Source organism: Molothrus ater, chromosome 21, assembly GCF_012460135.2.
Source record: "Molothrus ater isolate BHLD 08-10-18 breed brown headed cowbird chromosome 21, BPBGC_Mater_1.1, whole genome shotgun sequence".
NCBI lineage: Eukaryota > Metazoa > Chordata > Aves > Passeriformes > Icteridae > Molothrus > Molothrus ater.
In genome coordinates this window covers 6,592,544-6,662,561 of record NC_050498.2, presented here as the reverse complement: position 1 = coordinate 6,662,561, position 70,018 = coordinate 6,592,544, and the positions used below count along the sequence as shown (strand labels likewise).

Here is a 70,018-nt window from a genome sequence, read left to right as displayed (position 1 = left end):
GAAATTTTTTTTCTTTTTTGGGGAGCACAGCTGAAAGAAACTAAACAAAATAGCCACATGAGTCAAACACAGCAAGTAATACCCCAAGTAATAAACAAATTGGATAGTCTTGGTGCTTTTGATTTCTGGAGAGCTTCCTGCACTCCCAGCTCAGGGCTGTGACAGCCCCGGTGCTGCAGACAGGCACAGGGTCAGGCAGGCGTTGTTTGCCATCTGCTTTGTAAAACACTTCCTAACATTACTCAACATTTCCTTCCTCTTCTCCATTTCTCCTCTCCATTTGTTTGTGGTCTCCCTTTTGCCAACACGCTGCAGCACCCGCCAGATGCTCTGGATCCTGTGTTTTCCACCCTAAAGGGGGGTGCTAAAGCATGGGTTTAAAGTTACGGGTCTTGTTTGGATGAAAAGAGTCGAGTTCTCCTCTCTGGGGGTGCAGGCAGAAATCAGTGTTTTGCAACCCAACCCTTGATCCTGTTGAGGGACAAAAGGCATTGCTGGAAGCTTCAGGAAGTGGGGGTTATTTTGTGCTTACAGAGTCTCAAAATCCAAGTACCAAATCGTGATTTGCAATTATGTCCTGGCCAACAGAACATCTCTGGTGTCTTACACCTCCATCCTGCCAAAACTACATCCTGCTACACCCTGTGAGGCTCCAGCACCCACACTGAGCACTTCACCTGCCCAAACCTGCCTGGGGGACAGGAGATTTAAACAAATGGAGCTGGAGGAAACCCAAAATCTGATGGAAACAGTGAAAATTCTCCTGCTTTTCAGGGCCTGCTCTGCCACACATGGTGAAAAGAAAACACTTCTATTAAAATACAGAATTGTTCATATGACAGGCTGAGGATTGCTGAGGCTGTTATGGAATAATGAAATTCTTGGCTATTTGCTGACTTGCCCAGGATGATTTCCATTTCTCCCCCACATCCACACACTTTGTTCCCCAGAGAAGCAGATCCAGCTCCCAGCAAGGGTTGCCACCATCCCCAGGGATGGATTTTGTTTGCCTCAATCTGAGCTGCACCAGGTGATCCCTGTCCACCTGGGCAGGTACCACAGCACCCCCAGGACAGGACTTGTCTGCACCTTCCCCATCTCTCAGATGAGATTTAACACCTCCACTTTGAGCCTACCAGCATGACTTGGTTATTCCTTTTTTTCCTACAGACCTTGCGAAACTTCTCTCAGGCCTGATTTCTCAATAGTGCATACAAATTGCTCTCCTTGGGAAAGGTTTTCATCATGATTCCCCCAGTCAATCCTTCTACAGCTAAAATATCCCGTAATCAAAGGTGTTGGCTCCTCACACATCTTCTCTGAGGAAGCGTCTCTGCGTGTTCTGGCTCACGAAGTGCCTTGCATGCCCTCGTGTCCTCAGAAAAAGCCCTCCTGGAAGCCCTCCTGGGAATCCCAGGCTATCTGTGTGATTTTCAACTCATTCCTTAACCTCCCTCTGAATATAAAAATGTAAGAGATAATAATTTAAGAGAAAAAGCAGCGACTATTTTGGCACCAGAGGATCCTGGGGAGGACCGAATGTGCAGAATCTGCTGGCGCACAGCGTTGGCTGCATGCAGGGTCCTGTTCCACAGCTCTGTGTGCCCTGCTCCCAGAGAAATCTTGTCCCTTACCACTTTTTCAGGGATCCCTGATAGGAGGAGTCCCTGGGACACTTGTTCCTCTCCAGCTCCTAAAGGCACAGCTCGAGGAAGCAGCCCAGCAAAGGAGAGCAGAGCACAAAGCAGCGAAACCTCACCCTCACTTCTCCACTCTTCCCTGCATCTACTTAGCACGTAGAAAGCAAAAGGAAACAAGAGAACACACACATATGGAGCCCCTGTTAAACCTGAACTAAATATACCACGGGATGTTAGCAGCCTGCCTCAGCTCCCTGGCACTCCAGCTGGCACGGCAGCGCCCCGGCCACCGGCTGCCTTGGGGAGCTGGAAGGGTTTTCTCTGGAGCAAAGACGGGAAACCTCCAAAATCCCCCCTCCACATGTGCTGCTGACACAGCACTGCCCTGAAGTGTTGGTGGCAGCATGCAGGGAGCAGAGAGGCACAGAGCAGCCCTGCCTGACTGCATCTCCTCCTGTGAGGCTCCATCTCCTCGCGTGGATCCCCTGCCTGCAGGCAGGCGAGGAGCAGAGCTGGGACCAGCCAAGGACATCTGCATGAGGGAGCTGCACAGCACAGCTGATCCCCAAGCCATCAACTGAGGGGATCTCTGGGAAGGAAGATGGGAATTATGGAGATTAGAGCAGGGAGAGAGAAGGGAAGGGCTCGGGAGAGGCAGGAGCAGCAGGAAGGAGGGCAGACGTGCTGGCTGGAGTGGGTGTGTGCAGCCCTGCCAGGGGAAAGGTGGACATATTTGCCTTGAGAGCTGAGAAATTATTAGAGCCAATTATGTGAACAGAGTATGTGAAAAGTAATCCCAGCTGCAGGGAGCTGGGGGCGGGGTGGGGGGGGAAAGGAAAATCATGATGTGATTCAAGGGGGCCCAGGAGAAAAAGCACAAGAGCAGAGATGACCTGGTTTGCAGATGGATCCATTTCTATTTCTGCTCAGATGCTGAAGCTGAGCCTCACCCAGAGCTCTCAGCTCTCCCATGGCTTGCGTGACTCCTTCCCTGCCTGGTGCAAGTGTCAGGCACATGCATGTACCACGGGGCATCTGGGAATCATATTTGCCTTAAGAGTCTGCACAAATGTAAGGGCAAACAAGAATTCACTGTTAACACGAGCTCTTCCTCTTCCAGCAGAACAATGTTTTCTAGTCCAATACAATACTCTGTTCCCAGGTGTCAATATTTGGGACATAGGCTGCTCACTTTATTTCTATTTTCTGTCTTTTTACAGCTTTGGTAATAAAAGCTAATTCATTGTGCACATTCTGGTAATTCTGAGTCGTGCACTAAATACAGCATTTCTCAAGCAGATTTTTTTCCCTTTTCCCCCACTTTGTAACTTCCCCCAAGAAACACTGTACACAGAGAAACCAACACCAGGGAAAGAAAACAAAAAGCAGCTCCTACATCAAGGCAGATCCCAGCTCCTCAGCCTTCCAGCACATCTCAACCCAGAACTAGAGCAAAAGGGCAGATTATTTAAAGCCATTGCATGTAGGCCAATTTTCACTGCAGTTCCTTTTGGCTCTGATTTTCAGGCCCCAGTGGAGTGGTGAAGTCATGAATAAATGCAAGTAAACTGAGCTTATCCACTCTTATTTTGAGCAGTGGAGTTTACTCACCTCATGCTGCTTCAGATGGAACACCAAAGGGTAAATTTAAAGGGAAAAAAAAAAATCCAGGGGGGAGCGGGGGATAATCTACTGCTGCCCTCACCCACTGGCTCAGCGAGTCCAGCACGGAGCAAAGGCAGGGCTGGGAAGCTGCAGACCCACAGAGATTCCTGCTCTGGATATTGAGCACACACACAGTTATCCCCTGGTGCTCTGGAGTTGGTCCCTGCTGTGTGATGGGCAGGGGGAAGCTCCCCGTGCCCCTGCCAAGCGGGAAATCATCCCTGCCTCAGCCACTGCACACAGAAGGCTCCAGGAGGAGGAGACACCCTCAGCTGATGTTCTCCATCAGAAAGGCAGCGTCTGGAGGAGGAGGGCTGGATTTTGACTGGAAACAGGACAGCCTCCCAAACTGAAAATAATTAGGGCAAATATTTGGGAGTTGAAGAGAGTATCACCAGTCTTGGAGCACATCACCTGCCCAGTGGTGTCTGGTGGGACCAACAATCAAATGCTGCTCACCTGGATGCTCCCCAGGGACAGGGCAAGCTGGAGACACTCTCAGAGCTGGCCAACAACAGCACTGCAAAGGTTGTGTAATGAATTAAATACACTAAACACCTCATTCTGCTCCTTGGAGCCAGGACACACTTGCCCACTCCCCTGGTTTGTACAGAACTTCCCCTGAGCTCTGCCTAGGAGTGGCAGAGCCTGAGTCTGCCGTAGACAGGATCTGAAATCACCAGAGATAAATCCATTACGGTTATCACATTAAATTCAAATTTAAAAAAAAAAAGGAAGGAGAAACACCCTGCAATTTTATCTCCCTGCAAGCATCCCTTCCACTCAGCTCTGACCATAGCAGAGAGATGGCCACACTTGTTTCCTTGTGGTCTGAACAGCAGAGAAAGCCAGCTTCTTCAAAGTTAAAAGAAAATAGTAATAATGGAGTCCCCACATTCCTGCTGTGTTTATAAAGAGATGTTTTCTTCCTGAGCTCTACAGCATGGCGGGCTTAATCTGAAATTTCTTTTTAATCATAGCGGGAGTCCCAATTAACGTGTCGGGTAATCGTTCAAGTAGAACTGGAGCTTCATGGCTGCAGCAAGGCAAGGAGAGGCTCAGCATCAGAGCATGGGCAGGGACCAGGAGCACAGCCAGGTGCCTCACCCCCTCCCCAGACCAGGGGGAATGAGGGCAGGTCCCCCCAAATTTAGGACACAAATGGGTCCCTGAGCTCCCCAGACATCGGGAATGCAGCAGCTCCATGGAAAACCTTGTCACAGACATGTTTTATGGAAAATCCTTTCCTTAGGATTTTTCCTCCTGAGAAGCTGAGAGGCCTCAGGAACAAAATGTAAACAATGGTTATCTGCTGCTGTGGAATGCAACAGGTGCATCTGGGATTGGGCTCATGTGGTTGTTTCTAATTAATGGCCAATCACAGTCCAGCTGTCCGGACTGTCTCGGTCAGTCACAAGCCTTTGTTATCACTCCTTTTCTATTCTTAGCTAGCCTTCTGATGAAATCCTTTCTTCTATTATTTTAGTATAGTTTTAATATAATATATATCATAAAATACTAAACCAAGCCTTCTGAAACATGGAGTCAACATCCTCGTCTCTTCCCTCATCCTAAGACCCCTGCGAACACCACCACAAAAACCCTCACGGTGGGAACAGCAGCGCTGCTCTGCTCTCACAGGCACCTTCCCGAAGGAAAAGCACCCATCACACTCACTCCCGCCTCAATCTGCAGGCGTGTAATCCAACACATGTGCTCCCAGCGCAGGCAGGGAGGGGGACCTGCCTCTGACCTACTTTCTTTTGTTGCTGGAAGTGCTGATCTCGATGCAGAATTCCGCGGGCAGGCAGGAGCTGTCATTAGGCTCTGGCTTCACCTCTGCCTTACACCGCTCCTTACATCACCGCAGCCGCCCATTCCAGCCCGGCTGATCCCGAATTTTCACCGGCGCCGGCACCAGGACGCTCTGACCTCGTCCTGCCTGCGAGCACAGAAAATGCTCTACGAACACAGAAAATGTTCTGCGAGCACAGAAAATGTTCTGCGAGCACAGAAAATGCTCTACGAGCACAGAAAATTGCTGCCTGTCACGCAGCAGATTTTGGCCAGGCAAGGGGGGTTACCTGCAGCCTCACAGCACACCCAGACCACAGCAGCACACACAACGCCTTACTCTGCCTTTTTTTTTTTTTTTTTTTAATTATTTTTCATTCACAAAGAAGCTGGGTCTGAGTTAGGCACCGTGCTGACCTGGAAAGCAAAGCTCTTAAAATCCAAATGTGTACACCCAGGGTGGATCTCATCAGGAGGTATTATGGAAAACACGGCCATGCAGGCTCTTAAAACAAGCTCTTAAACACACAGGCTTCCATCTCGAAGTGTAAAAAATCTGGTGTGAGCGTGACCCTCCTCCAGCTCTCCTCTGGCGCCTCAATATCTCCTTTTAGGATGTTGAGCCACAGCCCTGAGGTTTGGGAGTTCCAGGCTCACTGCAGTCACTGGGGCTTGTGTAAATTGGTCTTCAGAGAAAGCCAACTCCGCTGCCTTATGCAAAACCAGTCTTTAGAAACCTCCTAAAGAGCTTCCCCAGGATCTGCCTTGCCTGTGCTCCAGGTACCCGGGTGTTACACAGCGCCTTGATGTTGCAGATCTGGAGATAAAAGGCTGTTGTGTTAAACCCGCATCCTTCAGACCTTGCAAGGCAGTTACTAGAAACGAGCCTTCCCTTCTGCAATGGCTTGAGAACAGACCATTTTAATTGATTAGTTTGCCCATTATGGGTAAGCAGAAGAACAGCCTTGCAATTGAACCTCAGTCCTTGAAATGCAGAGAGACATCAGCCTGCAGTGCATTTGCAAACCTCAGAGGCCAATTTCTACCCTTTCTGCTGTTCCACTCCCTCAGTCTGGGATTTACCTAAGCACACAGGATGCATCTCTACACCAGGCAGGGGGGGAATTGCTTTGCATTGACGTTCAGTCAACAGATTCTAACGATAAAACAATTTCAAATCCGCACTTTGATTAAAATCAGAGCCATGGAAAAATCATGCTAAGGTTCATCTAATGAATTTTACTTTCCAAGACTTTAGCAGCAGCCTGCCAGGGACTAAATCCAAGGGGGTAAAGCTATATTTGACAGTCTGATAGTTGTCTTCACCCCAACTCCTCATGCAGATTTAGCAGTATAAATAAATCTGGCGTGGCCACCAAGAAAATAATCCCATCTATTTAGCAGCAACAGTCTACTGGGGAGAGGATAAGAGGCATTTGAAGACAAAAACAACAATCTCAAACTGTATACATATGAAATTAAAGGATGTGGGTAATTAATTCTTTGATAAGATAAAATCTGCACTAAGTTAGGGCCATGAGTCAGAGAAATGAGAGATAGAAAATATGTTCATCACTCAGTCCACCTCTTTACCAACACATGTTTTCTAGCATTTGTCCAGTGTAGGCTTTGTTTTGTTTTTTTCAAGTCAATGAATCAACTTTCTTGATATTCAGCCCAACGCCAAACAGGAGCTACTGGCATTTGCTGAGGATGAATAAATAACCAGTAACAGCACAGTCTCGTGAGATGGTCCAGGAAAATCCTGGGCGAGGTTTCCCCAGGACATGGCTGGCTCGATCACACTCCCCTGTGCTTTCTAAAAGAGCAGAGGTACCTACATATGCACGGATCTCTGTTGTTTCACCAACCACCGCCAACGAGCGCCGCCCAGCCCGCACCTCTCAGCGCTGCGTTTTTGCCTGCTGCTCCCATCTCCCCGAAATACCAAGTGACTTGTTTGGAGAAAGCTCGTTTCTCCCGGCACCCTTACCTCACTCTTAGCAACCTTCTATTTAAAGTCACAATCTGTTGCAGCAAGCCAGCTTAGGAGTGTATAAACAAGCTGTTATGACCCCGCTGCAGGAAGGGGAGGAAATGGCCTATGCTTTAAAGTCAGCTGCCTTCAATAATTAGAAGCAAGTAGACAAACATGAAAGCAATGACACTTCAATGTTCTGTTATTTAAAGGGTACAGCCGCCGCTCAGTCCCTCGTTACCACCCAGGTATGCAGCCCTGCTGCAATTAGTCAAGCAAAGAAGAGTGTCACCTACCAGAGGAGGGGGTCACAAACTCCTTCCCCGTCCCTGTTACTGGGAGAAGTGCGTGGGGTTTTTTATTTTAATCAGTCTTTTTTTTTTTTTCTCTTAGCATGCAATGGCAGCTGCTTCTCACATCAGAAACCCTGAAAGGTTTTTATTAGTCTAATGCTCCACAGAAGAATTAAGAGGTAACAGCGCATATGTTCTGCTGTGCCCCGAAGAGTGGGAAAGGGAGGAAAATTAGCTCTTCTGCAGCAGCACAGCCCAGGGTGTAGGACTTGCTTATTACCAGAATCAGCTGCTGATGGAGTGAACGCATCCATGCACGAAGCATTCCCTCTGCAAAGGAGCAGGGTCTGCATTCCTGGCCTGGGAGGGGGAAGGCAAAGGTCCCAGAGAGCAGTAGGGAGGTTTCTTGGAGCTGTCAGTAGAGGAGAGAGTCTCCTTGCGAAAGGCAACGCGGGATTTTGCTTTATTCCATCTCCCAAATGGAAAGTGGGGAAAAAGGCAAAATCAGCACTAAGATCACACCTGGGAAGCTCACAGTGCTGCGTGGTTTAAACCTGAGCAGGGCTCATATCTCCCATTAGGCTGTCTTGACATTACACTCACAAATAACCCTCAAGTGCTTTTAGTGTAAAAGCCTGAAACTTGTTTGCTGAGGGACTCATTCGCATCAGCATCCTGAGCAGGGAGCCGACTTCTTCAAAGCAGCTTTCTTTAGGGAAACACAATGCCAAGGAGAGCAGGCACTCAGCTCTTCCAGGAGAGATTAAAGAGGAAAATTAGAGAAGCTGCAGCTTATGCCCATACCAATAAGAGCAGGCGTTTACCACCACTTAAATAATTAAAAAGATTTTTCACCAGTGACCAGGTTGTCACCGACTCATCTCACTGCCACCCATGGATGCAGGCAGCAGAGTGACAGCAGGGCTCTGCTCTGAGGGATTCTGCCACCCCAGAAATCCCAGCACAGTGAACTGCAGGGATGAGAAGAGGAAAGACAGAGAGGAGGAAAAACCCCGTTTTTCCCAGGAAGCTCTGCTGTGATTTCCTTTGGAATAGGAGCCGAGGTTTGCTTAGAACAATTTTTAGCCAGACCATGTAATACTGAACTACATTAAAATGCTGAGACTTTGGGAGCAATTATCCCAAAAAACAGCATGCCAGGCAGAGCAGTGCAATTAGGCTGCATGTTAAGAGGCAGGATCCAGGCATTAGCACCCAAACCAGCACGCACGGGACACGATCCACATTTAGTGTATTTACAACACATGACCTAATAGTAAAAGCAATAATTAGCTACTATTAATACCAGTGGATGAAAATAGAGGGGAAGGGAAGCTGCATAACAGAAATTATTTATACAGAGGTGGCGCCACCAGCCAGGAGTAAAGATGGCAATGGTTTATAGGATGCTCATAGCCCCAGGAAGGGACAGGATGGCCCAGGGATGAGGGACATCCCTGAGAGCCTTTGGAAGAGCCTTTGGAAAGCTCTGTGGCTGTGCCATGGGTGTTCCCGCTTGCAGGGAGGATGGGCGCCCCAGGCTGAAGGAGGTGGATTTGAATCCCACCTCCATCACCTCGCTCACAGCAGCCACAGAATCTGTCCCAGAATCTGCACATGGGATTGATTAACACACAACCTGTGGAGGGTGAGCCAGAAGGATGACACCCCCTCTCTTTTTACTTATCCAAAACATTCCCAGGCAGTCAGGCAAGGCAACAACTGCGGCGACGCAAAGCAACACCACGACTGTCTCCTAGAGAAGGAAACGGGACTTGGCTCAAAGCTTTTGTTAGGGAGAAGAGGGTCCTTTCATAACACAGCCCTTTGTTCTGCTGGAGGAATTCAAATGCTATAAATTCATCCCCCTGGTAAATGCGGCAGTTATCAGGCATTTTACCACAGGATTCCTGGTCTCCTAGTGAAGTTAAATGCAGCGCCATTACAGCAGCACTTTAAGGTGTAAATATTACATTCCCGGTTCTTTAGGAGATGTTCATTTAGTGAAATAAAATCCTGCTAGTAAAACACCTGATCAAACCCTTCAGCTGAACTGGCCCAGTAATTGCTCTAGGACTGGAGGGAGTCCAATGACTGGTTGCAATTTATGACCACTTTAGGAAAAAAATCTACCTTGAAGCATCCGCTAAGGACTGAGTTGTAGATGAGATCATGGAGTACATTTACATCGCAGCTTTCTGTAACGTTAAGTGGCCACTAATTCGTGCTGAATTCCTTTGTAATTCTGATGGAATCACATCTGACAATCACATAAACAGCAAAAAATTCCTCAGGAATAATGTTACTACAACAAGGAGTAAAAGGCAAAGGAATGATTCATCTTTCATGGTGAGACATGCCCTTTTCTATCATCTCTACTCACCCAAAATAATTTGCCCAGCCCAAATTTCACAGCCAGGGCTGACAGACACCAAGTTGTAAAGGGGTCACTCTCCTGAGCCACAAAACTCAGCCACAGTTACAGTTTGAGGGAAATACAGTTAAAATCTGAAGCTGTGAGAATGCTTAAAGACAATTAAACAACAAGATGAGCTGCCTGAGGGACGCGGCAGGAAAACCTTGATGAAGATTTTGCTGCAGGCAGGGGGCTGCATTAAATGACCATAATCTCCGCTGCTATTAAAAATCCAGGGGTCTGTAGTAGGAACTGGACAGAGAGAGGAGATGCAAAACCCAACCACTTTAACCCTTTCCATTCAGCAGAGAGAATCAGGGTTAGGAAAGGGTGGAACAAAAAAAAGAAAACCAGAATGCAGGAAAAAGCAGCAGAGTCATAAATGTATTGGAAGACTAAGATCCAGCTGGAGAGCTGTAAAATGGCAGAGCAGAGTCAGAATCCTGTCAAAGACATAGAGGGGAGGGATAATCACAGATTTTAAGGAGTTTGGTGTTTTCTCCTTCCTGCTGTGAGGGTAAATCCTCTCCATATTCTGGAACCAGGGAGGAAAGGAGGGTTTAGGCTCTCTGCAACCCCCAGCTCCAGAAAGCGAACGCTGGTTCTGCCCTGGAAGAAAAGTGGTTTTATCACCTTCAGTCCTGCTCCAAAAGGGCTGTGTCAGAAAAGCCACAATCCTTTGGCACTTGAAGAACACTGGAATCAAAACACCAGCTCAACTCCTGCCTCCACATTCTCCCTAGGAGAAAAAAAACATCTGGGAAAGCCATCAGGACATCTCCTCCTCTTGCTCCATGGACCTGAGAAACCTGGAGATGATCCAAAAAAGAGCTGTATTTTGACTGTCTCAATTAACCAAATAGCTAAAAACTTTGTTATTTGCCTGGCACCAGTAGAAGCAGGGTCCATATGCTGAACTAGAACAAGAACTTGCTCGAGGAATTGCTGCCTGCACCGTGAGATGCCAGAAGCCAGATGGGGGATTTAAAACAGCACAAGGCTGGCTCAATGGGCAGGGGCTGCTTCAGCACAGCGTGTTCCTGGAAGAAAGCAACAACCACCAAATTTAGGCGAAAGGGTTAAAAATAAAAGTGAGCAACTTTCTTATCATGCACTCCTTGCCTTCCACTGAATTTACATCAGAATCAAACATCAGATGATGCTCCAGGCCGCCTGAAAATTGTTTTTGCACTTTCAGCATGCCCATGGCTAAAACCTAGACAGTACATGTTCATGTGAGGTGATTATTTAATGAATTTTAAGGGTGCAGATAGATTAGGAGGAGCTGATGCTCCTGAACAAAAACTTTGGGACCAGCTCCACAAAACAGCAGCAGCATCCCTGGAAAGGTGACTGGCTGATGCCTCAACTCTTCTGGACAGCAAATACATTCCTCATCTCTGATGGAAGTTACAGGGCCTGGGTGTGATGTGAGGCAGAGGGAGGCACAACATGAAGTTACAGTTTTAGCTTCCCATTGGGTGCAATAATTACAGGTAGGGAGTAACAGCAGCATCTCTCCATAAGGCTGTTAATAAAGTTCACCTTCACTAGCTAAACCCATTCCTCTTTCCTAAAGACTGGAAGAGATTTTATAGCAGATTCATCACCTCCACCCTTTAATTCTATTTTTGGAGTCTATTGAACTTTTGCATATGTTGAAATGAAAAGAGTCTATATTAACACAACCACTTTTTTGTTACTGTAATGAGAGCCTTGAAACCACCACAAAGAGAAACATGCCTTTTAGCAGCTGAAACAAATTATTACAGCAACTGAGTCTTAAAAGGAATTTCAAGTAAAAATATAGTATTGCATGAAGTTGTTATGGCAACTGATGTTGTAGAGTAACTGCACTGGGGCAACTTTTTCTCCTTCATCCTGCTCAGCAAAGTCTGGGAAAAACTTTATGATAAAATTGTGCCTTAATTAGTCAAATAAGTCATAAATATAGCTTATCCCAAAATCCTTAACATTCCAGCCTCATGCAGTCTGTGTGCAGTTACTCTACTAATGAGAAAATATATCTACTAAAGCCCCACTTACCATTAAAAATCCTATCCAATATTTTTCTAATACAATTTATCAATTTAAACACATTGCACAATGTAATATTCTGCAGCATTCCATTAAAATGATAAATAGCTATGGAAAAAACAAGGGATTAAACATACTGTAATGTAATCTAACAGTATTTAAACATAAATAAAAAAACTTAAATATGGATGGGAAATGTACCGTATTTGCGAGCAAAAAGAGCCCAAATCACTCCCTGGGTTGAAGTATTAATAGGCCAGAGGAAGCAGAGCAATGAGAAATGACAGTCAACTTCAGAGGATATAAAATGTCCATTAGGCTTTGTTATAAGATTACATCAAAGCAGTTCATATGTTTTAATCTGGGGAAAGAGAAAGCAGCTACTTGGGGTCTGTGCCTGGGGGCTGCCTCTGTGTACTGAACCAGACAGTTTGCATAATGAACAATTTTTATTCAATCAGGATTTCAGCACAGATAGTTCCCACTCAATGGGCTTTAGCTCAAATGGGGTTGGATATTGATGCTATTCTTCAAGCTCCACCTGCTGGCCCCGGAAGAAGTGCTGGTGGCTCTCTGAAGGGCCACTCTGTGGAGGGACATCGAGTTATTGGGAGGAAAACCCAAGCCCAGGCTCTGTGCTTCTTGCCTTTCTCAGTTTCAATCAAAAAACAACAACCAACCAAAAAAAAAAAAAAAAAAAAAAAAACCCCACCAAACCATAATCCTCCCAAAAAATAAATCTAACAAAAAAAAAAAAAAATCCTCCAGATTTTAGAGCCTTCCTTGGGCTGCACCAATAATTTGGCTGATTTGCTCAGGCAGATGTTGAGCTGCAGACGAGCTCCTGCAGCAGAGGTGCACGAGCTGCCAAAAGCTGCCTGGTCGAACCCACCTGATCACCAAGGGAGTTGCCTTGTGCTCAGAGTGCAGCCAAAAGGGCAGAGCAGCCAGGGAAACCATTCCATTTAGCGTGTGCCTTCTGCACAATAATTACTTATTTAAATTTTACTCTGCTGCTCGGGCCATTAGGAAAAATGCACTATAAACAAAGGTGATTTTATGCAGACAATAGCTGAGCCAGTCATTTTTTAAAAGACAGGCACACCATGACTTATCTGCCAGGATGAGCAGCTCTTATGAGATAGCTGGAACAAGGTTTATAGCCTAAACCCTATTTCCAAGGGTTATTCCAGTGGCTGCACTGCTGGATCACCTTCAGCTTTAGCAGCAGCATGGAGCTCACTACCCCACAAATGCAAGCCAGGGTCACTAACAGCTTTGTGGAGAGGAAGAGCCCAGGCAACACTTTGCTGCACAGAAGTGCTTGCTAAACCCTGGGATGATCATTGCAAGGTTTCACACAGACACCTGCTAATTCAGAGTTAATTAGTGTGGGCATATTAGAGATGCTCCTGCCTGCACCTCTGGATCCTGCCTATTGATCAGGCACTGCAGCTGCTCTCAGCTCTGGGAGGAACTGTTGCAGTGAATTTTGCTTCCTGCCTGATTCGGGGAGGCTTTGCTCTGACTGGCACCAAATCCCTTCTTCCTATTTCCAGAAGAAAAATAGCTCCCTTTTAATCTAGACCTTCCAAAGCTCCTGCCATGCCTGTGACGTCCTGAATGCAGAATTATGGCTTTCCCTGGTTTCTGCTCATTTGTCTGGAAGCCTGTAGGTTGTTGTATCTCACCCCCAGTACTTTTTTGGCTCCGTTCAGAAATACTCTTTTATCAAATTCACCTGACAGCCATCCAGCAGGACGGGTGTGCTGGAAGATGATGCTAATCCAGGGAGACCATTCTTCAGTTGGAGCATTCATGAAGTCTAATGAACTATTGGCAGAAAGGGACTTCTGTGGTGCAATTAAAACTTGCTTCTGCGAGACACAAAATATTGCAACTAAAAGTTAACGGTGCCAAGCAGGGGAGGTGGATTAGCTCAGGGAACATAAATTGGTGAGAAGAAGCCACTTCCTTCTCCCCCCATCCCCAAGCCCTTATGCATTAGGCAAAGCTGAAATAATGAATATGTATTGCAAGGTGTTTGCTACAAGCCTACTTATAAAGTGCACAGCCAAGATCTCCTGGAAGGGGGATTTATGGGAGCAGTCACACACAGCTGGCACACACTGTTCTGCAGGCTTCAATTGGGATGAATGCCCCCCCTGTAAGCACTTAGCACCCACCACAATAAACTAAGGTGTATAAGCAGAGTCTAAAGTTTATTTTCAGGAGCATCCCTTGAGGGGGAATGCTAAATCAACCACCTCAGGTTTGGTAAATTCAACGAGAAGCCTGAGCTGGGAGAGGGGATGTGGCTCATCTCCTGCTCTGAGATCCCCAATGTCCTCAAAATGCTCAAGGAAGAGGAGCAAAGCATTGGAATAGGTTGCTGCTTGAGGACTGGACCAGTCATTAACACCAGATGACATCCCATTAATCAGAGGAAATGACATTAACAGGACCATTACAATGCTGTGATCTTTCACCAGCTTTGTTAACTGAGGAGGGGGAAAAAAAACCCCTACCCATCGGACACTAAGTTTTAATTTCAAAAAGAAATTCACCTTCAAATTGCTTTATCTTTCTGCATTTGTTTCCAAGCAGAGTAATTAAAATTCTAAATCAAAACACAGTTACTCTTTTCCTTCAATCTCACCTGGCAATGAGCACGCTCTCCCCAAAATCCTTCACAACACCAGGGTATAATGAGAGCAAGTCAAGCAAAGCTTTCTACAAGGTGAAGGCAGCTCCTGGAGCTTTAGCATCAGCCAGGAGCTGTGGTGACACAGGCTCTGACTGCAAAGGCTGGCTTAAGGGCTGATGCTAAAGACCATGTCCACTGATAGGTGGGATATTAATGCCACTCCTTTCTTCAAACCCTCTAAGTCTGCACTGCTGCCTGGGAGAGGTTTGAAGACTAAAGATATATTTTTTGAATTATTAATCTCTTTGCAGAAGCTGTACACTTGGAGACAGCACAGGAAATAGGTTAAGGCTCACAATAAGCTGAATGAGTTAAATCAGAATCAGGCAAGTGTGCTGACAGCCAGCTCCTGTGACTCTTAAGCTTATGGGCCAAGGTATGAGTACGAAGGGAACAGCAGGATGAAGTCAGATAAAATGAACATGTTGGGTTTGACTAGTCTATAAGGAAGGGTCAAATAGTGGCTTGCTGGTGGGACCTAGAGCCAACATGGACTGACTGACTGAAGCAAAGAAGGACTGACATTACTTCTCCAAATTATAAATTCTGCTTCCCAATCTATCTGAATGGATTAACCTCAAAACACGAGATCCGGAATTTAAAGATTCAGAATTCAGAAGCTATTATGAGTCAAGAGCAGGAATTAGCATTTGAGTTATAAATATGCTCCAACAAACTGACAGGAGTCAGCTTGCTGTTCCTTCCCTTTTTGAAGATGGTGGCATCATACTCGCAATATTTAGAGACATAAACCTAGAAGTGATTTTCACATCCCAGCTGGATGTTAACAACGTGGCTCGTTGGGAGAACACTGCTCCTCATCTAACCAGTGCAGGAAGCTGTTACAACAAGGCAAGGTCTGGGTTCCCAGCACAGGAGATGGGAGCTGTCCAAGGGAAAAGTGCTGTCCCAGGACACAGAGCTGTGCCACAGCACCCTGATCTCCTCCAGGTCCTCCCTTACCTAAAAGGCTGTCAGGAGAGAGAGGCAGACATGAGCACACTCTGAATAAACAGGAGCCACTAATATCAGAGAAAGTCTCCAGGCAGTAAGTAATGAAGGCACTAAATAACTGTACCCGCTATTCGGATTTTCTGCCAAACATTAGCCAATTTAAAAGGCAGCAAGAGGCCTTTTACACAGGGAGAATTTCTTTGAGCACCGACTTAAAAGCTGAAGTTTGGCAGGCAAGTGTCTGAGAAGGATGGGGGAGAGGTAAAAGCCAATTTCACCTGGTAATCTGCTACACTATTTGTGTCCTACCCAGACCACACTTCATGCATTAAGAACACACTGCAGCTCTCCCCCGCGCTGGGGGAGCGGGGAGCTAATGGTTTCTATTACAGGCGTGTGTGGAGGGTGGCTGTGGCATGCACATCTGTCTGCAAAATAGATGTCAGCTCTGGAAAGTGCCTAAACACCTCCATTCCCCAGCAAACGGGGCTGGCAGTGGAGTTTTTTGGGCTCCCACCCCGTGTGACAGGCGGGGGCTGATTGACAGAGCTCGGAGCCCAAAGCCGGCACGTGCTCCCACTGTAAATAGTAAAGCTTAAAAGCCTCAGCCCTGACTGACTGTTTCACAGACTTCAACTCAGTTTCTCTTAATGAGGATTTCCACACGCACGCAGAAAAAAATGAAAAAAAAAAAAAAAAGAAAAAAAAAAAAAAAGAGTCTACACATTCGCAGTGCAAGGGAAAAAATAAAAACAACCCAAAAAATCAACAAGCAAACAGCAAAATAAACAGCTGGCGAAGTGAAATACGAGGTTAGAGCCCTTTCTGATTCAAGAGAAGATTATTAAAACAGCTATAAAGATGGTGTTGGCATCTCTTGAAATGAGTTTGTTACATTCAGAAGAGGCAGTTACACATGACAAACCATTTTCTGTTTAATTAGAGGGCTCTGTGTGGAACACTTCCAGGCGGAGGAGGGGAGCAGATTGCCACCCAGCATCTCAATTATGGGACAGAGCCTTAACGATTCCACATGCAAATGTTTTTGACTGACCACAGAGGGACAAAAAAAAAAAAAAAAGAGGAAAAAAAAAAAGGAAAAAAAAAAGGAAAAAAAAAAGAGCTGTTCAGGAGGTTAAGGAACAGGAGCTTTCTCCCAGACTTTAGCAACCTGGGCTTTCTTGTCACACACATTAGAGCTTAATGTTTCTTTCTGCCCAAAGAATGGCTTCTACTTGCTGACTGGGGAAAAAAAAATACAAAATTTCTATGGGGAAAATCACAGAGATACCCTCTGCCCAAACCTGGTTAAAAGCTTTCTATTCTTCCAATCAGGTAAAATAATTCCTGGTTGAGGAATAGAGCAGGACCTTGATATTCACACCAAAGCTCTGAAAGTAAGCGAGCACAGAAAGGAAATTCTAGCTAATACAAGTTAAATATAGGTTATGTTAGCTGCATTTTACAAGCACTAAGAATGTTTTTGGAGAAAGCTGTCATTTTTAATGACAGCACAAGCTCCAATTACCACATAGCTGATACACTTGGGATTTGGAAGTTTTTTTTTAAATCACTTGAAATCTAAAAAAACCTTCATTATCAGCTTCTGAGTTGGATGTAAATAACTTCACCTGGTGCTAAGAAGTTTAACATTTCACAGGGGCACACGAACAACTTAAAGCCATTTATAAATGCAGCTTCAGCTTCCTGGCAATCTAAATGCAGTCTCTGGCAACTTGAGCAGCAGCAAAGAGCACAAGGCTGGGCTGCAAGGGGAAGAGCAGCAAGGCTAAAGGAGACGTGTGAGCATCACCAAACCCAGGAATCAGACAGGAACACACCTCAGGCTGCAGATACCTGTCAGTTCAGGGGAAAGATTAATCTTGCTGCTAGGCTTAGGAAAGGCCACTTAAGCTGAGAGCAAACCCATGTATCACCTTGAGCCTAAAGCAGAGTATTTGCCCCATAAGATGCTTCCAGAACAAAAATGCAGCTCTGCTGAGGAAACTCTCTGTCCAGTGGATCCCTCCCAGCTCCACCAAGCTGTCCCTTGGCTCCCTCAGGCTTTCACCACTCACCAAGGTTAACAAACCCAAAATAAAAGTAAAAAAGAAAAAAAAAAAAAAACAAACCCCAAACTCGCTCACAAAAACCAAAAAGCTCCTTGCAATAAACAGCAGTGCACACAGAGCAGCTCCAGCCCCAAAACCTAACACAGGAGCAGTGAGGCTGAGGGCTCCTGAAAATTCTCCTTCCCCACAGCTAATGTGAAAGCCTTACAGTCAGCAAGAAGAAGGGCAGCCTTCTAGCTTGTGGCAAGCACAAAGTGGGATTGAATCATTACTTGGAGAACGTGTTTCAGTGTCTATAAATAAAAACCTGCGAGGCTCCTTGCCAAAGGAGCCCGAGTCAATATCGCTTTTCTATATGCGCTGTCAAACTTTACTTTTAGACAGTATATTAATTACCCAGTCAATAATTGTGGGTTTCATTAGTGTATTAAATACCTCAATCAATAATATTTATCCTTTTCAGAGTCGGTCTTCACCAAAAACAAAGGCAGGAGTATTTTTTGATCCTGCAGTTCAAGAAGTCAGTGCAGCATAGCAGCAAGGCTTTAATGGAAAACATAAAACACTAGAAACAGACAAAAATCGGATTATTACTCTTATTTTTCAGCCTTTTGTACAATAAGCCATGAGGGAATTCCGAGAGCTAAACTGATGGCAGAAAAAATTAGATTTCTTCCTCTTAATTGCTCAGCGGTGATGTCAGAGTGGACATGACAAATGTTCACATCTTTCATTTCTCCATCAGATAAACCAGCAACCAGCTCTGCTCTGCCAACTTTCCTGGGGATAAACTCTCAGAGCAAAGAGCCCATTTCTGGTGCATCCTCTGCAGTGCAGCTTCCCAGGTGCCTTTATCCTAACCTGGGCTACCCCTGGGAATTACATCCCTATGAGAGGCAACATCCTCATGTGGGACCGTAAAGAAAATTTCATCAGGCAACAAAAAAAGAGATCAGGAGGGTGATTTTTTTTTTGTTGGTTTTGTATAACAAAATTTTTAATTTTGTTATTGTTGCTGTTTAAAATCTCCTTTTAAAGGGCAAAATGTTTGGGACAAATTAAAAAAAAAAAAAGCCTTTGCAAGTGTCCAGTTTATTTTAAACAACTTCCAAGGATGGGAAAAAAGAAAAGCACAACAAACAGCTGAGGAACACTCCCAAAGGCACGCTTTTGGCATGGCACAGAGGCTGAATTTAACAACAAATCAATGCAATATAAACAGGAAAAAAACTAAAAACAAACAACACCCTACCCCCCAAACACAGACACCTAAATATCCAAATAAATACACAGAAAAATGCATAACAGACCTCATGAAAAATCCATCTGGCGATCCAAACTACTTTTTTTTTTTTAAATATGCATATGATTGAAATGCAAAAATGTAAACATGAAAAACAGACTTTAAAAACTGCGAGAAGGTCTGTGGGCCTCTTGCATCCTCACAGATAATATATTAAAGAGAATTTCCACTCCCTGTAATAAGATTACTGATATTTACTGCACTACTCCGGTATTTATAATGCCTAATATGCTGCAGACCACTCCTTCCCATGAACACAGGCTTTGGAAGTAGGCAGCCCACTCCATTTCACGTTTTTCCTAAGCCTTTTATATCAAAGTGATGTGAAAATTCCCCTTTCTTTGCCATCTAAGGCTCCCCAGCAGCCCTGGGGGCTGAGGGACAAGCCCTGTGGGGTGGCCACTCTTCTCTAAAGTGGCCACTTGTTCAAGGGCTGGAAAAAAAGGGAGGCCAAAGGAAAGGGGACAGAAAAAGGAGCCAGAAGGAAAGTTACTGTTCCCTCCTTGAGATGTTGCGCTGCATCTTGGGCAGCAAATGTAAATACCACCAGGAATTAGGAGTGAAAGCACCAGACTCAGCAGCTTCCACTCTCACACCCGTTGCACTAAAAGGACAATCCCATGGTGCTGGAACACAGAGCCCACACACACTCACTCATCCCAGCTGCCAGGCAGAGCACACGCAGCACAAAGCAGCCAGTCACTCCTGATCCATCCACCACCACCATTTATTCCTTACAACAGCTCTGAGAATGTATTGCTGCTCCAAGCTTGACTTCGGGGACAAAAAACCCCAAACAAACAACAAACCACCTGATGCATCTTAAAAACTCAGCCTGGCTCGGGCAGAATCTCCCCTCCAGGGACTCGTAAAGGGTCACTAACAACTCACTTAAAATTCACACCTAGTGAAAACACAGCTCAATCCCACCAGAGGGAATTAAGACAAACAGCAAACTACCTGAACATGGCCTGGCAGAGCACGCTCCAGATCTTCCCCCAGCCATGCACAACTTGTTCTCCTGTAATTGCCTTGGCATCTGCCTGTTTCCAAACCAGCAGCCTCCCAGTTTCATCTCTGCTGTGTACATTTAATTTAAAGCAAAACAAGAGCAGCCACAGGAATCCTCACCTCACAGAGGTCTAGTTATGAACAATTCCAGAACCATTTCCATTGAGCAAATACATATTCAGGCCAGGTAATGGCTGAAGCCATGCAGAATAACCTGGATGGCAGCAGGGGAGATTTATGATGAGGGGAAGGAAGGCACAGGCTAGTTTGCCAATAATCCAAATTAGCATTGTGAGTTCACTTAATTAGCATAGTCAGAAGAGCCCAGAGCCTTTGTGAAGTTTTCCACAGCTCCTGCCAGTGGCTGCAGGATTTGGATGGCTGGGATGGTCAGCTGGAAGTGAGGTGGAAGGAGAATGGAGACACCTCCACAGCTTCCTTGCCCTCACTTTCCTGGGATTAACAAACAATTTATTAACCAGTTACCTTCAGCAGTTCCAGCCTATGATCAGGGGAAGGAAGGCAAGATAGATAGAGGCATTTATCTTTTATATAAGTGGGAAATCATATGCCCCTCTCAGGATTCATTCTGCTATATTAGCTCTTCCAGGCCCCTCCTAAAAAAGATCCTTATTCTCCTACTCAGCAGTGTAGTCCTCCTCTGTACTCGCCCCAGCTGAGTTTCTTTTTTGCCTCTCCACATTGCAGGCCAGAGCTGTACATAGCATTCGAGATGAGATCTCACAGCAGAGGCTTATATAATGCTGTGGCACTTGTATAGCTACACTAGAAATACCTTGCCTCACATAGCTTGATGTTTTTATCATATACTAGCTGATTAAAGCATGATTAAAACCCTCCAACTCTTCAGTCACTAATGAGCATCCACTTTAGAGCAGAAGGTTGTTTTTTATTAGTCCTCAAATAAATGGCTTTTCACACAAACTGTTTTAAGTTGATTTTCTGTTCCAGTTCTCAAGGTCATTCAGCTGATCCTGTAAGATATCTTAATGCTCTTGAGCACTGATACCCTGCATCTCTAGTGCTCTGGCTGATGGCACAGTAAACCCAGCAAGATGGAAGTGCAGCAATTACCCCTGGGAGAAGGAGCTGCCCCAGCAGAGGCAGGTGTGCCACACTCAGAGCAGCAAACACCTGCCAAAAACAACACCCATAAAAACTTCCTGGTGTATATGGATGGGCCCAGAATTGGAAATGAGCCTCAAGGAACACTGTGCACTACCACTTGTTCCCAGTTTCCTAAAATTGGGTAGGAGGGATAGGAAGGGAGCAGTACTAAAAGACTGGTTAGCAGAGTGGAAAGATGGATAATCACCACTAACCCACCATTTGTCAATCCAGAACTGTGCTGAAGACTGTAATTTTCTAGTCAATGCTTTATAAGCAAGGTCAGAGGAAACAAATACTTCAATAAAAAAAATGCAAGACATCAGCAGAAGAACCCAGTCATGATCCTCAGAATCCAAAAAAGAAGAGGTTGTGTTTGCAATTAATGGGCCCAGAATAATGTGCTTCATGTCCATCAATGGAAATGACATTTACAGGACTTAAACACCAAGACTTGAGATGACAAACAGGAAATCACAGGGAATAAAGGGCACCAACTGAATACACTAAGAAACTGTGCTCTACAGAGCAAAATAAATAAATAAATCTCACTTCTGCCACCAGAGCCCCACTGCAGCACTGCCTGGATGCTTGGAGCTGTGCAGCAAATGCCAAGCTGTGAGCTGCAGCCAGGGAACACATAATTAATGTGATTAGGAGCACACAGAGCTAGCATGCTCTGCTGACTGAAAAGCCCAGTAGCATAATTACTGTTTTCTGTACTAGCTCTATGTCTGAGCAAATCTCAAAGCCTGGTTAGTTTTAGACTGCTGTGTAAACGTCAATAAAAATCCCAGAAGTGCCAGCTCATCAGCATTCTCAGGCACAGAAATGGTGAAAATATCACTGCATTTCCATGCTGTTAACATCAGGCAAGGAAGTCTCCATTCTTCAGTCTAACCTTAGAGTTTGTAATAAGGTAACATCTCCCCCAAGTGAATGCTTATTATGAAAGCTAATTAATTGCTTTCCAGTAATGAGAAGTCTTTGGTGTTCAAAGAAAGCAAAATTCACTACACAGGAATTAAACAGTGTTTATTGAAACAAAGCACCCCCCACTTAAAGACCTTTTTCTGATTAACATCATTACAAATAAAACCAAAGAAACTCAACATACAAACATACAAAACATGTATAGGCAGGAACTGTGAGCAAAAAAAAAAAATCAGTCAGAAATCCATAGTATTAATTGAAGAGAAAACTAAAGCAATGCTTTGTAGTTGCCTGGATTTCCCTGGGGGATGGAGAGTCAATGCTTATCTGCCTTCCTCAGAAGAGACAATTTTGATTAATATCAGACCCATCTGACTCAGTCTATTAAACCCCGAAGGAAGGATATTCTTCAGATATAAGAGATATGTCTTTGATTAATAATTCTACCATATTGCCATTCCAAGCATTAACAACTGCATGGCACCTGTGGAAAGTGAAAGCCTTTGAATTCTATGGAAGGGAACTAACTTGTACTAATAGACCTGTTCTCTTTTGTCCAGATCTGAAAGCTCTATGACACTGCTCCTCCTGCCCTCTGCTGAACAAGTCAGAGTGTCAAGGTTGTCACTACTCCCTTGCAAAGAAGACAAAATGGTTATATAATTCAGCTTTACATATAGGAAGAGAGCAAAGTTACTTCAGACATTCTCAGTGGCTTGTCTAAAGACCTTGGCAATCTGTCCAGAGATTCCTCTTGAGCTCTGTCAGAGTTTAACAGACCACAACAGGCTACAAAGTGGTGGCCATCAGAGTGCACTCTTACCTCCCAGGGCACATCTCCAGAGAATTGCAAAAATCACTCAGCCCACTAGGCTGGGTGTAACTAATGCCCAATTGTCACACACGAGGTGGGGGAAATGTCAATGTAACGTTAATCTTTTGAGTTTTTCCTGGAAATTCCAGGCTCAAGCAGCCAGCACTGGCCTCCTCATCCCAGCTGAGCATTTCTCCTGATGTTGGCAATCAACCTCTTGCTGTATTCTCTGTAGTTCACGTGTTTGACGTCCAGTGCTGTGGCCTTAATACGAGACTCGTCCTGCAAGAGAAATTTTAGTATGTAAAAGAACATGAAGCACTCCAGGCATTTGGTTCCAACATCCTTCTGCCCCAGTAAATTACTGCTCAGGCTATCTGGGTTAGCTGGGAGTGCCAACACGACCTCCCAGAGCTGGCATGTTGTTTTCATGTGAAACCAGCCACTCTTGATGAGCCTGAGAGGGAGCAGCAAGGATCCCTCCTTCAGTGCTCAAGATTGACAGTACTTGTGTGATCTTTGGAATCTTCTGTTCTCTGTGAGCACGGGGAACCTCTCCCCACAAACATAAGAGGAGGAAGTCACCTCCTATGGAGACAAGCTGAGCTACAAAAGCCACAAGTTACATTATTTGCCTTTTGGGCAACACTTACATTGTAAGTCTCCAGTTTCACCCGGATCCTGAACTCGTAGGTGTTGAAGTTTGCATTCTGGAACACTTCTTCAAAAGCCTGCTCGTTCTGAGGGAAGGACAAAGACAGGGATCAGCTGCAGACACTCCAGGCTCCCACTAGTGCCATGAATTTTGAGAACAGCTCAGCTTTTGGGGAGGTTGGCAAAACACTGGAACTACCTGGCCCACACAGGCAGAGCTGAGCCTTCCATCATCACATTTTAGATGCCAAACCCTTAACTCAAAGATTTTTAAAATAAAGAGGTGACAACTTTTTAGCTGCTTAAACAAAGGAACATACAATTGCACTGAATCTGCAACCAGGTATAAGGAACAAAAATACTACAAATCTTCAGGAGCTGCCAAACAGGCTAATTCTGGTGTTGTGCTGTGATCACAAACACTGACAGAGTTAACTATTTCCTTATTAATTGCCTTATTAGGCACTCTGGTTTTCTGCTTATCCATCAAAGCTGCATGTATCCTTCCCATCCTGACACAGGCCTGTTTAAGAGAATGTTCTATAAAAAAACCAGATCCATGTTTTGGACGTGCTTTAATAACCATGAGAAGACTGTGTCATATTTATAACATAAGCTGCTTCTAATTACCATATGAACACTAAACATCATCATCATCATTTATAATAGACAATTTGTCAAAACAGTAGAAAAGGAGCAGGCAAGTCGTGGAGACTGTGAAAAAAAAAAAGTTTATTTTTGTAAAAATATGAGTCGTAAAAACCTTTGCTGACATTCAAAAAAGATCCTGCATCTCCCTGATGATACTGACAAGTAATTATTAATGCATTTATCTACCAGATGCACTTGACTTGATCAGTCACTCCAGCAGCAGACAGAGCATCTGATCTGGAATTGAATCCACCCCAGTTCCACTCACATTCCAAGTGTTACATCTGCTGTTTTTCACTGTGTGCAGCACTATTTTACACTACACAGTGATTCTCCTAGGGTTTAAAAAAGCACAACAAATGGAGGTGAACAGGAGCAGCTAGGTTCACAGATTACACAATTTAAGCATCTCCCTCCTGAATATTAAAACCCCTTCCTTTGGCCATCTTATGGATTAGAGGATAAGAAAACTCGCTTAATAAAGCATTTAGCTCCTCTCTGCAGCTCTGTCACAAACTGTGCTAACCATTAGTGAGTTGAAAATGCCCTCAGCATAGCAGTCACTGCTACCCCACATTAGCTCCTTTGGTATCTAACAAGCACAGGCAAGAGGCAGATGAAAAACCTTGCACATGTATCTGTGCTTAGCGTGGTCACAGGCTGTACATGAACTCCATCCATACTGTGAGCACTGAAAAGACTCCCACCAACTTCACAAGACACTGCATCAGCTCTATCAGAGAAAAACCACTAAGAAAAGCTTACTGCAAATGCATCGAGGACCATTTTTAAAGGCTCATAAAAGTGTCAAATCAAAACCAATTTCTCCTGGAACACAAAGCATTCCTGCTCAAGGGCTCACTCCATATTATGTTCCATTTTCTATCCTCAGCCATTTCCATTAGGCAGCTCTTCAAAAGACATTACATGTTTGTACTGGTACATAGGATCTGCTGTCTCTCCTTCCCCACCCAGATCTCTTCAGCATTAAAAGCGACTAAGAAATTTTGTTTAAACTCTAGCAGAGATTAAGCATGGCTGAAATAAGAAAATATTGACAGGTTAAGAATGCCTGAAAATGGAAATGCAAAAGTGCAAGCACATCTAATTAGAATCCCCCCAGCTAGACATCTTCCTACAGAACAGAGGTGGCCAACCTTTGTAATGCCACAAAAACTCAGCATCCCACACCACAACCTTTGTACCCTTCACCTCTGACAGCCAGAGTGCAGAAAAATCCCCAAAAATCATTTCATATTACAGGAAAAATAGCCCTGCTTTGTAGAAACAGAGGTCTACAACAGTGTCTCAAGGCAACAGCCTCAACAATGCCTCCTGCTTCATTTCCCTCCCACAGCCAAGCAAGGGGTTAACCAACAACTGGGATATCTGTGGAGCCCTGGAATCAACCAGCCTTAGCCTGGGAGCACAGCAAGGCTCATATGCAATTCAAGAACTTATCATGCATTCCACATCATCATTTAAAAACAAAACAAAGCCACACAGTTTTTATACAGTACACAAGTTTAAAAAAAAAAATCAGGAAAATATTATTTTGGTTGGAAGAAAGACAAAGGCAGCAGAAAAGCACAGAGTGACAAAAGGGTAGATAATACTGCCTGTTAGTGTCTAATGACTTAAAACCTTAAAAACTGTTCTAATCTGCACAGAAAGATCAATTCAGCACCTCTGCCAATGACCTGTTTTACAAATTGTGGCTTTCGTGAGATTCTGATGAAATTTGGTGGGGGAATTCTGATGATATTTGGTGAGGGAAAAAAGAGCCTTCAAAAGTGGGCTCACACACATCAGTTCAAAAAGCCTCCTGCCTACTTAACCAAGATACATACAAAGTGTTCTAGAACTTTTTGATTTTGTAAACAAATTTTTGGAACACATTAGGGGTAATGTTGTCAGCACTCGTTGCTAAACTAGGTTTTTGGGTTTTTTTTTGCAGATTCTTCTAATCTAGGTAGAATGATAAAACAGGCTGTGTTTTCAACAGGAGCCAACACTGTTAAAGATGTCAGTCCCCCAAAGGCTGTGGCACAACCCTGGAGTGAGTGAGCAGCTGCCTCTGCAGGTCCAGGTGATGAGGACAGGCTGATCTGCAGCTTTCAGCAGCCAAAAGAGCTCAGGGGGAGACAGACTGACTGTGGGAGCAAACTATGGGGGAAAGCAGGCAAATCTCTGTTCTTCAGGCAGATGGCCTGTGGAAAATAATCCTGAGGAGAGTAAACAAGTCCCTGCCAAGAACTTCAGGCTAGGGAGAGGCAATGATTTGTGAACTTATAAAAGGTTTTGAAGGCCAACATCTGGAGGACAACCTTGGGCTGAGCTGAGCTGGCCTATCACCCAGAGAAAGGGCAAATCAAATCCTTGACAAATGAAACAGAATATCCCTTTCTTTCATATGGCATTATTTTATGTATTTTCAATGGTGTTAACTCCCACAGCAAGTACATGAACATGCCCCAATACCTTTGCCACATTTGCTGTACATTCACACACAAATATCAGACCATGCTCTCTGGTGGATCAGCACTGGTGCTCCACACAAACTTTACATCTTTGCCAGAGCTGCCTTCAAAACATTACAAGAATATTTCCTTACCAGAAGGATAAAAACAAAAAAAAAAAACAAAAAAAAAACAAAAAAAAAAAACAAACAAAAAAACCCCCAAAAAAAAATCCACCAAGAAATCTGAGGGCAGCCCAATAGATGATGAATGACACATAGTCCAACTTCAAGGCAAACAGTAAAAATACAACAAGCTAATTGACTGACCTTTTCCTTCAGTTCTCCCAGGAAAGCTGCATTTTGGCCAAGAATGAATTCTGCTGTGTCTTGAAAACAAGTCACCCACTGATATTCCAGACAGTCTGCAATGGTCACCTAGAATACAACAAAACCCAAAAGGTTATTTCATCCAGTTGCCTTTTCCTCCAGAAAGAAGACAACACAAAAGAAAAAAAAAAAAATCTCAAAGCTATAGAGAGTTTTAAATTCCCAGTTAACTCTCAGAGCCTGACCTGTGTGTCCATTCAATCACTCTGGGTGGAAAGTAGTGACTTCCTATCTTTTTTAAGCCCCACAGAATGTCCATAACTTAACACGAGTTAACTCTGGCAGTAGATTGAACCGATCATAGCAGGAAAACACTGATGGATGCTCAGCTGTGTCCTGCTGCCACTGAAGAGCCACGAGCAGGAACGGGTATCCCAGAACAAGAACCACCAAGGGGGACAGCAGCAACTCTGCAAACTGAATTCACTTTTCACATACCTGAGTACTTGAGCATAAATTCATGGAACATTATGTTATGTTACAAGGAAACTATCAAAACACTCAAAGATAGTTAAAAGTTAAAGATCAATTAAAAGATTGGTTTAGTTAAAAGATCAATTTCCAGCCTCACATGCATTTCCTGGCTGCTTTGACAATTAGGAATGAGGAAATGGGAGGCACTGCTCTGAAGGCCTTGAGTGCACCCTTAGCATCCTCTTTATATTCTACAAGAATGACTCTGCTATGTAAAGCAGTTCATGTGTTCCTAGAAGTTATCTGATAAAAATTATTCAGAAGCAGTTTGTGTTTTAAGGAGGCTGCTTTTAGGGGTAGTTCCCTTCTCTCTGCATGCCCACCTGGCAGAGCATTTATAAAAAGCAGATACAACTCTAATTCATAATGTAAAAAAAAGGAGAAAGTTCAATGCCTATGGTGTAAGTGGGCATCACAATAATAATCCCCAGACAACTTTCTAAAGCAGACTCCATTAAAGCACGAGGCAGAACAATACCTACCAAAAAAAAAAAGCTGTACTAAATATAGGTAGCAGCTGTAAAAGTGCAATTACTGCTCTCCAGAAATGCCATTTTACTTCAGTTTATCTTCACTACTGAAGAGGCGGGGGCCATCTGTATTCTGCACTGCATAGTACACTTGGAAACCAGAACCAACTGAGCTAGCAGCAACTTTTTGGCAAAGAGAAAAGCTTTTAATTGGAGCACTAAGAAAACAAACTGCTAATCAGCTCAGTGTAACATCCCTTCACTCAGGTAACAGCACACAAAGCAGCTCAACACCCTGTAACTCAGAGGCAGCACAGACAGACAAACAGCACCCTCAAAAGATTTCCTGCTTGGATTGTGCTGGGAACGTGGCAGGAAACGCCCTGAAATCTGATCCGGGTACTCACCAGGAGCATCAGGCGGTACTTGAAGTTGGGGAACTCGCGGTCGCACTTCTCGCAGCGGTAAAGTCCGTTCTGCTGGTCTATCACTTTCTTGTTGCAATCCTGAGAGGGACATGCCTGGTACATGCAGTTCTCTTTGCGCAGATGTACAATGGTGCCCACACAGCTAAAATAATCTGCCTGCGAGAGTGAATGTGCAACATTAGCCTCAAAATACTCAATGTTTTCCCCATTCTGAATTAACTACAAAAGCAAGGCAACCATACTTGGATATTTAGGATTAGAAAGCTTAACAGCTATGGATTACTGGGAAACTGTAAATCAACCCCTCTGTTGCAATAATTTTTAGGCTTCCATTATGTTAATAAAGCCCCTACAGCAAGATTATTTTGTGTTTCCATTGCAGGAAACTCCAATTGCTAGGTCTTCTTTAGATAAAGCATATTTGATTCTCCATTGTGTCTGTTCAAATCTGCACTTTTTCACAGGATTAAGATTCTGCACTTTCCTACGCTTCTTTCAGGAACCAATACAAAAAACAGAAAGCCTATTGTGTAGTGTTACAGATAAGCATTTGATTAAACTATAGCCTACAGAACAAAATACCCACTCACCACACTGAAATAATCATCATAATGGTTTAAGACCACGGTCAAGTCTTTCAGCAGAAAAATAGAGGTTGCTCAAGAAACATGGGCAAAAAATGTCACAGAAAATAGCTGAATTTCAGGTGAAGTGAAAGTGTTCAGAGCCAGGCTGGATGGGACCCTGAGCAACCTTATCTAAGGGGTGGCATCCCTGCCCACGATAAGGGGTTTGGAAAGAGGTGATCTTTAAGGTCCCTTCCAACCCAAACCATCCTATGATTTTAAAGTTTTTTTTTCATGGATAGAAGTTCTTGTATATTCCAAACAGCTTAGCACTTTGGTCTGAGACAGAAAAAAAATCACCAAAAAAACCCCACAAAACAAAACAAACAACAAAAAAAATTGAAACAAAATAAAACCCAAAAAAAACCCACAACAAAAAAACAAAAAACCAGCATAAGCCTAGAGAGGTTTCTGGAATGAAAAGCCAAGGACCTGGGGTTTATTACCAGCTTTTCTATTGACCAAGTGTGCACCCTTGAAAACCACTTCCTCCTAATGCACCTGTTTCTCCTAGAACACTCTGTGCTGCTGCTTTGAACATCTTTGGGGTAAAAACATCCTCCCTTCCCTTACATGAGGCTTAGAATTCTCTTGCAAACAAAGTATCAGGTTGCAACATCAGCAACAAGCTTGGATTTATTTGAAAAACAATAATATTAATTAATAGCATAAATTGCAAGACAGTAAACACCTACTGCTCAACACTTTGACTGCTTCAATAAGAAGAATACCTGCACAAAGCCTCGCTTTTTATTTTCTCCCCAATACACAAAGCTTGCACTGAGTGGCCATGCCTTACCTTATCTCCTTGTCCCAAGTTCTCAGATTTGGCTTCAAACAAAGTTTTCCAATTGGTATTTGCTCCAGCTGCTGGCCCACCCCTCACATCAGAGATGGAGGTACATTCCAGAAGCTGCCCCTCAGAGTCAAACCTGCAACCACAGAGATGCACTTCTATTTTTGGAGAGCAGACCACACAGACTTATCAAAAGCTTACGTTTATTTTCATGTGCTTGATACATGAGGGATTTTTTATCAATGATTGCAAAGGAAACAATTACAGTAATATGTGTATATTGCAAACAAAAATAGCATTTCAGAATAAGTTAATAGTCTGACTTAATTAGCACAGTATTTTATAAACCCACAAAAGGAGGACAGCTTTGTTCTATATAACTGCAATTTGTTTGCCAGCTAGTGGTCAAACCACGCACTGCACACTTCTTAGAGGCTGGCAGATAACAAGATTTAAGGGCATCAAGATATTTCCATAATTAAAATTAAATTACATGGTACCATTATCTTCGCAGCAGCTTCGAAAGGAAAAGCAAATAGCATTGAAAAGATTATGCTTCCTCTGTTAAAATCAGAAAGCACAGCTCTTCAGCAAAAGGTTGCACTGCATTCCCGTTGTGATGGGCTTTGTGATTTCACAAACACACCAACGAGGCTCCAAGATTGAGCTTAATTAAAGCGTGACAGTAATAGCTCAGACCCACAATCAATTTTATCTCCAACAAGCCTCTGAAGTATGGGAGAGCTCAATGACAAATGGAGGATGCCATTTATTTCATCCACATTTGGGTGATGTAACTGGAATCTGAAGACTCGGGATTCACAAGTCTGATGCTGTTGGCACTTAACCCTCTTCACACACACACACACCACATTCATACTTAAAACAGACAATTTAACAGCTACTTGCAGGAGAAGCAACAATGAAATCGCTTTGTTTTGCTGACAATAAAAGAGTTATTTTGCTATCTGAAAAATATCTGGCAAGAACTAGACACTGAGAGATGTCAAACAGTCCCTCCACACTAACTGAGTGTGTATCAGATTCCACACAATGGAAAAGCCTGTGGAAAAAAAATACCATTCTCTCAGATCAAGCCTCAGAAAGTAGAGCTGGTCAAGCCTGATTTCATGCTGCCTTCCAAGGCTTTGGGTCAGCATGCACTAGCCCGATTTCAATTTTTCAAGGTCTGTCATGGAATGAAAAGTTTTTTGAATTGAACAACTTAAGAAGGACAGCCTTCCAGGCTCTAGGGCTTGCAAGCCAGAGAAGCCTTTGCAGCTCTGGAAGCCATAGCCTCTGCCACCTTCCCTCAGTGCTACACACGCTGCTCAAGTACAGAGAAACAAAATAAAACAAATACTCCGCAGGAGGTTGAAACAAAGCGACATAAACACATTCCTACCATCCTCGGAGCTTGAAAGCCTCTGGGCTATCAGGGTTGATGACAACTGTGCTGGAGGACAGGACAGACAGGCTTCTGCCACCAAAGTCAGAGACACGGGCTCCTTTGATGGCAATCACAGGTTGTCTGGAACCATCAAACTGTTCGGCCTGCATGTGTGAAAAACCAGAGAGCAGCAGCAGCAGCAGCACGTTACAGGAAAGGCACTGAACTTGTGGTCATAATTCACAGATCATGACAAGAGACCAGACCTGAATCAAACTGCCCCACTGTTTCTAAAAGGTAAGGGTTTGAATGGTGTCATTAGGAGTTTAAGCAAAGGTAGGTGACAATTTTCTGTGCAATCCTAACACCCTGTTTCCTGGGGAACCAGAGAATCCTTAAATCACACCACGGGTTTGTTAGAAAGGACTGGTCCCTTCTGTCAGCAGCTTTACAGCAGGATTTTAGGAAGGGAGATGTGTTGTGGGAATGCAAACAAAATTAATTGTTCATATCAGACTCCTCAGGAGATGAAACAACTCACTCAGCTTCACTGAGCCAATCATGTCCATCTTACTACCACTTACACAAAAGTGCAGCTATGCTGACCAAACATTTTTACTCAACTTTCCATCTTGTGTTTTTTATGTCATAAAGCTGCTCTAATGCTGTTCAACTGCCATCACCTGAGTAGTCTGACACTAACAAAGAACCTCATGGCATGAGAGAGGATCTGAAATGTATAGATTTTATGGACCCCACACCACTCAGCAAGCAAGGGGAGGACCATGTACTTGAAGATAACAAATGAGCTGGAGTTGCAGCAGTACTTACTGTACCCATGAGATGCAAAAAGAACAGAAAACACATCCCAGCAGTCATGGCAGTGACTGCTGGAAAGGACATGCAGATTCTGACCCTAACTGTGCCAGCTGCAAGCCATACATCACTCCCCCTCAATGCTTATTGATATTTCTATTCTACAAGCAAGCAAACAGATTTAACTTTGCAAAATGCAGACCCTGATCTCTGCTGGAAGAGTTATGCCAGGAATTGTATACCAGTAGTCTCTCCTATTATAACCTAGTTCAATCTTAAGGCTTTGCAATACTGAACTTCAGTTTACTTCATCTGTATCAGCAGATGGTTAATGGTGTTTAGGTACCTACAGTATCAGTGCACTTGATCATTTAGCCATAAAGCATCACTGTAAAGCTGGCAGGATCACACCCATTTTATAGACTGCCACATAAATCCCTAAGTATCTATAACAACAGTGGAAAACAAAGTAGCCTGTTAAAAAGATAAGGAAAGAGTTTACTGCAACTGTTCAAACTTTCACTTCCAAGGCTCTGATGCTTTAAATTCCCAGTCTGAGACAGAGCCTCTCCACCTGCTCATTAGGGGTAATATGTATCTCACCCTACAGATAAAATTTGTCTTATTTGAGACAGCCATAGCCACCAGGCTTTTCCATCATCAAACTGCAGCTCACACCCTTTCCTAAAGCAGGAGCCCGTTACTTTCAGTATTTTGGCTTGAGACATAATGTCTGCAGTTGTTCAGAACACATTAGTCAGATCATGTCAGCAGTTTGTCAGGGAAAGGTTAAGAACATCACACCTGAATGCAAGCAGACAGTCTTTCACCTTCTCTCGGCCCCTGATCCTTGGACACCCAGGACTGTGGCAGTGCTGTGCCCATCTCAGGTGACAACAGCACTTCCTAGCCTTACACCAAGGAAGCTTTGTTAAGAGCAGGTAAGAGAGCACATACCTCATTTCCCCACAGTGTAGCTGTCACCAGTTTCCCTGATGTATCCATCAGATGCACGTTCCTCTTTGAAACCTCCCTATTGTTAGCTTTCACTGTAATTTTAGTGACATCTTCGTAGCTCTTGCAAATTCCAATTACATCTGAGAAACAGTTACAATTTAGAGTTACTCAAGGGTCACAATTGGAGAACACAAGATCACAAGAGAAGAATTCAAACCTACTGTCAGATTTTTACCTTGTATCCCAGCTCCCTATTGAAATGAAATCTGATATGGAAATTAAGTGTATTATGGTAGGAATGCTCCACTACAGAACTCTTCAGTGCTTTAATTTTGTTGACGCAGTCATTAAGATATTCATGAATGCAAGCCTCACCACATTAGAGAGATCAAGGCATTGTACTATCTTCTCCCATCACATTCTGTCAAAGGACTTCAGTCCTGCTCATGTAACACACTTGATGTTAAAGCGCAAGCAAGAGCCTTCAGAGTGACTGTAACACAATGAAACAACTGGCTCGTGCCTCCGCCTAACTCTGCAATTACAAGCTGCAACTTTAACAGGTCTGCATGCTCAGGTGGTAAGAGCTAAAGCAATCCCCTGTGCAGTCCCTAAAAATACACCACTTTTAATATTACCCATCTACCTTTAAAATCCCCAGCTGAATGTCTCTGAATCACAGGCATCTTGTGCCTCTGAAACCTGAGAACCCTCGCCCCCACCCAAAGCCTCTGATTTTTTCCGGAGTACTCTGCCCAATGAATTACAGAAAAACAAACCTCCAATACTTCATAAAGCAAGCCAAAACAGTCATGCAACTTGGACTTGGATGCAATGAATTATGCCAAAATCACTACAGAGATAATTAGATAGTGAAAGAAAGCAAGACCACAGAAGGTATGAAATGCACACATGCTGAGCAAGGGCATTTTTTCTTTCAGCCTTTTTCTGTGGAAAACAGCGATCACAGTACAATAAACAACTATCACCTACTGTCTTCAGTTTGAAGCACAAGTTTGAAGAATAATTGTTATATATTGTTAGAAAACAGGCAAAATCATCTTAACAGGAAAATTGCCTGAGGAATTTTTAATGGCAACCATCACTGGATGACTTCAATTAAGAGATCACAACACTCGAAGCATCCTATGCTCACTACCTGCCCAGAATTCAGGGCACAAAAATCAAACTTCAAAGCTTTAAAATTTGCCATTTTTCTACTTCGACTGACCAACAATCGAGTCTTTGGGCGTGTTCTCCAAGTCAGAGATGGATACAAAATCAAACTGAACAGATGGAAGATGCTGGGCATCATCACAGGGCACAACTGAAGTCTCATTAGTGAACGTAATCTCATAGTCATTCTTAACAGCTGTATATTGCTTGTTAGCAGTCTTCAAATTGCCTTTGGTAAAATAATATACCTACAGGAGAAAGCAATGAAACAGGGGGTATTATCAGTAGTCAGGGAAAATAGATTGTGTTCACCTTTAAAAATCCTTGCTAGGCTCAAGTTCCTCTTTTCCAGCTCCTGTCAGTCTAAGAAAGCACAAAGCTACCATACCTTGTTCAATTCAATGAGTGGAAAGAACTTGTCTGCTTGATCGTTGAATGCAGTAGCTCTAATCTCACCCTGCAGGAAAATAGGGGAGCTGGTCAGAAGTGAAATTTGGCATGGAAAAAGATTAAAAAAAAATTAAAAATCTTTGCAATGTTAAGTGGTAGCAGTCCTGCAGAGACAGTGGGGTCTGCCAGGGTAGCTCCAGGCGTGTGAGAAACAAACAATATTCTCTTCACATCTGTAGTTAGAGCTAAAATGACATATTCTACACCTGACAATCAAACCTCATATTCAAGTCTCATTAGTACATCTACAGCTTCAGAATAAAATGCATAAGAACTGCATCCATCATAGAGACACCTCTGAAAATGCCAGTAAAACTGGCAGTGATGAAACAAAATTCAAATACACCCCACAGCTCCACAAGTTAGCACACAGTATATTGTGATGGCTCCCACTCAGATATGTCTATAAGTAAGAATTAATAACAATTATACCCTCACTAGATACAAACACCGTTTAAAAAAAAAAAGGAATATAGACACTATGCAGAGAAAACAAATGCCTGGTGACAACACGTTACATTATTAACCTCACATTTTACACTCAATATAATCTAGCAGAATCTTGTTTGTTTTCACGACAGAAGGCTGTAATTTGATAAGAGGCTTGACAAACTGCAAGTTCAGTTAGATTAACCAGATACCATTCCCCAAACAAACCACAAAGGAAATTTCTCAGTGTTACAATAATTTGTACTCCAATTTCCTCATGAAAATTGAAAGCTTGTAACTTGGAGGTAACGCTCCTCTCACTCCCTGTTTTGTAAGGTGTAGCTCAGCCAGGAGGAGATGTCACTCTCAATCTACAGGAAACCACCACAACCCTCAGTATTAGGTTGTCAGTTTGCATAAACAACTCTATTTTGAAGCTGCAAAAATCCAGTCACACACTATAGACTTTGATGAAAAATAATCAGCAATGCTGCACATTTAAGACTTCATTCTGGATAAAAACTGGCACGTTGATGTGCAACTTAATGAATGCAGGGATACAAGTTTCAGTTGTAATAAAAAAAATCATTTCCGAAAAATGCACTTTATTTCCTCTATTCTGTCTTTATGAAAGGTTCATCAGCATCTGGCATTACATTATCTTTGTCTCAACATATGACACTTACACTTTCATCAACCAGCTCTATGGAAAAGAGCTTTCCTTCCCCACGAGAGTTGCTCCACGTGCGGATCTGACCTTTTTGGGTAACACGAGCACAAATGGTCCACCTGAAATCATTCAAGAAATCACTGCTCTGCATCTCTTTGCATCTTTTTAAAGAAGAGATTGACTTGGCAAACCTTTGGAACTGGAATGTGACTATTTAAAAGCCAGAATCTTCCCACTGCACCTCGGCAACTCTTTGCTTTCTGTTTTAATGGCCTAGACCATTAAAGACAGAAAGTTGTAGGGAAGGCAACAAAGCAGCCATAAAACATCCAGTATGATAATAATAGTGAACAATCCTTCTGCACAGAAGCAGGCCTCAAATCTTTTACTCTTCTAGGGTACATTTCTCACACAGCAGTTTGCCTGCTCTGAAAAGCCACGCCAGAACTCAAGAGCTCAATTATAGGATTCGCATTTAACTTGGGTAATCAAATCAGTTTGCATAACTTAAAAATGTCATTCACTAAATAATTACATCCTCATGCTTTTCAACAGCTCAGTAGCTGAAGTGAATAGCTTACTGAGCTGTTTTGTCATTAAGTTACCAAAAAGAAGGTTGCTTTAGGAAAAGAAAAAAACCCAGACAAGTCAATCGATTTTCAACTAAAATATTAAAAACCTATCAAGCTCAGCAGGGCAGCTGCACCAAGACAATGGCAAGGCAAATCTCAGATTGTTAAGAGTGTTGATGCAATTTAAAAAGATAAAAAAAAAGAAAGAAAACAACACCCTTCTCCACAGGAAAAAATATCAGAAAACAAAACTCTAAACAAAAACCCAAAACAACAACAAGAAAACAAAACCCCATAAAAACAAAACAAAGCCCACCAGTGTTTCTGTGGAAGGTTTTCTGCTTGTTTCTCTGGGTGGTTTTGTGGTTGCTGTTGGGTTGGTTTGTTTGAACTTAACCAATAAAATCCAAAGAACTCAATGAATTATTTGACAGAGACTCACACATAGAAAATCAAAACAAAGCTATTGTTCCTCCATGCCTGTCAGATGAACAAGGCCTGGCAAACCACAAGGACTCACTTGGACTGGTATGGATTCAAGCTGGCAATGGGCACCACTTTGATCTGAGACCCCCCAGGTGTCTTCAGGGCACTGGGAGCACTCGCTTTTCCAAACTGGTTGGAGGGAGCGTGGTACTTGGGAGCAGCAGGACCTTCCAAAAACCACAACAGAGCAGAGAGGAATTCAGCCTCACACACAAAAATCAGGTTAAAACCAACTCAGGGTGCAGAACTTCCCCACCATGGCATGGGGAGGGAACACTCTGTGCCATGTGGGCACCACAGAGGGGCTTGGGGCTTCTTGCATCATTTCTGCTCTTGGTCACAAGTGTTTTCTAGGCTGCAAAATGCTGCAGAAGAAACACTCTCAGACCTTTTGGAGTGCTTGCACTTATGTGGAGATGTGTCCAGAGTCAACCACTTGAACAGAGTTTAAGTGGCAAACAACTGTTTTGCAGTAAATCCTCTAAAATAACAGAATTATAGGGTGGTTTGGGTTGGAAGGGACTCGTTCCAAACCCCTGCCAAGGACAGGGACACCTTCCACAAACAATCTTACCCAGAACCACATCCAACCCAGCCTTGAACACTGGGAAGTGTTAGAACAAGACACCACTTGGGGGAACAACTAAGGAAAAACACCCTACAAACAGTTTTAACATAAAATGATACTGCTAATTCTAACCTCAAACTTGTCAATGTATATGCAAAAAAACTCTTGTGATCAGCTTTGAGCAAGGAAGGAGAAGCTTGTTTTCTGCTGCAAGCTTCTAAGCAAATGTCAAAATTTTACTATTTAAAAATCCTTCCTAAACACAGGGGTAAAGAATACAGACAAGTTAAAGCAGCACCAAGAATTAGGATTGACAACTTTTTAGCTAAAAAAAAAAAAAAAGTCTACAGGCTGACATTTAAATTGACTGCATCTTCCAGTATCTCACAGAAATCTTGATCAAAAAACCACGTTTCTTGATGTACTATCAAATAATTTCAGTGTATTGCCTAAAATGCTTGGCCTCCATCTCAGCACTGGTAACACACACAGTTGGTGGCCAGCTCCAAACTGCAGCCTAATTTGGGTGTCCACAGAGCACTGTTTCAAGAATGCAGTGTAAACTGAATAAAGTTGGGTTGTTTGGGATTTTTTTCCCTTAGGGAAGAAAAGGGACAAATTTTCCCCCCTTTTATAACCAGTTCTCTTGAGAGAATTCACCTTGTCGAGCTATGAGTTCCTCCTCAATGGAGAGCGTCTTATGCAACACCACTAAAGAAAGGATTTTATTCAAACTGAAGCTGTAGTTCCTCACTGATCACATATCAGAATTCCTGCCCAGGATGACTCTTACCTGCTCCAGACAAATTGCCATTTTGCTGCTGTGGTTTGCTGGCTGCTGGGTTTCCTGCTGGAGCTGCAGAACGTTGCCCTTGTCCTGGTAATTAAAATGGAAAGAGACCATAGAGTAGGGAGCACATTAAATAAAAGTAATCTTTTAGGAAATTAGACTTGCATGCCAAAAAAAAAAAAAAAATTAAATAATTAAGCCCACAGAGACCATGCTAAACTCCAGGTATTTAAGACACAGGAGCAGCCAGGTATCTGTTGAACACTACCATGAAGGAATTCCAGTCAGATCTCTTTCCTCAAGCAACTGCTTTCTACTTGGAAAGAACTCAGGGCTGATGGTGATTTAAAAGGACAGCCCTGAAGTAATCTTGACAACTTTTCAGTGTTTATCAGCTGCTATTGCTCTGACAGGTAGTTTCTGCTCCTACCTAAGAGCTATGATAAAAAAACTGTAGAGAATTCTGTCTCATCACTCAGAAAGGGCCAAAAATCCACTGGGTAAAGTCAAATCTGAAGTTAACCCAAGACAAAGAAAATACCTGCTGCATTTTATTTCTGAAATATGAAGATGTTTAATGTAGGGGTGATGGAGCCATCACTTCAGAATTCACCAGGGCTCCTCTTGGCACACAGCAGTAAATTGCTTAGAGACCAAAGTGATGCCATAGTAAGAAGTGTCCATTTTTTTAGATTTCAGGACTTTTACCTGCTCTAAATTAATGATAAATTACAAGGCAAAGAGCAGACAGGCATATCTAAAGTCCATTAAAAGACTAATCTACCATTCAAAAATTTGAATTCCTTTACAATGTAATTTGCCTCAAGATGAGAAGATATCCTACCTTTTTGTCCTTTTGGACACAACTAATCCTTAAGGTCTTGATTTACAGGGAGACCTAGGCCTGAGCAGGCAAGAACGCCCATGATTTGGGATGTGAGGAGGAAGATGCTCAGAGAAAGTGAAAAAGGTCAGACCAAGCCTGGAGAGCACCACGAGGAACAAAAGCAGAGAATCCCAGGACAGAGGGATGGCACCAAACTACAGGAAAGGAGCAGAAGCAACACAAGGAGATCCCAGTGAGGTGTTGCCTGATGTGGTGGAGTCTCCAGAGGTAACCCTCTGGTTATTTTTAATCCAAAATCCAGGTCCTTGCACCAACCCCAATCTCTAAGTTGCCGCAGTAGAGTCACATCGGTGAACTGGTGACAGTCTCCCTGGCAACAGCGTGACGTCAAACTGCAAAATGTGTATTTACTGCAGGTTCCACTAGATGGAGGAGCCAGGTCTCCCCCTTGCTCCATGGCCTCAGGTGCTCAGAGGGTCAGCACTCCACACCCAAATTCATTTTGTGCAAGGGAAGGTGGAAAAAAACCCAACAAGACGCATTAAGAGAAAAATATGTCTGGTCAGGGGAGGAATGTTCAGGAAGAACAGAATGTGGGTATGAAGCAGCAAGAGGTTTCCTTATTGCTTTTGTTCCAAATATGTTTCTTTCTGTAGGAATTTGTGATTAAAAAAAAAAAAAAACTCCACTGAAAACCAAACCAAAGACCACCACATCCATTGGAACACGTGTGCGTTATGAAACACAAATTCACATTTTAATGGCTGCCTACCCACAGCCGAGTGTTTCTCAACAGAGTAAGAATAAATTCACACATCTGTGCATGTGTTCAAATACAGAAGTAGCAGAAATATCTCTCCAATTTTCTCGCTTGCAGAGCCTAGGGACTCCTAAACTGTGATTTTTGGTGGCTGGTGGCCTACAGATCACTTAAAGTGCTCAGAAAACCGAGGAGGCTGCCTGGTTTTTGCTGTTCGTTTTTATTAGCAGGAGGTGAAAAAAGCAGCTGAAATACCTGCTCACATTTCTGCTGTGTGTGGTAGATTAGGTAAACCCAAGACCTTTGCCTGCAGCTGCCCCACAGCCCACTCAAAGGCAATAACTGTGTAACAGGAACCCTCAGCTTCCAATAATTTGTCACCATGAGGTCTTGCCACAGTGCCATGACACAAGACCTGCCCCAGAACTGAGCAGCAGGGAAGGGAGAGAAGGGGAGAAAATGCACTTTGGAACAATACACCCCTAAATCACAGCAGTGGGAAGGGCAAGAGTAAAGAATTCGAGTGAATGTGCAAGTACATAAACATCTCAACACGGAAAGATTAATGACAGAAGTTAAACATAAGTAGCAAGTCAGTGTCAAAGTGAAAAGGAAGTCCAGCATCAGAGTAATTTGAATGAGATTAACGACAGTAATAACACAACCATCCAGTCTTCAACAAGAACTAAACTGCTCAGTCTTAATTTTCAATACTATTATGAGAGGCTGCCTGAAAAGTTTTTATGATTTGTAATAAGAAGATCGTGTCTCCAGCTTCCTTGTTAGGCAGATTAACCACCTACTGCTCCCATGTAAAGTGGCCAAAAGCCAGCTTCTCACCCCCCTGGGTCCCACTGTGCTATTACAGTCTGAGAAAGAATATTCCTTAATCCTAGGTCTGGCAGTCTGAGATCTGTATTTCAGGGAAAACCAGAAGTAGGGCTAAAATATACATTTTTTTAAATACCAGAACTTTTTTCTTAACAGAACCCATGAAATACATTTAAGATGCTCATTTTGCATTAGCTGAGTGTCCCTCAAAAATACAATTTCTTAATATATACAGGAACTTAGAGAATATGCAATTTGAAATACACACCTCTGCCATTTCATCAAGGCCTTCATGACAAATCTTGCAGCTTGCAGAGCAGCAAGGCTGGGTTAAGCTTACCTAATCTAAACTATTACTATCTTCTGTATCAGAAACTTTATTTAGCATCAAATAAAAGGGTATGAAGTTGTCAGAATAAGATCAGTGTTAAAATGAAATACACATCACATATTTTTGGCATCTTTTACCTAGTGCAAGCCCACACATATTATGACCACAGACCTGTAACATCTCCAAAAGAGTTTAGATTTGAAACCTTCACTGCAGAGTATTTTTGTAAGTCCAAATGAAGAACACAACTTTGATCAAAGTAATGGTAATTTTACCAGAATTTATAGTTAAAGGTATATTTTCAGCTCAATTCTGTCAGATACCACGTTCTCAGTGGTTTCTAAGCAACAATATAACTGAAAAACACTATAGTTCACAAGCTCTTGTATCACATAAGCAGGGAAATGGGAGAAAGGCACAAAACAGTCTGCTCAGTAGCTATTCTGAAAGTCTTGGTCTCTACAGCAACTGTGGGATTAAACCATAAAATCTGAGATGTCAACACATTTTTTAAACAGCAATTAGCTAAGTAACTATCAAAGGAACAAAGGATTCTTTAGGCTCATTTAACATACGCCCCTCTTAATTCCCTTGGAAAAAGTTAATGAAGAAAGATGTCTTTGCCTTTGCAACAGAATAGATTTTTAACCAGAAGAGCAATGTACCTACCACCACTGTTTGTCCCAACTGTTCTACAGAAAACTCTTGCCACTAATGTGTGGTCCCTTAGTAATAAAAATATATTAGTCCACTTCTCTCAGGATAAAAAAAAATATCTTCAGGAAGAGCTGTTTGCTATTAAATTCCAGCCATTATCTGTGTATACATCACTGACAGAGCTGTTCAAATATTTTCTTTAAGTGCTTATTATTCTCTCTCCTTTTTAAAAGATCAGAATTAGAAGAGCAGAACAGACTTTTCAACATTCTCAGAGGGAAAAATGTTTTAATTTAAAAAACATTTTCATGAGAACTGCAAGCTCAGCACACAAAAGTGAAGAACACAGTTATTTATGCAACATAACAGGTCCAAAGAGATTCATGGCAGGTCAGATTAAGGTCCACCCAGTGCCTCAATCCTTTTTCAGCTGGGCATGGTAGGAATGGGTGCTTAGGGAATTCTGTGCTCTCCATGTTTTCATACCAGTCTCTCGTCTATGTACTTGGAACAATCTAGGTTTTAATGCTTCCTGCACCTAACATTCATGCAGAGGATGTATTGTTATGTTTAACAGCCTTTAATGGATTTCTCTTTCACATCTAATTGCTTTTTGAACTTGTGCCAATTTTTGGCACCTACCTCCACAAGTTTCATCATTTAACTGTGCAGTTTAGGGGTGTGGTGCAGCCTTTGTTTTACAACCACTGCCTGACAACACAAGAGCTAAAGAGCATCAAAGGAACATAGAAAAGAGAGAGAGAGATTCATCATTCTTTATTCATCCCCTCTATGCCATCTTAGACTTTTACAGATCATTATTCCATCTTCCTCCTCCTGTTTCTTTCCAGACAGGAGAAATTAGAATCTATTTGATTACTCATTATGAGGAGACATAAAATCGCTTCCGTTTACTTACTGGAACTCGAGGTAGAGACCACTCACTACAATAAAAACCTGTCAAGGTTATAAGGGATGGATGCTCCAAACACCATGGAGAGACTCAAGCTTCAGCCATGGTGCAGAGTTTATTAAAACAGGAACACACCCCAGTTTGTGTGACACGAACAAAAAGTATTTTCAAGATCTGGACTTCCTCATTCCAGGCATAAAAAAAAACCTGAACGTATCTGCCTGCTTTTTTCACGTGAAAGAGAGAAGCTGAAAGGCTCTGAGGTGACAGAAAAGTATTTACTTACAGCTACTCACCCTCATTGTATGGCTGGGGATTGCCTATAGGCCCACCAACCTGATCAGCAGTTTGCAGGACATTCACATCCATCAGGATCACCACTCTCCTGCAACACAGAACAGACAGCAAACAAAGACTGTCACCCCCTCTGCAACTCCCATCTCTGGATATCCTCTGCAGCAGGTGAGAAAGCCAAGCATTAAGATGCTGATTCTTTGGATGAAGGATCTGGGAGACAAAAGCTTTCCACGTCAACTAAGCCCCCTCTTGAGGGACAAGTAAGCTTGAAACAATATCAAGGACACTTCATATCACTGCATCAAGGACAGGCCTGAACAGGCACCAAAAATAGCTTGGGAAACCATTGTGTTTTAGAAGTAGCTAAACCATATCAGATTTTTATTCCCTGCTTCAAAAGTCGTTGTCTTCTCCCCAGAATAAAAAGAACAGAAACCTCAGTTCATACCCTGCTAGACATATACACAGTTTTTCTGTTATAGTTTCACCTAGATCCCTTCTAATTTTGCAATATCCCACCCCCTCAAATTTTCCTCCTATCCTATTTCCTCAAATTTTAAGAAAAGACCAGATCCCACATCACCTAAGTAACAAGATACCTTTATTGTTTCTTTCCAACAGCAGATAATTTTAAGGAAGCTTTGTGCAAGTATTTGGAGTATTCCAGCTAGAGTTGGAGTATTGCAACTGGAAATTTTATATTACTAAATCACTGTACCGGATATCTGATCCCACCAGAGTCACATTCTGCAATTTATTTCTTCTATGACTGGTGCTGTGGACTTTCCCCCTCACACCCTAAAGCCTGAGTATTGTCAGATAATCCCAACCAAAAGCACTTGGCCTCTGCTTAGTCACAAAGCACAGAGCCCCCACAGCTGCCTTTCTGTAGGGCTGAAATTAAAGATTATCACAAATACCTTCCATCTTTCAGGCTGTTGACAATGAATCTGTTAACCTGGCAAACACATCGAGCTGACAAGCGTTCCTCTTCCACCAGGGAGTTCAGCTGTGTTGCCAACATGAACGCTGCAGGAGCAGAAGGAAAACATTGAAACAATTCACAGTGCCAGCCTTAAAAGGGGCTGCCACACCTTTTCCAGCCAGTCAAGTATTACACTGGATCTCCAGCGTGACAAAGAAAACAGTGCAACTGCTAAGAAGTCACCAAAACTGACTATAAACTATGCTGTATTTATTCCCCACAGTTCAGAGTACAGTGATAGCTAGAATGATTAGTACATCAAAAAACTAAGAGGAAGATTAAGCTAAATTTACTTTTAAATCAATGTTACATGTATAGGTTTCTTTACTTTCATTATATCCTGCAGCAAGTTGATTGCTTATATTTCACAAAGTTCCAAAAGTCAAAGATTTCACCTAAATGACAAAATGCAGTTGCATACTTCAGAGTCTGTGGCCCAGTGAAAAAAACACATTCTCCTTCAATATCTATTTCAGCACTTTGCATCCAGTCATCAGACCAGGAATTTCATCACCCTTAGCATCTCCACACTTAGAAAAACCTCACTGCAGCTTGTCATACTCACAGGAGAGAGTGTTCACCCCATCACTCATCAGCACTCTGTAACGTGGGGGCCCAGTTCCTGTGGCAATAGCCCGTGTATTCTGCAGGGGAAAAAAAAACGCCAGGCTGTCAGTTCACACTTGCTCAGAAACTTCTCAAAACCAGAAATTGACATTAACAACAAGTGACTTATCTACTCGTCTTTTTTGAACGCTACTATCAATGGCACAGCCCAAGTAATGTAAAACAAAATTAAGAGAACTAAAAGTAGAGCAATCTTGCTCGGCTTCTCTGCAGAGGAAAGTCTGGCTCCACTCAGGACCCCAGAGGCAGCCACCGAGGGAAGGGACAATACTCACGATGACTTGCAGCACGGGCTTGGAGACTTCCTCCCCTTGCATTATGGCCTGCAGAAACGAAAGAGACGCTCAGAAAACGTTACCGGAACGCCTCGCCACCCACAGGGACCGACCTAGAATCAACGAGCTCGGATGTCTGAGCCCATCGGGCCAACCTATGAAGGGCTGCAGCCAAGGAGCTGAGGAGGAACTGCCGTGGAAGAGCCAGAGACGCGGGAGCGGCCAGGACAGCCCCCCGGGACCAGGCCCCGCTCCGGGCCTGCTTCTCCCCTCGGGACCGGGCCGGACCCGGTGCCCAGGCCCGGCTTTCACCTCCCACCCTGACAACGACCAGATCCATGCCAGCCCATCCCGAGCCGCTCACCGCGATGGCCCCCTCGCTCAGCCGCACGCTCATGGTGGCGTGTCCGCCGCTGCCGCCAAATCCTCCCGCCGTTGCCGCCAAATCCTCCCGCCGCCGCTGCCGCCACCGCCTCCTTCCGGCACCGCCTCACGCCACGCCGGGCGTGCCCCGCCAGCTCGGCGCTACTATTGGCTGTCCGGAGCTGTACGGCGGAAGTGCCGCAGGGTTCCGTGCAGCGACGCTGTGGGCGCCGCCATGGTGATGGCGCTGCCGGTGGCGCGGTGATGGCGCTGCCGGTGGCGGAGTGGCAGGGCCGCACCGCCCGGCTCTGGGCCGCGCTGCAGCCGGCGCTGAGGGAGCGGCTGGCGGCGGCTTCGCTTCAGGACGCGGTGCGGTTGGGTTGCGATGTGCTCCGGTGAGCCGCGGGCAGGGCGGGTGCGGTGCAGGGCAACGAGGGGAGCGGGGACTGGAGCATCTTTTAATGCGGATAAATAATAAAGGGCGGTGTCAAAGGATGGATGAGGCTGCGCTCGGTGGAACCGGGCAATAGGACACGGGGTAACGGGCAGAAAGGGATACCATGGGAAGTTCCATCTGAATAAAATCCCACCTTTCTACCTCCACCTTTTTTAGCAGGTTGGAGGTCGGCCTCGTGTCCCAGGCTGCTGGTGAGAGGACAAGAGATATCGGCTTAAACTTCACCTGGGGAGGTTTGGGTTGGACACTAGTAAGAATTCTAGTAAGAATTTCTTGGCAGAGAGGGTGATTAGGCACTGAATGGGCTGACAGGGAGGAGGTGAAGTCTCTGTCCCTGGAGGTGTTTAAGGAAAGATTGGACAGGGCATTCAGTGCTGACAAACCCAGCATCCCTCACAAGCTGGACATCCATCACTCGATAGCCTCAGAGGTCTTTTCCAACCTAATTGATCCTGTGATTGTGAGAATATGGGAAAGAACTTCTTCCCTGTGCAGTGACCACACAGACTGAGAGTGTGGAGTCTTCCCTCGCTGGGGATATTCCAGAGCCCTCAGGACACAGTCCTGTGCCACAAGGATCATCCTGCTTGAGCAGGGAGGCGGGACCAGGAATTACAAACTGATTCTTCTCCCCTCTGTGTCCTACAGGAGCGAGGAGGAGGCAGCCCTGGTGCAGTTGTGCCACCAGGGCACCCACGGACAAGAAGCCGGAGGCCGCCAGCTGGTACCGGGAGCAGGGCAACCGGGAATTCAAACGGGGCCGGTACCAGGCTGCCCTGAGGCTCTACTCCAAGGTAGGTGTGGTGTGAGGGGGTCCCACCACACCTCACAGCCACAGGGATCCCCTCAGGGGATCCCTCTCAGGATTCTAGCTGGTCAGAGTGACCCTGAGATGCGTTAGAAAGTCTCTTTTCCCAGCCCAGCGCTCGAAGAAGGAGTCAGAACTCTTCAGTTCTGGGTCTCAAAGTTGTTTATTGTGTCTTATCTATAAAATTTTTTCTCCTGTCCAGCTGAGGTCTGCTCAGCAAGACAGTCAGAAGCACTCTGCCTGCCCCTGGGGCAGTGTTATTTTTGTACTAAAAACTATGTGTGCAATATTTACAATTACGTTCCAACACCTATCACCTGTGTTAGACAGTGAGCTTCTATGGAGGCCAAGAAGAAGGAGGAGAAAGGCTGGACTCTCCCATATTCCTCCATCTTGCCCACTGAACCCCCATTCTAAAAACCCCAAAAATGTATTTTTCTCCCAGTGATAAATTCACTATCATTCTACTTAAACTGTTGTAAGGTTGGTAATTTGTTCCATGGGTCATAATCAAAACCACAGATGTCTTGGACTCTGTGCCAGGGTCTCTGAGCCCCCTGGCAGGGGTCTTGGCAATCCAGGACAGCCAGAGGGATGTCCTGAATTCCGAGAGATCCCCAAGAGAGGGTCCTGCAGCCCCTCGTGGTTGAAGGGTGAGGGGTGAGGAGCAGCTCCCAGGAGGGGATCCCCAAAGAGGGGATCCTGCAGGCCCTGCTGAGGGGGTCCTGTGAGGGATCCCCCCAGGCAGCAGCAGTTCTCTGGTCTCTGCAGGCAGCATCCCATGAGCTCCCTGGGAGCCCCGAGGTGTCCGTGTGCTTTGCCAACCGCTCGGCCGCCCTCCTCCACCTGGGGCACTTTGAGGTGAGTGGGGCCAGGGCTGCACCCACCCCACAAGGTCCTGGGTGCCCCTGGGGTGTTTGATTGTTAGAACAAGAGACAGCAGATCAGCTGCTTCCCAAGCTGTGCTTAAAGCGTCCATAGCTCAACTTTCCTACTTGGTTTCCACGTCAGGATGCTTTATTTGGGCAGCAGGTTGGTTATGCACATGGAATTTGCTGATTGCTTCTATGAGACTGTCTTAGGTGGAATGAAAGAGCATGAGCTGGTTTTCAAGCCCACTTAAAAGGCCTTATCTTTGTTCCTAGGTTTGTTTGGAAGATATTGCCAGGGCTGAAAGCCATGGCTATCCAGACAGGCTGCTGCCCAAGGTCCTGCTGCGGAAAGCTGAGTGCCTGCTGTGCCTGGGGAGGTTACAGGATGCACAGGATATCCTCAGAGGGCTGGAGAGTAAAATTGCTCTGGATGGGGTCATGACTACACACCTGACACGGCTACAAAAGCTAAGTCAGCTGAAGGTTAAATTAGGTGAGAAAGAGAGGTGTCCAGAGCCTGCACAAGGAGAACATGGTGGCACTCAAGGGGAGCCAGAGATCTGGGAGGAGAACAACAGGATTTCAGGTGCATCCTCATCCCTGAGCCTGAGTTTTGATGCAGACAGAGGACGTCACTTGGTGGCCTCCCAGGACATCGTGGCAGGACAGAGCCTGGTGAAAGAGGAGGCCTTTGTGAGCGTGCTGTGCCCTGGGGAGAGCCTTCCCCTGCAGGACGGTGACACAGCGTGGGACACTCGAGCCACCAACGCAGACCTTTACTGCCACCGCTGTCTGAGGCAGCTCCTGGCCTCAGTGCCCTGCCAGGGCTGCAGCTATGCCAAGTACTGCAGCCAGGACTGTGCAGACAGGGCATGGCAGCAGTACCACAGGGCAGAGTGTTCCCTGGGAGCGCTGCTCCTCACCCTGGGGGTCTTCTGCCACGTGGCCTTGAGGACTGTCCTGCTGGCAGGATTTGCAGAGGTTAGCAGGCTGGTGGAAGGGTCCCACCATGGGGACAAGAACTTTCAGAACCCTGAGGGAAGCTGCAAGCCTCTCAGTGAGGCAGCAGATGCAGGAGCTGGCAGCAGAGGTGTCCCTGGTTGTGACAGCTGTGGTCGGTACCAGAGCTCCTACCAAGCTCTGTTCCACCTTTTGCCCCACACTGAGCAGCACAGCCCAGAGCACAAGTTCCTCTGCACTCTCAGTGTGGTGGCTCTGTGCAAACAGCTGCAAGCAGCTGGCCTGGAGGCTGCTGTGTTGAGTCAGGAATCGCCTCAGCAGTGGTCCAAACCAAAGACATGTGAGAAAACCTCAGATGAATTGTCCGCAGAGCTGAAGACTGTGGCAGAAGCAATGCTGAGGCATGTGTTGCAGCTGCAGTGTAACGCACAAGCAATCACTGTAATGCAGGAGCTGGGTAAGATAAAAAAATTTAAGCCCTACTGTGTTGTCACATAATGGTTGGGGTTGGAAGGAACCTGTGAAGATGATTCAGTCCAAATCCCTTGCCCAGGCAGGGTCACCTGGAGCAGGTGACACAGGAACATGTCCAGGTGGGTTTGGAATGTCTCCAGATCTCCCTGGACAGCCTGTTCTGCCACCCTCAGTGGAAAGAAGTTTTTCCTCATGTTGAGGTGGAGCTTCTTGTTTAGTTTGTGGCCATTAATCCTCATCCTGGCACCACAGAAAAGAGTCCATCACCATTCTCTGACACCTGTATTTGTATATGTATTGATGAGATCCCTTCTCAGTCTTCTCCAGACTAACCAAGCCCAGCTCCCTCAGTCTCTCCTCATAAGAGAGATGCTCCAGACCCCTCATCCACTGGACCCTCTCCAGTGGCTCCTCTTTCCTGTCCTGAGGATCTCAGGACTGTCCTCTCCTTGCCCATCTTCTTGTGGGAAGTGAAGACATTAAATTCTCAGCTGTAAAAAGTTCCCATTGCAGATGGAAGTGATTTGTTTCCAATTTAATGGCCTGTCCCATGCTGGCCTGTTCCTTGGTGCCCATGCAGAGTGTGTTTGGCTGTTATTTATTGCAGCAATATACCAGGAACCTTTCTGCTGCTGCCTGCAATCGGTCACGGGGCTCCTTGCAGAAACTGTGTGGGTTTGTGAGCATTCCATCTCAACCTGCTTGGTTTTCCTCTGTCTTCAGGGCCTGGAGATGGGGCTGTTGTAGATAAGAAGCCTGTGAGGCTGGCAACAGCCTTCTTCCCTGTCCTCAGCCTCCTGAACCACTCGTGCTGCCCCAATACCAGCGTGTCATTCAGTGGGACAGCTGCCACTGTCAGGGCAGCACAGCCAATCTCAAGTGGCCAAGAGGTTTTGCATTGCTATGGTAAGCCCCAGTTCTGTGTTTGTCTCAAGGCACAGACATCATTCACCTCCCCTTATCATGCTGATGGCTATTTATATCATAATTCTCATCTAATTCTCATCTATTGTTGCCAGGGTCTTTGTTTAACAGCCTTGACCAACATTTCATCTCTTAACCCCTCTGTTAGATTTTCAGTCTCCAGTTGTGTCCTCCCCAAAATATACCTAGTCTCAATTGTAACAAAAATCCATTTATTCTGATGTTAAGAACTGTACCTGTGGGAGATCTTTACCCTTGCCATCCTCTGCAGGGCCTCACTGGTGTAGGATGAGGGTTGCTGAGAGACAGCAGTTTCTCAGTCAGTATTTCTTCAAGTGTCACTGCCCAGCATGCCTCCAGGAGTTAGAGCCTGGTGTCAAGAGTGTGGTGTCCATCAGAAATTCGTTCTGCTGTCCCAAATGCCAGGCCCAAATGCAGGTAATTCTCCATGGTTATGATTGTGCAACTTAGTGGGGTGTGTAAGGTTTGGGTCTGGGAAAGCCAAGAGGTGAAGACCTCACTTTGAGCACTGCTCAGAAGCCAAAAGCTCCTGTTGAGTCAAGACAGTATCTCACTCTTTCTTATAAAATCAAATAAGCTGATAACAATTTATTTAAAAAATCACTTTGTTTAATGAATAAAACTGAAAAACAATTTAGCATCTCTATAACCCAGAGCTAATGCAGATGGAGAGTAAGCTTTGAGCTGAATGTGAGCAGGAATGATCACAAAGGTGATTTCCACAGGGGGAAGAAGACACACTTTGCTGTTCAAATGAAGCTTGTGCAACCTCAGCCAGCAGAGATCACCTGTCTGGCCGTTTACAGGACCTTCAGCAACAAATCAAGAAAGCTTTAGACCTGCTGAGAGTCGGGAAGGCTGGTGAGGCTCAGCTTTGTGCCCAGAGGTCAGGCCCAGGTTGGGACAGGAACCATGAGATGGCACTGTTGCTCATCCATTGGGGTGCTGTCACTTGTGGCCTGGTGTCCCTGGGGACTTCAGCTTTAGATTTCTTATACCCCCTGATCTGGGTGTTAATCTAAGTCACACATTGTTCCATAGTAAAGTAATTAAATAAAAAGAAATCAGGGTAACATTGGAGTTGGGCATTCCCAGGCCTTGTTTTCCTGGAGGGAGTTGGGCCAACGCTGGGGTAGAATAAGCAGAGGTGCAGATGAAGTCAGTGTTGAATCCTAACCAAACCCCAATCAGCTGTGCAAAGATGAGATTGGATTGATTGTATTTCATGGATCATGGAAAACTGGACACTCACCACAGGGTGAACTTTATAACCTTTTTTTTTTTTTTTTTAATAGATCAGGCTATCAAAATGCTCCTGAAGTGTCAGATGGATGCTGGAACCTTCTTGTCTCCAGAGCATTTGCTGATGGGAGAGATGGAGGATCATCTGGCACAGGTCTATGCTACTCTTGGTATGGCACTTGGTCCTCTCACTATCCCATGTCTCCTGAACTTTGAATTTAACATGATTAGCTTTTTCTGGGACTGGCCCTCTCATTTTTCCCCCTGGTTTTGTCAGCAGGGCTCTCAGAAAGACCAAACCTGTGTTCCCAGCAGCCAGTGAACAATAATACTGTGCTCTCATGTTCTTTTAAATTCCCTGTCCTGGTTCTGTGGACAGAGTTCACATTTTGATTAATTCTGTCAGATTCTTCGGGTGGCAGTAGCTCTAGGAAGTATTTATTAATTTCTCTTTGTTTTGTTTTGTTTGTTTTTCCATCAGGGAAGTGGCAGGAAGCAGCCAGACACCTGAGGAAGAGTATTGAGATTGTGGAAATGCACCATGGGCCATCAAGTGTAGAAACAGGCCATGAACTTTTCAAGCTGGCACAAATCCTCTTCAATGGGTGAGTTTGGTTTCATCCTCTGTCCCTGCCCTGCACCACTCCTGAGTGTCTGACACAAGATCAGGGCACCTGAAGGGTGTCTAACAGGACACAGGGCAGTCTAGCACAGGTACTCTCTTAGGAATCTGTTTCTCTATTTTGTGCCTGTCTATCTTTTTATTCTCCCTGGCTCAATTTATTCCCTGTCCAATTGTTTTATTCTGTCAACTCATCACCCTTGGTGTTTATATCTCAGTTGTATAATGTTGCTGACATCTTCTCAAAAGAGGGAATGAAATACTCTTGTTTTATTGGCAAGGAAATCCCCTGACTGCTTCTGAAAATCTCCTCACAACAACTCCCTTTAACCAAATTAATTTTAGCAGGAGCTGCAGTGATGAAATAGTAGGTTTTTATATACTCAAAGATAATGTTTTCAGGTTTTGTCCTTACCTTTCCATCCCCCTCATCCTCCCTTTGCAGCTGAAGCAGACACAATTTTCCTGCTGCTGGAAGGCAGGGGAGGGTGGGATCTGTAGCAATGAACAGGTTTAGGTTTTTGTTAGGGAGGGCTTAAAGGTTGTGTAAGTCAAGAAGCTGAATGAAGTATTTTGCATGCTCTGTTCTTATTATCTTCCTATTTCAGCTTTGCAGTTTCTGAAGCTCTGAGCACAATTCAAAGAGCAGAGGGGATTTTGTCAGTGCACTTTGGTCCTCAGAGTGCTCAGATCCAGGAACTACAAGAGATGAAGGCCTGTCTGTCAGAGCTTCCCAGAAACATCCTTCAGAGGACTTAATTTCCCTGTCAAAGGAAGCTGCAATGTGATCTTTCATCAAAGCTAAGTGTCATGTGGTAAGGTAGTCATGTAGTACAAGCTGGAAAATCATGTGTAACAGCAACTTGAATGAAGTCTTGAAATGCTCTTTAGTTAGCCTGTTGTAAATAAAATGACCAATTCTAACGTGAGAGGTGTGTGTGTGGTATGGTGGGAACAGAGGCTGTTGTATAAGTTCTGTGTGTGGGTTGGAAGCAAATGTTTGAGTTGCTTTTGTGTGAGGTGTGACTCTCCCCTGTGTGGTGCCCTGAGCATTATGAACATACAGTCATCCAGAGCACGTTGCCTTCTATTTTTAATACTGTGAGGCACTTTCCTTCTTGCCAGTGTCAAATGGAAATGGTTGGAAGGCGTGAGGCAACAGCCTGGGAAGTGCAAACTTACAGTCTGTAAAAGGGGGCACTGCAGAGCTTGGAGGGCTCCAGCACAGGTCTGTCAGTGATGAGGGACTCAGAATCAACAGCTGGTGTCAGGTTGGAAAGCAGGATGGGGAACAGTGCAGCACACACCACATAATGTTTGCTTTCAGGACACAGCACTGCATTCCTCCTCTGGGGAAACTGGGAGTGTAGGCAGATAACCTTTCAAGGGAGAATACTTGGGCTTGCTCAGTTTTAATAGCAAAAGCTCTTTTATTGCAGCATGAAGGCATAAGGTTTGCAAGTTGTGTCTTTGTGCAGCAGAGCAGGGAGCCAGTATCCCTCCCAATATCACCCTTACCATTGCAGATTATTGTGAAGGGATCTAAACACCCCTGGGATCCAGGATCTTGCCAATGAAGAGGAGGGTTCCAGTGGTGTCATCCCTCAGTACAAGAAGGAAGGGTCTGTCCACGTGGTATTCTATGGGGAAGGTCAGACGAGCAGCAGTGGCCCCAGGGTTTGGTGTGGATCTTTCCCCATCCTCACTAAGCTCCAGCATTGCCTTGTGTTGCACATGGGATAATCTCAGAGGTTTGGCAGAAATCTTGGAGAAATCAGGTGATGTGAAAAGTGATTGGAGCCCTGGAGAAAAGAGAGAAAGTTCCATTAGCTGGGGGCATGGATTGCAGAAGGGGGAGCAGCACTGCTCACGTGTGATCCACGAGGGCAGGGAGCTGCTTGGGCAGAGGTTTTTGGGGGAACAGGGAGGAGCAGCTTCCATCTGCTTGTACTGAGCTTCACCCACAATCTCAGCAGCACTGCACGAGCTTGGTGGAGGGATGTGATAGAAAGCTGACAAGTCCTGGATGAAGGTGATTTGGTTGCTGGTGAGATCTCCACAACCATAGCTAACAACCCACCAGCTTCATAATCTGAGAGCAGGAAGCAACTAGACCACTGCCTGGAGTCCTGCAAGGAGGGTGTGATGCACATACTTGTCTCCTTTATTGTGCTGCCAAGTGCCTCTTCGTGGTTCAGCTTTAGTTTGGGCAGGCTCAGCACAGCATGGACTGTCTTCAGCTCTTTGTCCACATCGTGGACAAACTCAGAAGTGAGGCTTTCCTCAATCAGAGTCATGTTCTGGGTCACCTTCGTGGGCAGGAAGAACATGGCACTGATTCCCTCTGTCAGGGGCAGCTGGGCAATCTGCAAGGCCAGAAATAAGAGAGAGATAAGAAAGGGTCACATCAATAATAAAGTTTTACCCATCCTGTACCAAGCAGTGGCCTGATTCTCAGGCTGAAATCTCAACCTTTTCAGTGACCATTTGATCTTTTTCCCTGTTTGCTTTTATCTGACATGATGCTTCCTGACACTTCTGGCTTTTTCCCCAGGCTTTTATCCATCCTTGCTGCACTCTTCCTGCTATGGAAGTGCTCCCTTACCTGTAGCATTGCTTTGGGGAATTCTCACTTGAACACCTTTGAACTCAAGCTCCAAGGAAAGATTAGTTGAAAGAGGTAGAGATGGAAAAGTTTTGAGAGGTGTGCCCTGCCCTTCTTGCCCAACTTTAATTCAAGCAATACAGGCTGGTAGGACCTGGGCATAATTTATATTTTGGATTGCTTGTGACATAGCTTGGGTAGAAGCAGGATATCCTAAGAGTCAACACACTGCCTTTCAAAATAGAGGTTGCAAAAGCAGCTGATGGGAGGAGCAAGGCTGGGGTGGGTTAACAGGCAGGTGTAGCTGAACCTGCTCCTCAGTAGGTTTAGGAGATCTTAGGCAATATTTGCTGTCTGACCTTGCAGTTGAGTTCTGAGTCAAAACCATATCTCAGGATGGCTTTGGGGTCTGACATCATGGACACCTTCACAGTCCTGTCCTCATCCAGGTGGAAGTCCTTCAGGGCAGTCTTCTTGGTGTCAAACTTGGTTTTCCATGTCCCTGTTTTATAAGAGAGAAAATGGAGGATTTTTCTGGAATAACAGCATATGAAACCAGGCTTGTGCCTGTGGCTGAATAATCTTGTGCTTTAATATGCAGTATTTGTGCATTAAGGAGCTGAGGCATAACAGGGATAGAAATAGACTGATTGGAGCTACTGATTTACTGCCATCCTTGGCCCCTCCTTTTCATCTGAGAATTGGCTAAATGGCAAATAAATAATCAAGCCAGTGTATGGGTGGAGTAGCCAGTGGGAAGTTGATGTCTACTTATGTAATTACAAAACTATTTTAAAGGGTAACAGTTGTGTCAATGGATATAAAGTGCTTCTCTCCCCACCCTTTATTTTGCTCCTTGTCTCTAAGCAATAATTCTCCAGGACACTGGCTTACAGCATGTTTAAGAACAGCTCTCTAGTATCAAAATGTTCCTTCTACAGTGGTAAGAAGGCTCAGAACACTCTAAGCTGTTCCTTCCCTAAATGGTAATATTCCATCTCTGAATGGAGTTTTGTGAGCTTAAACTTCCCTCTCTGATTCTTACTGCAAACAGGTCAAGATTCAACTCCCCAAGAGCAATAATTCCTCCCTCAGGACTATTTTTGTTCAGGTAGTATGATTTTTTTTTCCTTCTTTACTAAACATTCTCAAACACTTTCTTCTCACACTCTCTGTTTGACAGCCTGTTTGTTTTACTGGAGGTGAGAGCATTCCTTCACATCTCCTCTAACACGTGCTTAATGCACTTTTTCTGTGTCCAAGCACCCGACATTCTTACCCTTGAAGAAAGCAGCCCCAGCAAGGAGAATGCTGACATCTGTGGGCATGTCCTTCATGAACCTCATGATCCTTCCCTTTGTCTGCTGTCGGGCCCAGGTGTTGATTTCTTGCAGGTCCAGCTGGGTGTTGCCACTCAGTGCCCTCGGTCTCATCTTGTAGGATTTCTCGAGCTGGCTGTGAAATCCAGGCCTTGCCCTGAGTCCTGGGGAATAAAAACATGGATGCTGCAGCTAGCTCCCTTATCCAAACAATCTCCAGGCAGCAGGTGGCAATCCAAAGCCCAGCAGCAGGTCTCTCATAAAATATCTGGCCCTGTTTGTTTCCAGAAACTCAAATTCCTTTGAAGAGGAATATCTGAAAGCACATTAAGGAAAGCGATCCAAATCCTACAGCCACCCATGCTGGAGCATGGGATAACTCTCTTCTGAAAACTGAAAAAAGGAGATAAGAACTGAAGGCTTGGACACAGCCATTCCCACATCAGCCTTTCTTCTTTCCCCAGCCTGCCTTCTGAGTACAGCTTACTCAACCTCTTGGATTCTTGGAACCAGCAGGTTCCAAAAGATAGCTCTCAGCATTCTCAGCAGATGTTTATTGCATGCCAGAAGCAGACATTTCAAATACCTCTGCAAGGAATTAAACAAAGGAATATGGCTGAGTGTTATCACAAATAGAAAATGTGATCTGTAGTTCCTGGAAGCCAGCAACACCTGCCAGACTGCCTGGAGTGAAGGCAAAATTATCAGCAAGTTTCTTTTAGGTCTTCTGTGAGTTAACTGTTCTGTCACCAATGTCTTTGTGTGCATGTCTGGTCTTTTATTTAAGTGCACACAAACTTTCCAGGCTTTTTCTGGAGCAGCAAGAGCATTCCATGCCCTGTCTGCATCCTGGCTCAGCAGGATGTCAGAGCCAGAGCTGCTAGTGCCGTGTTACTCCGTGTGTTTCTATATATACACTCACGCCAAAATAACTGCTGCCAACAGCTTTTTAGGTAAAATTTCATAGAGGGGAAGAAGGACTTTTACTTTTCTCCAAGATGATCCGGGAGGCACTTTTCATGCTCTTCTCTGGCCCAGTCACACTGCCCAGGAGCTCCTTGTAGGTGTCGTGGACCTCGGCCTTGTTGAGCAGATCGTAGAAGAGGGCGCGGGAAATCGCATCCTCGGTTCGTTCTCCAGCCCCTGCCAACGAGCAGGAAAACATGAGGGAAGGGCTGCCAAACCTGAGGGCGAGTGTGGAAATGGGGCAAAGGACTCACCAAGTGAGAGAGCAGAAAGTGCAGTGGCCAGGCTGAAGGGAGACAGCAGCACGTTGGCCGTGGCTGTGCGGCTGGACTGCTGGCGGTACAGGTCGTAGCCAAAGTTGGAGACTGCAGCTGCCAGCTTGTTCACAGGGCTCTTGTAGAATGGATCTTCCTCTTCCTCACCAGCATTGGCTCCATCAGCTGTGGCAGAGTTCTGGCAGGTCCAAGGAGTGCTTTGGTTAGACTTGCAGGTGTGGTAAACGCTTCATAGGCAAACAACTACAGATATTCTTCAATGACTCACAGAAAATATTGATTTAATCTTACAGAGGGTGTAGGAACAGCTACTTTAATGCCAAAGGCAGCACTGAGTTTGAAATTCTGCCTCCTGGTCATCCCCTGATGTAACTACTGTGGTTTTATCCAGGTAAAGCAGGAGTTAGTCTCATTATGTTGCTAAATAAAATCCCAGTAATATAGAAGGGTGGTGCTTAATCCTTCAGTAAGAATCTCTAAAATTAAATTATCTGCTCCACACCTCTCCCCCTTGCTCTCTGCACATTGTCTCCCACTCACCTGCTCAGTAGCTGAGTTCTGAGATCTGCTTGGGACAGTTAAGAGACCCAGGAAAAGGAGAATCACTGGAATCTGCATGCCTGGACCTACAGAGTAAGAATATGACAGAGAGAGTTTGAGCAATCAGGTAAATACATCTCTACCACAGCTATTCACTGTACCTGGCTGTGACAGGAGCTGCAGTGACAGATGCTGCTGCTTGTCCTTCCAGTTGTGAAACACACACCTGATCTGAGCCAGGTTTCCTTCTCTAGTTGGAATTACTCAGTCAGACTGGCCCCAGTGACTTTAAAATTGGGCAAGCACACGGTGTGGGTGTGCCTGAGCACAAAAGCAGATGTGTGTGGCCCAAACCACACTGATGCTGGCAGTTACTGAGTGCCAAGGTCCAGAAAAGCACCAAATCATTGCTTCTGAGTCTCAGGCTTCAGAAAAATTCAAGACTTCATTAATAAAAGGTACCAAATCCATACTGTTGAATGGGGCAGAAAGCAACACTGACTGGTACTGCTTTGATATACAAATTAACTGCCTCAGGCAGTAGTTTACTGTTTCTTGTGTCTACCTGTACCTGTGTCCATTCTTTGCTTCTTATTTGCAATCTGATGAAGTAAAATAGAAGAGGTTTCTTAAAAGACAATAAGGAAACCTGGAGAAGTGAAAGGCAGAGCTTGGCTTATTCAACATTTTAAATGGAAGTGGGAGAAAAGCACCAAACTCCCCAAAGCTGTTCCTTGTGTGAAATCCACTTTTCATCACTGCAGTTCTGGGATGAGTGGCCCTTCCAGACAGATCTGTCTGGTCCAGAAGGGCACTGAGTAACCCAGGGCTTTGCTGTGGGTAAACCAGAGCTACCGAAGGGTCCTGCCCCCGAGAACAGACGCCACTGAGGCTGGTCTGAAGCAATGTTTAGATAGATTCCCAGAAATTAAAGGAAGAGGGTTGTATTTAACTAACCCCTGTCATCCAGGCAACTGGAGAAATCAGAGGAAGAACATGTGTTTCAGATTAAATCCAGCTACAAAGAAAACACGCCTGCTGCTGGAAATACACGTGGCCACAACAGCCCCAGCTCAAGACCCCGTTCAGGCAGAGTGAGAGGCAGTTTGCTGCTTCCCTTCCCTGCCTTTTCTTCTGCAGGCAGCTCTCCCTTGGAGAAAAAAGCATCACAGGGGAGGTTTTAACCTCTCATCTGTGTTCAGCCAGTGTAACACAGAAGTGGTACCCTCTTTCCCCCATGCCCTTGCATCCTGGAACCTCCTGCCATCCCAGCTGCAGAATGGGTGAGGCTTGTGGTGCAGAAGATGTGGATCAAGAGGATTTACTGGTGGTGTGATAGTGGATGTGATGCTGGGATTGCTCCTGTCATTCCAGAGGTTTACAGCTGGAAGAGAGGTGCCAGAAGTCCTGCATGAGTCTAAGTCTGACAGGTTAAGCAAGGGCTCTGTGAGGATGCCTGTGCCAAGCTGCACTCCTGCATGCTGAGAGGAAGAGGTTTGGCCCAGTCCAGCTTAGAGATGAAGCTTTTCCATGGAGCATAACCTTTTCCCTGAAGAAAAAGAAAATAATCTCAACACAACCTCTGCTTCCAGCTACACTGAGCTCCTGGGAGCATGGGAGCAGAGATTGGTTTTGCAGATTGTATTGTTTTTGCCAGTACTGTCACCAGCTTCATATTTCTCAGACTTAGCCAAAAAGCAATTTCCATTTTAAAAAGACAAAGCCTTTTGAGTTTGAATTGGCCTGAACATCTGGATTCTATTTGTATTTCTCTTAGCACACAGCCAGAAATGCAGAGAAAAGAATTTGGTTGGATTGGAGGTGGGATGGTTTCAGGCATGATATTAAAATCTGTGGCTGCCTTGAAGCAGAAGAGAAGGAGCAGCAGCGAGTGATGTTACAGTCAAAAAGCACAGGAAGAAAACCTTGAGAAATGAGCTGAGAAGGAACTTTGTGTCTGGGAGTTGTCCATTTGTGAAGGCCTGCAGGTGCAAAGGAAATATTTTACTTTCCACCTACAGTGGTACAAGTCTCTCTCATCATTTATAAACACTTCTGACTTTAGAGGTGCTGTGAAACAGGACCCATCAGTTCAGGCTGCTCGCTCTGCTTGTTCCACAGCTCCTGGAGCATCCTGCAGCCACCAGCTCCAGAGGATTTCACTGTCACACCATCACAGACAACAAACATCATCCCAGCTGCTTGAAAGGCGCAAAACCCACCCCAGTTCCCCAGCACAGCTCAGCCCCGGGGGCAAAGCCGATGCTGGTGGCTCCCCATCCTTGGTGAGGTCTCTTGGTGGGAATCCCACCTGCAGAAGAGCCATTCTTCCCATTTCCCAGCTCCTCTGAGAGCTGCCCAGCCTCAGCCCCTGGCAGTGACCCAGGTGAGCTGTCCCTGGGCTGTCCCTGGGCTGTCCCTTACCTGGGGCTCCTCTCGGCCGCGGCTCTCAGGGCTCCCAGCGGGTGCGAGTCGAGGACAGTGCGGGTTTGGTGCAGCCACTTCTGCTTTTTGCTGCTTCCCCCAGCCCAGCCTTCGGCAGGCTTCAGGTTACAGCTTCCCAGGGCTCTCTTAAAGTGCTCTGCTCCCATTTTCTGCCCCTGCCACCCTCGCCCTGAATTGCACCAATTTTCCAACTCTTTTTTCGCCCCAAAACAATTGCCCGTGCCAAGGGCAGCCTGGTGGGTAAAGCACAGGTGGGAAAGGCAAACGCTCCCTGCTCTGTTTGAGCAGGTCTTTTATCCCTGCAGTTCTGCCACAGGTCACATCAGGGAATTCCTTCTGTCTCAGAGGTATGGTTAATGCGGTAGTGTTTAATGGATTTATAGATTTATGTCCAAGATTTAATGGAGAGACTGTGGAAATAGGATTCTGTTGTTTGAGGCAGTTAAGATGCTGGGAACTGCTTGTATCCAGTGATAGTTATAGTTAACAAGAAATCATTAACTGGCTTAAAGTTTTTGGCTGAAAAGAAAGAGGCTGGAAAGCCAAGGACTTGTTAAAAAAAGAAGATGAATTAAGAGAATCTTGTAGAAGCTTTCAGAATGATAAATGATATGGAGAAAGGAAAGGGACAGAGGAGTTCCATTATTACTTTCCACAGAAGGCTCAAGGGGAGCACCCACCCGTGCACATTTAAATCAAGGGAGTGTATTTTTAAACAAGTATTAAATTGTAAAACTCATTATAACTAGATATTGCAGAAGATGAAAGATAAAAATAGATTTGAGGTAAAAAACCCAACCCAAACCAGATTAGTGGAAGAAAGGTCCCCTGAAGGCCACCAATGGCCAGCTGGGCAATACAGCCAGGGAACAGTGGGTTTTGCTTGACCCTTGCCATTCTTTTTTTTCCTCAGCCATGGTTACTGGAAGGAGCAGGACACTGGACACGATGTAGCTAACCAGATCCAGCTGCTTCTCTGTTTGGAAATGCTGCAAAGGCAGTGATGGCAGAACCCCCAGGCTGGGACGTCTCTCTGGGCTCACGGCCAGCAGGTAACGAGGAGCTCCTCGCCCTGAGCACTGAGCTCATCCAGTCCCTCAGCAAAGGGGAAAGGATGGGCTCAGAGGTGCAGTGACTGCTGGCTTTGCAAGCCAGGAGAGCAGATCAGGCGTGCCCTGAGATTAGTCAGGGCTTCAAAGGCCACCCCTCCTAACCAGAGGGGTTTCCGAAAGCTCTGCTTTCAGCTGCTTCTCAGCTTGCTCTGTGCAAAATCATCTGCAGGGAAAAAATTGCACTGGTTATTCTTCCATTCTCAGCCCAGGAATGGGGGTGTTGGCTGTGGAGATGTTTTCTGGTGGTTTTCATCTCTTTGTGATACCTTGTTTGTGGTGATAAAATGCCCTTTATGGAAGGACCGCTAGAGAAGTTTATATGTCTTGTCTCTATCTTCAAATGAAAATCCATCTGTTTAAATACAGGTTTGCTTTTAAAACCATTTAAATCAGAGTGGTAGTTTCACAGAATGTTATTACAGACCAAAGCCAGCTTTATTCCTGTAGGTGAAGGGTGTTCCTGAAATGGTGCATTAAACTCACCTAACAAAATCAGTTTTATTAAATCAATACAAACATTTTGCTGTTGTTCTGGTTTGGTCTCAGTCTGCTCTCTGACAGGGTTCACCTCTGCTGTGGAAGTAGTGGTGATATGAATTTGCTCTAGGTAAGTAAAAAAATGCATCTAATATGAAAGAAACTGGGACTTATTTGATATTCTGAGCCAGTGGTGCAGATGGATAGAGCAGACACCCTGTGCTAGTCATGTCTTTTCAGAATACAGCTCCGTCAAAATGAAAGCTTTAGCAATGCAAAGTGGAAACTCCTGAGCAGAAACATTAATATTACTTTGCATTTTACAAACTGCCTCTTCTGGAAAGTCAGTGGAGTGAAAAAGAGTCTTATGGTTGGTGTAACTGATAATTTGTTGAGCGAAGCACAGTCATGGAGGGCTGCTGTACTGTCAAATAAGATGAAATTAATAGTTTGACAAGAATAGCTTGGAGGAGGAGTGATGGCAGCAAGACAGAAAATAGGAAATAAGAACCAAGCTGTTCAGAAACTGAGAACAAGGGGAAAAACTTTATAAAAGCGGGAGCTGGAGGGCAGAGGCGTGAAAAGGAAAACTTGAGCTTCAAATTTTGCAGCGGTTGCAGTGCAACAGGGTGGCATTCAGGGAGGTTACAGTAGCCAAAGAAGACTTACCTAAGGCATGGAATGGTATTTCTGAATGCTAGGAATGAATCTGTATAAATAAATAAGCTAAAATGTTCCCTGTGGGCTAGAGCTGTGCCCTCTAGTAAGAAAGGCTGAATTCTTGTGGGTTTACTTGTTAAAATTGCAGGGCTCTGTAATTACAGCCTCTTTCTGAAGGGTTTGTGTCATGACATTGGTTGGAGGGATAGGCATTATCTTCGGCCATTCTTCCCCTTTTAGACTGGAAGAAATGCATAATTGGAGGCTGGAGCCAGGACTTTTTTATTCCCCAAAGTTGCCTGCATCCCCATAATTCATGGTTAGTGAGTCAGTCCTGCTCTTATGCCAGCAGATGGTGCAGACTATTCAGGGACGGAGGCTCCCAGAAGCATTCTGCTCCTTCCTTTGAGGGAAGGCAGCCTTCCCAAGAGAGGAAAACACTGCCAGAAGGATGGCCCTTGGGCTCTCTAACTGCTGCTCTGCAAGAACACGGCACCATCCTTTCCACCCAGCAGCTGAGGGGGTTTGGAAGCAGAAATTACTATGGACAGGAGTTGTTTTGTACAGAAGTGCTCATGAGTTAGGCCCGTCATTTTTAAGTGGTAGAATGGCTTGGTTGGGTGGAGGAATCCCAAAATTCCTTGATAGAATAATAAAATTGTTTAGTTTGGAAGGAACCTTAAAGATCATCTTGTTTCAGCCCCCCTGCCATGGGCAGGGACACCTTCCATTATCCCCGGTTGCTCCAAGCTGTCTTTGGACATTTCCAGGGATGGGGCAGCTTCTCTGGACAATCTGTGCCAGGGCCTCATGGGCATTTTTAGGGCACTGCTGCACTGGAACAAGGACCCATCTCAGACCAAAGGGAAGCTGTAACTGGACATTGTCTTTTGCCAGAACAAAAGCAGTGACATTCAGCTGCAGGTGTCAAAATCTTTCCTCCTTTCCCTGGAAGCTGTGCCAGCCATCCACAGCATGGATACTGTGGAGCCAGGAGTAGCCCAGTGAAGAACAAATCACAGGTAACAGATGCCAGATCAGCACCTTTGACCCTCTGAGCAGATCCCAGCATTTGTCAGGTTTTACCCAAGAGAAAGGTTAAGGGCTGTTACATCCTTTCTTATCCCTGCATTGCTGCTCACAGGCCAAACACCCTCCTGACCCTGGGCCACTGAGCTCATGCCCTAATTCAGGAAATTCTGCCATCTCACAAAGCCAGCTCTGACCCAGAGAGCATCCATCCCCTGCACATTTGCCAGGGGAGATGCCCAAAACTTGTTGGACTTGGCCCTTGGAGAGTCTTTACAGATTTGCCATTTCACCTCACAGCCCCTGTTGTTCCCTGTGACAAGGTGTAGCAAAAACCAGATCCTTTGCCACAGCCCCTCCTTTCTTTTCTTCTGTCATGCCCAGATTTTTTTCCTCCCAATCTTTACAATTATTAAATTTCTGTGCCTTTTCTCTGTTGGGTCTTTCAATGCAACACCTTCAGCAAATACATTCTGCTTTATTCTTTATTATTCTGCCAACATAAAAATTACTAAAAAACACTTTACAAAACATGCCTTGAAAAATCTAGCATTACCCAGCCTCTAGAAGGAGGGCTGGAGAGGGAAAATTACCCAGCCTCTAGAAGAAGGGCTGGAGAGAAGGATCCAGAGGGAGGGGTTTCCTACAGCAGAGCCTCCTACATCAGATCCAAATAGCCAAGGAGTGGGAAAAGGGAATCTTTGAAAAGAACCCATGCCTGGAAGAGGTTGTGACTCATCCTAGAGAAGACAACTGGTTTCTAGTCCAGTTGCTCTGGAGGTCGTTGTCTAGGTGGGCACAGATGGTTTGCAGAGGAACACGGAGGGATTCGTGTTCCCAGAACTGCGGAAGGAAGAGCCACACTCAGACAGCCCTGGCTGATGTCCAAGCTGCCAGATGCTAATGATGATTCCAGGCTACAGGGGACTCTAATAAGATCTTAATGAAGACTCTAATAAGAGTCTGGGGACAAGAAAGTCTCCCTTCCATGACTGAGAGCCCTGGAAGGGAAATCCAGGCAGAACAAGCTTTTCAGGTCAACAGAGGGGAGCCTCAGCCTGGAGAAACTCAAAAATCCCAGGACTGGTCTCTAGGGATCTGGAAAGGAAAGCAGCAAGGAATTGCCCCCTGTGGCCTCTCCCAGATGGTCCAGAGGGTCAGGCAGGAGTCCCAGAACACTCAGCTGTGCCCTCTGTTATTTGGGCACGCGGTTCTTGTTGGCATCTGTGGCTTCACCCGAATCCTGTGACTCTCGGATCTGGGGAGCAGCATCTGGGTTGGGGTTCTGGACACTGCCAATAAAAAGTGGGATCCCTGTTTCATCCTCAAAGATGATGAAGACAAAGGGCCTGTCGAGGCTGAAGGCAGAGACTGAGCGTGACAGCACGACACTGGTGGCAGCAGAGGCTTCCACCCCATCTTCTTTGAGCTCCAGGGTGGCCTGGTGCTGGACACTGGACACAAAGAGAGGCTCCTCTGTGATCTTCTGGAGATTTGGGCTCATGAACAGCTCCTGGAGGCCTGCAGAGAAATGAGACCAAGTTGGTGCTGTGAGTTCTGAGTTTTCTCAAAGCTGTCTGAAGAAAGCAATTCCCTGATCTGTTGCTCCATGTGCAACCATGGAGGACTGGAGAACTGACAGTCAAGAGAAACAAAATTCCACCTGTTTAAGAATAGTAGTGTAAGAACTTGAAGTCATCCTTAAAAAGCAGCATCAAGTCTGAAGACTCTTTCTAGCTAGACTGGAAACACTTCTATAGAGATTCTTTTTTCTATAGAGATTATTTTTTAAGCAATTCTTTGCAAAACAAAGTGATCTCTTAAATTATTCTCATCTGCAAAGGCAGCACCTGGTGTTTTATTTCAGCTCCAGGTTTTGTGATCTGCATTTTCTGTGATGGCAATTTCCATGTCCTGGACACTGAATGAAATGACAAAGAGACTGAGATTGATGCACGGGGGAAGTTGGTCTTGGCTACAATAGGAAGAACTTGTAAAGACTGTGAGAAGCTGTGAATTCTCTGTAGTATCATCTTGTTGGAGCAAAACATTTGGTGCCAGGCAAGCAAGGAGTAAGGAGGAGGAGAGGAAGAAGAGCTGGGAGAGTTTGGAGTTCTGGAGCAAGCTGTGAGGCACAGCTTTAGAAACAAGGGTGGCAGCTTTTGGTGTCAGTGAACAGATTGATCTTGTTCTGTGCAAACCCTGCCAGGGGCCTTACCCATTTGGCTGAGAACCTGGTTGAGTTCCAGCTTGTAGTCCAACTTTATTTTGGGGATCTTCACCGTGGTGGGCACCTCTCTGGGGAAAAGCCTGCACAGTTGTTTGTAAGGGAAGTTCTCCAGCACGTGAGAGGTGTCCCGGGCGCTGTGGTTTGGTACGATGACCACAAAACTGACATTGCTCTTAAAGGGAAACTTGGCCACCTGGAGATAAAACCAACCAGAGAGGGATTCAGGGAAAAGGAAGGGAAGTCCACAAGGTGATGCTTTTAATTTAGTCTTTTTCTAATTGGTCTACAGGGCCACTCTTGCTCCGGGATGAAAACAGCCTGGTGAGAAGGAGGGATCTGATTTCTCCAGAGGAGAATTTGTTGGAATAACAGCTTTAGGTTTTAGTATTAGCCACTGGCTGGTAAAGGTTGAGCACAAGCCACAAGCTTGCCCCACTCTGAATTCTGAAAAACTCCAACAGCACATTGTCTGAGGGAATTCCTTTCCATATTTCCTCATTTATCTTTAACTCAGGGCTTTAAAATTCTATTAATCCCCAGTTAGTCTGAATATGTCTTTGTGGTTTTTCCTAGAGATTAAAAGTGAAGTTTCAACATTCTTGCTGGAAGCAAGGACAAAGAATGATTATTAAATTTGTGTGTGCTATGCCTGTTAAAAAAAATTGGTTTTTTGGAGGGAATGCTTGCAGTTAGTAAAATATCACAGCAAGAGGAAATTCCAGTGAAAAATTGCTGTACTCCTGAGAGATCCCTACCTGAATATCCTGGGACTCCAGAGTAAACCAGCTCAGGGGGTACTGGTGGGCTTTCATCATCTCAACTGGGACCACAAACTCATTGTCAAGGTGGAACACATCTGGCCCAGTGAAGCTTGCATTAAATTTATTCTTCCAAAACCCTGTAAAAATAAAAGTTTTGAAAGTGATGAAGTTAAATTTGAGTAGAAAACCAGAAACTGCTGAGCTGACACTCCTCCTATCTTGAGTTCTCTAACAAGGCCAGTAGTGACCAGGGAAATGAAAATACAGCAAAGAGAAGTCAGTACCAAGGCTGGAAGAGTCCTAACAGCAGGAAACTCTTATCATCCAGAGAGAAACTATGGAATAACAAAAAGAACACGGATTAATCCGCATGCCTCAGCGTGGGAGACTACTGAAGGCTATGAAGATAAAAGAAACTATGTTTGTGCTTTGAAAAATGGGGAGTATTGCTTCTGTGCTGCAGAGGGGGAAACACTGCTCCAAGACCAAGGTAAAACGTTTGTAGATTTACACTGGAAGTATTTGGTCTGTGCACAGCCCTTAGGGAATTAAAAAAGGAAGATGTGGCCGACCACTGTGCTGCAGTCAGAGAGGAATCCACAGAAGCTGCCTCTGAGCTCTGTGGTGGGTGTGCAGAGCTGCAAACGACCTGGTTCATCATTTGGGTTAGAAAAGACCTTTAAGATCACTGAGTAGATGAGCAGGATGTGCCACTGCCTGGGATCCTGAACCAGGAGGCAAAGATACTGCAGGTCCCACCTGCTGTGTCCTGGCTCTGCTGTCAAGTAACATTTTTAGCACATGTGAAGCAGTCGAGAATTATTACTGTAAAGAAATCTAAGCAAGAGGAACAGCAGATGCACAAGAACAAGCAGATTGCCTAGCAGGAAGCGAGGAGAGGAGAGGCTGTTCAGCTACAGGGCTTGCAGAAAACTGGAGTTCTAACTATTTCCTCTTGAAAAAAAATGAGGAAGGCCTGTGGAGCTCACCGTGGAAATAGATGGCATTGAGCAGGAGCATCACTGTGTTCTGAGGGAGCTGCTGGAGGAAGGAGGGAATTTTTCCATGAGTTACATCCTTTACCCAGTTGTTTATGGCCATGAGGTCATCCTGATTGATCCCAGAAAGGGTCTTGGGCTTTGCTCCATAGAATTTCTCTGAATCCTCCAGGAACTTCTGTTTGACCTCAAACCCTGGCAAAGGGGAGGAATGATGGAAAAGGTTTGCTCAGCGTGATATGACACTCCCCAAGAGCGGGAAATGGGGGAAATTGATGTCTCCAGGGTGCTTCCATCACTCTCTGTGACTGGGAGGTTTGTCCTGCACCAGTCCAGCCCCCTCCCTCACCTTTCTGCAGGTACAGACGTGACCCCAGGCTGAGGGTGGACTCTGTGAGCCTCCTGCGAAGGGCGCCCAGCATCTGGTGGAGGCAGGGCACTGACTCCAGGTGCATCACCTCCAGCAAATGCTTCTCTGTCTGATTTGCTGCTCCTAAAAATCAAATTCCTGTTAGGTCTCATGCCCCCAGAGTGGAAAACAGGGATGTTACTCTGGCTGCCTCTTGTTAGAAACACGCTGTGCCTCACAAAAGAGGCTGGAGAAATCTGAGAGTCGGAGCCTCAGAGGGCAGCTTCAATTGTAATCATGCCTAATTAAAGCTGCAGGAGCAAGGATAAGTGGAAGGGACTGTATTTCATTTGCATCTGGTTGCTCATGGCTCAGGGAGAGGGAATGGGAAGGGCAGGGAATGGTGGCTTTGCCACCGAGAATTACCCAGTGCCAGGTGGGACAAGGCGAGGGCGATGCTCAGGGGGGACAGGATCACGTTGGTTCTGTTGGACTCCAGCTCCAGCTCTCTCAGGAGATCAATGCTGAATCTCATCAAGCCATCTGCCAGCTTCTGGCTCTTCTTCCAAGTCATCTCACAGCTTTTATCTCCAGCCTCTTCAGCAGAGGCATTTTCCTCGGGTGATTTCTTCCCACGGCAGCCCCCAGCCCCAGCCACGGCTTCATCTGAGTTCCACTCATCCCTCGTGTCTGGCAGGGTGCTGGGGAATTCTGACATGGGTCCATCACTCTCCTGGAAGCTGTCATAACTAAATTCTACCATCTTTCCCTCTGGCAGGGCTGGGATGGCTCCCAGCAAATCCGACTGTGCAATTCCAGCGCTTTTCACGTCCTGGGGAGAAACAAGGAGAGCACTGGGAGAGCAAGAGCACAGTGACACCCTCATGGCCTTTTAGTGCTCACCTAAATGGGCTGAGAAAACTGGACTGCTCAGCTCTGGTGCTGGTTTTGCTTCAGTTTCCCTTTAACCCTGAGGATAATGATTTGGAAAAGAGGTCTTGGATCCTGTGAAAATGGACCCAGTGAGGTCTTGGATCCTGTGAAAATGGACCCAGTGAGGGTCTGGCAGTGGTTCCTCCTCTACTTGCTCTCAGGAAAGCTCGAGGGCAAGACCCACCACCAGCTCAGCACATGTCCTGTGCCTTCAGCATTTACAGATCCATCATCCTCAGCCTTGATTCCATCTATTCCCCTCACACATTTCAGCAGTGCCCACCTGCCTCACACTGGTCACCCCTTCTGCTGCTGTCACAGCCCTGATCCAGTTTGGCTCAATTCCTCCTCCAGGCATCTGTGTTTTCTTGACCTGTGTGTTCTATTCCATCCTTGTTCTCTCTAAATTCCCTCATTTTCCACTCTTCTAAGCTTTAGCCTTTAGCACTGCCACTACTGTCCTCACATTTGCATGATCTGAAACATCCCAGGCTCAATGGGTTGGATCAGCTACTGGTCTTTCTCCCTGTCATCCTCACAGCTGGTGGTTTCCCTCACCTTTCCTTATCAATCAGAAATTAAATCATCCACCTGCCAGCCCCTGTACACACCATACTGATTTTAACTCCGTGCTCTGCTCAGCTATTTAAGGTGAGCTTCCAACACAGCATTGGCAGCAGCTGGGAGTAAAGCCTGCAGAAAGATGGACCTTTCTCATGGCACTGGCACTGCCTGGGCTCATCCCTTCTCAGGAAAAAAACTGCAAATCCCACAGCAAAACTTCAGCCCCCTTGGGTGGAACCTGTCAGTGCTTACCCTCAGCTTCCCATCCTTGTCCAGGAAGAGACGATGCTGCTCGATGCCATGGGCCAGCTGTGGGGGAAAAAAAATCAACACAAATCCAAAATCAGGTCCCTCTGAATTCCCAGAGTGTGTCTTCCCTGCTCCCACTGCAGTCCTGGCTGCAGCAGTCCCCACATGGGCAGGATTTTGGGATGCAGACCCAGGGATGGTGGGATCTGGCATGGGGAGGTGGAAGTGAGGAGCAGCTGGAGACACTGCAAACACTGGATTTGTTTAGAAAGGGATCAGGCCAGTCTGGCACAAAATAATGGATCCTTTTGAGAGTGAGCAGTGGGGTTTTGCAATCTCAGTTCTGACAGGAATCCAGATTTAAAAGTGGGGGGGGGGGGGAGGAGGAAAAACCTGCTTTTCAAAAAGTTCCTGTTAACTCCTGAAGGTCACGGTCACCAAATACAGTTGAGGTCAAGTTCCAAAAGAAAAATTTCTACAGAAATATGAATAATATTGAAAGTATTATATCTAATATTATAAATATTGAATATATATATATATAATATTATAAATATTGAATGAAAGTAAGAACATCCACAACTATTTGAGCTGGGTAAAAGATTAGAAACCTTGCTGGTGAAGCCCCCAGCAGTATCCTCCACCAATCTGCCTTCCAGGGCTTTTCTGGGTGGTATTTGCCCCATGGTCTGGCTCAGGGAGCCAGCACAGTTCCCTTGCTCTTTGCTGGAGTAGGAACTTACCCTTGGGAGGCTGTGCAGAGCAGCCAGGCAGAGCAGCCCCCAGAGGAACCCCATTTTCCTGGAACACAAGGACCAGCCGAGAGAGGAGTTATTTATTTCCAGCTGCAAGCTCAGCTTATTCAGCTCTGCAGGGAGAAAATTATCAACCTGGCCAAACAGGTTGGCACAGGAGCTCGTGGAAAGCAATGGGGAGATGAACAAAGCTGCAAAGAAACAACACAGGGCTCCTGGTGCCAAGGCAGGGAAATCAGAGAGGAGCAGGGGCCCGCAGTGGAGCTGCAGCCACAGCCAGGCTGGGCTTGGATCCTGCCTGTCTGACCCTGCTGCCCTGGTTTCTCTGGACTGCAAATGGTATTTCCCTAATCAGCACTGCACACACTGTGCCTCTGGAAGGAGACAAGAGCCTTTCTGCTCCTTTCCCATGGAAACCACGGGGATACAGGCACAGCATCCTCAGCTGTGCCCCAGGCTCTTGGGAGAAGGGCCACTGACCTGCAGGTG

At 45.1% G+C, this 70,018-nt stretch overlaps 4 protein-coding genes across 5 annotated transcripts; 1 reads left to right on the top strand and 3 right to left on the bottom strand.

Moving 5' to 3' along the window:
- Window positions 1–22,012: 22,012 nt before the first annotated feature.
- On the bottom strand, window positions 22,013–45,005 carry RPA1 (replication protein A1). The gene is made up of 17 exons (XM_036395223.2): window positions 44,884–45,005; window positions 44,520–44,567; window positions 44,183–44,261; window positions 43,553–43,661; window positions 42,632–42,720; window positions 38,000–38,083; window positions 36,673–36,805; window positions 35,597–35,699; window positions 34,420–34,488; window positions 34,087–34,279; window positions 32,856–32,995; window positions 31,098–31,246; window positions 29,696–29,828; window positions 28,250–28,426; window positions 26,839–26,946; window positions 23,399–23,485; window positions 22,013–23,027 (listed from the first exon to the last, which is right to left on the bottom strand). Exons 1-17 carry the CDS (start codon window positions 44,914–44,916, stop codon window positions 22,920–22,922), a joined length of 1,842 nt encoding a protein of 613 aa, XP_036251116.1. The 5' UTR covers window positions 44,917–45,005; the 3' UTR covers window positions 22,013–22,919.
- Window positions 45,006–45,131: 126 nt separating this feature from the next.
- Window positions 45,132–52,191, top strand: SMYD4 (SET and MYND domain containing 4). Its single transcript, XM_036395241.1, is given in 11 exon segments — window positions 45,132–45,277; window positions 45,988–46,027; window positions 46,029–46,133; window positions 46,919–47,008; window positions 47,293–48,436; window positions 49,177–49,359; window positions 49,649–49,815; window positions 50,124–50,259; window positions 50,694–50,810; window positions 51,122–51,245; window positions 51,871–52,191. Coding segments are annotated over 11 exon segments (2,388 nt in total). The 5' UTR covers window positions 45,132–45,146; the 3' UTR covers window positions 52,022–52,191.
- A 477-nt stretch (window positions 52,192–52,668) lies between these two features.
- Window positions 52,669–59,470, bottom strand: SERPINF1 (serpin family F member 1). Of its 2 annotated transcripts, XM_036395242.1 has the most exons (8): window positions 59,392–59,470; window positions 56,968–57,053; window positions 56,407–56,605; window positions 56,174–56,329; window positions 55,147–55,350; window positions 54,227–54,369; window positions 53,418–53,628; window positions 52,669–53,064 (listed from the first exon to the last, which is right to left on the bottom strand). In XM_036395242.1, the coding sequence occupies exons 2-8, from the start codon at window positions 57,043–57,045 to the stop codon at window positions 52,805–52,807; spliced, it is 1,251 nt and encodes a 416-aa protein (XP_036251135.1). In that variant the 5' UTR covers window positions 57,046–57,053; window positions 59,392–59,470; the 3' UTR covers window positions 52,669–52,804. The 2 variants fall into 2 exon arrangements, with proteins under 2 accessions (XP_036251135.1, XP_036251136.1); XM_036395243.2 differs by lacking the exon at window positions 59,392–59,470 and having other exon boundaries at window positions 56,968–57,083.
- A 3,687-nt stretch (window positions 59,471–63,157) lies between these two features.
- On the bottom strand, window positions 63,158–69,688 carry SERPINF2 (serpin family F member 2). The gene is made up of 8 exons (XM_036395244.2): window positions 69,518–69,688; window positions 68,778–68,834; window positions 67,455–67,860; window positions 67,029–67,172; window positions 66,671–66,874; window positions 65,676–65,818; window positions 64,909–65,113; window positions 63,158–64,211 (listed from the first exon to the last, which is right to left on the bottom strand). The coding sequence occupies exons 1-8, from the start codon at window positions 69,569–69,571 to the stop codon at window positions 63,886–63,888; spliced, it is 1,539 nt and encodes a 512-aa protein (XP_036251137.1). The 5' UTR covers window positions 69,572–69,688; the 3' UTR covers window positions 63,158–63,885.
- Between the last annotated feature and the right edge of the window lie 330 nt (window positions 69,689–70,018).

Coding starts and splice junctions, on each gene's coding strand:
- SERPINF1 (XM_036395242.1), bottom strand. CDS start 57,045: ATGCAGATTCCAGTGATTCTCCTTTTCCTGGGTCTCTTAACTGTCCCA. Junction 56,606..56,967: donor AGAACTCAGCTACTGAGCAG/GTGAGTGGGAGA, acceptor TGGACCTGCCAG/AACTCTGCCACAGCTGATGG. Junction 53,065..53,417: donor CAGCACAATAAAGGAGACAA/GTATGTGCATCA, acceptor TCTTTTCTCCAG/GGCTCCAATCACTTTTCACA.
- RPA1 (XM_036395223.2), bottom strand. CDS start 44,916: ATGAGCGTGCGGCTGAGCGAGGGGGCCATCGCG. Junction 38,084..42,631: donor TCCCCAGCCATACAATGAGG/GTGAGTAGCTGT, acceptor TTTAATTACCAG/GACAAGGGCAACGTTCTGCA. Junction 26,947..28,249: donor AGTACCGCCTGATGCTCCTG/GTGAGTACCCGG, acceptor GTTGTATTCTAG/GTGACCATTGCAGACTGTCT.
- SERPINF2 (XM_036395244.2), bottom strand. CDS start 69,571: ATGGGGTTCCTCTGGGGGCTGCTCTGCCTGGCTGCTCTGCACAGCCTC. Junction 67,861..68,777: donor ACAAGGATGGGAAGCTGAGG/GTAAGCACTGAC, acceptor GTTTCTCCCCAG/GACGTGAAAAGCGCTGGAAT. Junction 65,114..65,675: donor TGGAGTCCCAGGATATTCAG/GTAGGGATCTCT, acceptor TTTTATCTCCAG/GTGGCCAAGTTTCCCTTTAA.